Here is a 72,089-nt window from a genome sequence, read left to right on the forward strand (position 1 = left end):
TTCTGTTTTAATAAAGAAGATCCTGTTATTTGTCACAACATGGAAGAAACTGGAGGACATTATGGAAAATGAAAAAGCCAGACACAGAAAGAAAAGCTCACTTATATGTGGGACCTAAAAAAGTAAAAGCAGAGAGTAGACAGGTAGTTACCAGGGGCATGGAGGTGGGGGAAACGGGAAGATATTGCTCAAAGGGTACAAAGTTGTAATTATACAGGATGAATAAGTTTGGAGACCTCATGTACAGTGTGATGACTATGGTCATTATTATTCTACCATATACTGGAAATTTGCTAAGACAGTAGAATTCAGGCACTCTCATCACACACACACAAAAGGCAATTCTGTGAAGGAATGGATCTGTTAATTAAGCATGTTTCTTGTATAAAACACATTGTTGCACTGGATTTTTAAAACCCACTGGATCTGAGTATAGAATGCCACCTCCACAGGATGTTCCTCTCACCTCATCCCATCCTTCTCTCTCCTTAGTCCTGTCACCATTGAATTTCATTTCCTATATTATTAGTTGGTCAACAGAGTAAAGGAAGAACTTATTTTTTCTGGATGACCTATTAGTTACTGCTCAACAATTTACTCCCAGCTCAGCATAGTTCTTGGAAAAGAGGGGGAAATTTTTATTTTACTTAAATTTGTTATTCACAAAAGGTTTAAGAATCTCTGGATTCTTCATTCTAATGTTAGAATTCTATAATTTTATGGCTTTAATGTCATTTCCTCATTAGGGGTTTGTTCTTTGTACCTAAGCAGATTTCTATTTTTTCTCAATTATCTTAAAATATCCTCTCTATCATACCATATTTTCACATAATTTATGCTGGAATTCACTAAAGAGAAATCTGAGCAGATCAGCAATGATGACAAGTTTATATTCAACACAACGTCCTCTTAGCTCTTTGGAGCTTACTTTATCAAGAAATGTTCCCCTACGTGTCTTCTCATTTTCTTTCTTTTTTTATTCTCTACAAAGATATTACATGAGTAGGTACATACAAAATTATTATTTTCATTTTTTTGACTAAAGTCCTTATATGACATATCCATCATTTTTTCTTCATCGGAACACACACACACACACACATTCTCTTTTCTAACCAGAGCCTTGTACTTATCTTCAGGACTTGCTTTTGGTTTAGACACTTTTGAGGGTTAGTCCAGAGATTTAAAGTTTAGCTAGAAAGAAAAACAGTCAGACAAAGTGGAGTGGAACACTGACATTGTGTTGGTAGCTTTATTATCCATGTGAAAGTCCCCTGACTGGGTGAGGCCTTAGAGTTTAGGGCTGAGAATAAAGCCATGGTAAACTCTTACCTTACTGATAAACTCAATAAAGCCAAATAAACTCTTCCATGTCTGTGGGCAGCAGAATAATGGCCCCCCAACGATGCTCAGGCCTTAATGCCTGCAGCCTGTGAATATCGTACATTACTTGGCAAAGCTGAATTAAGTGTGCAGGTAGAAGTAAGTCTGCTAATCAGCTGATGTTACTATAGGAAGATTATCCTGGATTACCCAAAGGGACCCAATGTAATCACAAGAGTCCTGAAAAGATCAAGAGGAAGCTGTGACTAAGGAGAAACGAAGAGGTGACAGGACTTAGCCTACAGTCTCTGGCTTTGAAAATGGGGGATCGGGACCACAAGCCAAGAAATATGGGCACCCTCCAGAAACTGGACAAGGCATTAAGCATAGTGGATAATTGGATCATCTACTAGAACCTTCCAGAATGAATGCAGCCCTCCTGACACACTGATTTTTGCCCAGTGAGATCCATTTTGACTTCTGACCTCTAGAACCAGAAGGTAACAGATTCCTATTGTTGGAAGCCACTATTTGTATCAATTTGTTACAGCAACAAATTAAGTGGAAATAGTAGAAATCTACAATTAATAGTAGACAGAGTAAAAAGTGGAAGTGAATACACTGTCCTTTGGAACAGGGGCTCAGTTCTCAGCTCTGCTGCTTACGGACTTAGTGGTAAGGTGCATGATTCCTAAAATCTGTGTCCTGGTTTGTTCAATCACAAAATAGGTAACATAATACCGACCTTTCAGAAATTTCATGTTAAATAAGATTATGTATGAAATCCACCTGTCAAATGATATAGAAAACTCTTTTTAAAAGTTAGCTATGCCAAAAAAAAAAGTTAGCTATGGTTTTTCTTTGTTTTTATTGTAATTAGTAAGCATTATTGGTCTGTCGGCACTTGGGGATCCGATCTGTGGAGTGCAGATTTTCCTTCTGTGTTGCAGACCCCTTGCCTAGCTAGGTTTTAATAACCTCCCAAATCTTCAAGACTTGCCTGACTGATCAACTGTCTGGACCTACTGTGTGGCCTGATTATGTATGTCTTCATTTTTCTGGGAATTCCTCTTGGGCCACTCTTTATCAGATATTCCTAATATCTGCCTTCTTCTATATGCTCTTCTGACTGTGTGTGTGTGTGTGTGTGTGTGTGTGTGTGTGTGTGTGTCACGCAGGCCTCTCACTGTTGTGGCCTCTCCCATTGCGGAGCACAGGCTCCGGACGCGCAGGCTCAGCGGCCATGGCTCACGGGCCCAGCCGCTCTGCAGCATGTGGGATCCTCCCGGACCGGGGCACGAACCTGTGTCCCCTGCATCGGCAGGCGGATTCTCAACCACTGCGCCACCAGGGAAGCCCTCTGACTCTGTTTTTCATCCTAGCTCTTGTTCTGTCATTTACTACAGTCAGTGCTGTGGACTAGCTGATACCCACTCCTAATTCATTTTCTGCCTAATATTCCTTATTCCACTCTCCTAGTTCTAGGCCTTTCACCTGTCTCTATGATTTGCTACTTCTTACCTTTATAGACACTCTACCTTTCTGTATGTGTGAAGAAAAAAATAAAAAGAAACGAAAGTAACACAATTAGTCATCTTTCAGAAAGTAATGGCGTTAAATAAGTTCAATGATAATATCCTAACTCAAAAATACATTGCCAAAAAAAAAAAATATATATATATATATATATTGCCATGCCTGAAAATTGCATTGATTCTGAAGATGAAATTTACAGTTAGGATAAAGTTACCTTAGATTTCAAAATTTTAAAAGCATACATAGAGGAAAGGGGGACTTTAATAGATCACTTCTAGAATATATAGTTTAGCACGTGCAGAATTTTGGAGAGGCAAAAGTATGCATATGTATGTGAAGAGATTTTTTTTTCTCCCTGGCTTACATATTCTATGTACGTTAAGTATCTTACATATCTTTGGGGGAAAATAAGGTTAGAGAAATAGTATTTATGAAGGTGCTTACTGAAAATTTTTACTGACTGAATGGTATGAATAACCTTATTATATCTACATTTAAGTCTGAGGTTTTAAATCTTCTTAAACCTAGAAAACCTATTTAGGTACAAATGAGACACTAATAATATGGCATCTTGCTTGTAAATATCCTATTTCTCTATAGTGCAAACCTATCACCCTTTGTGAAAATTCATCAATGTGATATCTACATTCTTTTATTTCCTTTACACTCTGTTTAACAGTGTATGAGTTTACTGTCACTTTCCCACTTCTTATTCACTAAATAAAATAATTTTAGTTTTGTTTTTTTTTAGTTTTCCTATAAAAATTTTCCAAAAATATTCCTCAACTATGAAGGGTCAACATTAACTAGATTAAGAAATAATAATGAACATCAGTAGTTAACATTTGTTGGAATGATCTATTTAACCTGAAAAACATTCATATACACATCAAAGTCTAATGCAGAATTTGCAATGTGTTGGTCCACAGGTCAGTTCTGGCACAGATCTGTAAGATATACTTTAGCCATTTTAAAACCAACTTTATTATTAGGATTTTTGTTGTTGTTGTTTTACATGGAGAGATTTCTCACAGTAGGTGAGGGGGTTTGTTTGTTTTTGTTGTTGTTTTGCTTTTCAGAACCTGGAATCTCACACTTCATCATACATTGACAATTGACCAGGAGGGAGCATGCTCCTTCTCCATGGCCAGCTACGCTTGGATGGCCACTCTCCCTGCCACTCCCCTGTATGACATTAGACATCTTATTTTCCTTTGTATTACTTGTTTGGTCAAACAGTTAACTGATTAAGTTAATTTAAAAGAAATGGTTCTGGAAATATTCCAGGTGAGATATTATCTAATATGAATGAGAAAAAGCCAGATAATGACCTACAGAGTTTCCTACATAGGTTTACCCATTCAAATGATAAAGATGAACTAGTCCTAGTTCTTCAAATAAGTTCTTTCAGTGTCATTAATAATTTTTGTTTTTGATTGACATATGCCATGGTGACACAATAAAAGACATTCAATAGTTATTTAAAACTGCAAAATTACAATAAGATGCTTACTCTTACGGTTGATACTTATTAGACTAATTTTCAGATGATCCAACTTATAGGCGAATCATTGGCCAAAAAAATAACAATGATATAAAAGTAAAGGTAAAAGCCAGATTTTACTAAAATAAACTTTGCTTGAGAGCCTGGTACCACAAACTATTAAAGAAGAATACAAACATTTGGTATAAGTGATGATTCTGGCATCAAGCTATATAAAATCCTCATTCAGTGAAATCAGGTGTTAGCTGTCTGTACAGATGGTGTTAATTTTAAATGGTCTACACAAAACAATCTTCCAGATGAGTTGTATGTACACAAAAAACCAATTCAAATATAAACTCCTTTTTATACAATTTAACCAAAAAAGGGGTCTCTAGGTAGGTAAAATGATGTGGGAAAGTTTAGTGATTATTCATTTTTATAAAGAACCAAGTAATTAATGTTTCATCAAGATTTTTTTTCTATGAGAAAATTGCTCCCTTAAATTTCACTTCAATTTATAATACATTTTTAATGCTGAGGAAATGTACTACTACTGAACTATCATTTTAACATCATTTCTGGAAATAAGGCCTGATTCACAGAAGCAGAAACTCCTTGCTGTCCCTCAATTTCCATTTTCTCCTTTGCCCTTTGGTAATAGGACACCAAAGTTTTAGGCAAATACCTCACTGCCAGAAAATTGACCACATCTTCCAATCTTTCTTCCAGCTAAGTATAGCCTGATACTATATTGGCCCCAAGGAATGGGAGCAAAGATTATGCATTCACCTTCCAAATCACACCCTTAAAGTGATGAGTGAGTCGCTCCACTTTTACCCTTCTCAATCTTTTATATACAGAACAGTGCACATATCAAAGTATTCAGCTTGTTGGAATCTCACAAAATGCAGTAGGCAGCAACCAGATCAAGTAACAGAACATATGAGCATTCCAGAAACCTCTCTCAAGTTCCCTTCCATTTTCTGTGTACTACCCCCTCCATCATCCAGGATCATCTCTATTCTGCTTTCTAGAAACATAGGTCAGTTATAGTTAACTTTATATAATGAAATCATATAATAGTATATATTTTTTATGACTATCTTCTTTTGCTCATTACTGCATTTCTCAGATTGATTTATATTTTTTGTGCATAATTGAAGTTAATTTATTTTTATTGCTGTACAGTATTCCATTGTGTGAATATAAAATTTCCAAAACACGTTACAGTAGATGTGGAATAATCAAATTATAAATATATTGTGGCTGATATTCAGAAAAAAGGTATTAATTCCAACTTTAATTGAACATGTTAAAATAGACTTAGTAATGAAATGTGCTTTTATTTTTCCTATTTTTAAATAATCATAATAGAAATGCCATTTTCAGAGTGCTGTTTTTATAAGGGTGCTTCCCATATACTATTAGTGGAAATATCTTTGTGCCAAGGGGACAGCAATAAATTTTGCTAAGTAAATAATGAGGGGGAAGTATGAGAACAATCTAGTAATTTTTAAACTATCCTTTGCCAATGTTCACAGTACATATTTCCATGTTAAAACCTATGGAATTAATAAGTTTATATTAACACATCTTTGAAGAAGGTATAATATGAAAATGTTTTATCAAGGGAGATCTACAGATAAATTATAATATTTTAATAGCATTGATACACATACCAAATACAACAGAAAATAGAAAGTAACAATGGAAAATAAAAGAGAACATTAGGTAGAGTTAGGGCAATAGTGTAATAATGTGTTTCTATATTTTTAACAATCATATATATATACAACGAAATATTACTCAGCCATAAAAAAGAAATAATGCCATTTGCAGCAAAATGGATGGATCATACTAAGTGAAGTAAGTCAGATAGAGAAAGATAAATATCATATGATATCACTCACAAGAGGAATCTAATTTTTTAAAAAAGAAATGAACTGATTTACAAAACAGAAGCACACTTACAGATATCAAAAACAAACTTATGTTTACCAAAGGGGAAACGTGGAGTGGGAGGAATAAATCAGGAGCTTGGGATTAACATACACACACTACTATATACAAGACAGATAACCAACAAGGACCTACTACTGTATAGCATGGTAAACTCTGCTCAGTATTCTGGGATAACCTATAGGAGAAAAGAATCTAAAAAAAATTAATATATGTATATGTATGACAGAGTCAGTTTGCTGTATACCTGAAACTAACACAACATTGTAAATCAACTATACTCCAATAAAATTGAAACTTAAAAAAATTTCTAATAGCCTTTTCTCATATTGCTGTTAGAGTTCTTCACCATGCTACATACACAACTTCCAAAGAACAGCATTTTAATCTTTATCCCTAGAATGCATGTCTCTTTTCTTTCTTTACCAAATTCGGCTATACAGAATCGTGGACATTCTTTTATACTTTCTTTTCTTTTGTGCTAATATTCTCTCAGATACTAAGCTCAGATCCACATCCAATTCATTTCTTCAGCAAATATTTGTAGTTTCAAGACCCTCTGCTAGGTGCTGGGACAATATGGAGATTAGAAGAGTGTTTTCTTCTCCTTTTTTATATAATTGACTTCCTAGTATCTCCTACAGAGAACAGTGTTCTCGCCAAGGTGAATTCTGATGCCAGGAGAGAGGACAGAGATTGCAGTGGCCCATCAGTGGTGGATGGAAGGTGTAGCCAAGACCACATGGGCTGAAGGCAGAGAGAGATGGAGGAAATGAGAGCGGCTAATTCTTCCCAATAGAGCACTGTGAGCTGGTGGATTGCAGGGCCAATTTATCTTTGGAGATAAGCTGCATGTGTAATGACAAAGTATCATGCCAGCTAAGTCACTCCCAGAAGCCACCATGAGTCTAGGAGTTTCTTTTCTCTTAGTGCCACAACAAAATATAATTCACACAGTTCTCCCTTCATAAACCATGAAATCCTTTTACAGAGAGAAGCAGAGGGAGATTAGCTGAGAAAAAAAAAATGATATCCATTACAGGAAAAGATCTGTAAAAAATACAAACACATGGAGGCTAAACAATACACTACTTAATAATGAAGTGATCACTGAAGAAATCAAAGAGGAAATAAAAAAAAAAACCTAGAAACAAATGACAATGGAGACATGATGACCCAAAACCTATGGGATGCAGCAAAACCAGTTCTAAGAGGGAAGTTTATAGCAACACAATCCTACCTTAAGAAACAGGAAACATCTCGAATAAACAACCTAACCTTGCACCTAAAGCAATTAGGGAAAGAAGAACAAAAAAACCACAAAGTTAGCAGAAGGAAAGAAATCATAAAGATCAGATCAGAAAGAAATGAAAAAGAAATGAAGGAAACAATAGCAAAGATCAATAAAACTAAAAGCAGGTTCTTTGAGAAGATAAACAAAATTGATAAACCATTAGCTAGACTCATCAAGAAAAAAAGGGAGAAGACTCAAATCAATAGAATTAGAAGCGAAAAAGGAGAAGTAACAACTGACACTGCAGAAATACAAAAGATCATGAGCGATTACTACAAGCAACTCTATGCCAATAAAATGGAGAACCTGGAAGAAATGGACAAATTCTTAGAAATGCACAACCTGCCAAAACTGAATCAGGAAGAAATAGAAAATATGAACAGACCAATGACAAACACTGAAATTGAAACTGTGATTAAAAATCTTCCAACAAACAAAAGCCCAGGACCAGATGGCTTCACAAGCGAGTTCTATAAAACATTTACAGAAGAGCTAACACATATCCTTCTCAAACTCTTCCAAAATATAGCAGAGGAACACTCCCAAACTCATTCTATGAGGCCACCATCACCTTGATACCAAAACCAGACAAGGATGTCACAAAGAAGGAAAACTACAGGCCAATATCACTGATGAACACAGATGCAAAAATCCTCAACAAAATACTAGCAAACAGAATCCAACAACACATTAAAAGGATCATACACCATGATCAAGTGGGGTTTATTCCAGGAATGCAAGGATTCTTCAATGTACACAAATCAATCAACGTGATACACCATATTAAAAAATTGAAGGAGAAAAACCATATGATCATCTCAATAGATGCAGAGAAAGCTTACAACAAAATTCAACACCCATTTATGATAAAAACCCTGCAGAAAGTAGGCATAGAGGGAAATTTCCTAAACATAATAAAGGCCATATATGACAAACCCACAGCCAACATCGTCCTCAATGGTGAAAAATTGAAAGCATTTCCACTAAGATCAGGAACAAGACAAGGTTGCCCACTCTCACCACTCTTATTCAACATAGTTTTGGAAGTTTTAGCCACAGCAATCAAAGAAGAAAAGGAAATAAAAGGAATCCAAATCAGAAAAGAAGAAGTAAAGCTGTCAGTGTTTGCAGATGACATGATACTATACACAGAGAATCCTAAAGATGCTACCAGAAAACTACTAGAGCTAATCAATGAATTTGGTAAAGTAGCAGGATACAAAATTAATGCACAGAAGTCTCTGGCATTCCTATACACTAATGATGAAAAATCTGAAAGTGAAATCAAGAAAACACTCCCACTTACCAGTGCAACAAAAAGAATAAAGTACCTAGGAATAAACCTACCTAAGGAGACAAAAGACCTGTATTCAGAAAATTATAAGACACTGATGAAAGTAATTAAAGATGATACAAATAGATGGAGAGATATGCCATGTTCTTGGATTGGAAGAATCCACATTGTGAAAATGACTCTACTACCCAAAGCAATCTACAGATTCAATGCAATCCCTATCAAACTACCACTGGCATTTTTCACAGAACTAGAACAAAACATTTCACAATTTGTATGGAAACACAAAAGACCCCGAATAGCCAAAGAAATCTTGAGAATGAAAAACAGAGCTGGAGGAATCAGGCTCCCTGACTTCAGAGTACACTACAAAGCTACAGTAATCAAGACAGTATGGTACTGGCACAAAAACAGAAAGATAGATCAATGGAACAGGATAGAAAGCCCAGAGATAAACCCACGCACATATGGTCACCTTATCTTTGATAAAGGAGGCAGGAATGTACAGTAGAGAAAGGAGAGCCTCTTCATTAAGTGGTGCTGGGAAAACTGGACAGGTACATGTAAAAGTATGAGATTAGATCACTCCCTAACACCGTACACAAAAATAAGCTCAAAATGGATTAAGAGGGCTTCCCTGGTGGCGCAGTGGTTGAGAGTCCGCCTGCCAATGCAGGGGACATGGGTTTGTGCCCCAGTCCGGGATGATCTCACATGCCGTGGAGCGGCTGGGCCTGTGAGCCATGGCCACTGAGCTTGCGCATCCAGAGCTTGTGCTCCACAATGGGAGAGGCCACAACGGTGAGAGGCCCACATACCGCAATAAATAAATAATAAATAAATAAATAAATAAATAAATAAATAAATGGATTAAAGACCTAAATGTAAGGCCAGAAACTATCAAACTCTTAGAGGAAAACATAGGCAGAACACTCTATGACATAAATCACAGCAGGATCCTTTTTGACCCACCTCCTAGAGAAGTGGAAATAAAAACAAAAATAAACAAATGGGACCTAATGAAACTTCAAAGCTTTTTCAAAGCAAAGGAAACCATAAACAAAATGAAAAGACAACCCTCAGAATGGGAGAAAATATTTGCAAATGAAGCAACTGACACAGGATTAATCTCCAAAATTTATAAGCAGCTCATGCAGCTCAATAACAAAAAATCAAACAACCCAATCCAAAAATGGGCAGAAGACCTATATAGACATTTCTCCAAAGAAGATATACAGACTGCCAACAAACACATGAAAGAATGCTCAACATCATTAATCATTAGAGAAATGGAAATCAAAACTACAATGAGGTATCATCTCACACCAGTCAGAATGGCCATCATCAAAAAATCTAGAAACAATTAATGCTGGAGAGGGTGTGGAGAAAAGGGAACACTCTTGCACTGCTGGCGGGAACGTGAATTGGTACAGCCACTATGGAGAACAGTAAGGAGGTTCCTTAAAAAACTACAAATAGAACTACCATATGACCCAGCAATCCCACTATTGGGCATATACCCTGAGAAAACCATAATTCAAAAAGAGTCATTTACCAAAATGTTCACTGCAGCTCTATTTACAATAGCCTGGAGATGGAAACAACCTAAGTGTCCATCATCGGATGAAAGCATAAAGAAGATGTGGCACATATATACAATGGAATATTACTCAGCCATAAAAAGAAATGAAATTGAGCTATTTGTAATGAGGTGGATGGACCTACAGTCTGTCATACAGAGTGAAGTAAGTCAGAAAGAGAAAGACAAATACCATATGCTAACACATATATATGGAATTTAAGAAAAAAAATGTCATGAAGAACCTAGGGGTAAGACAGGAATAAAGACACAGACCTACTAGGGAATGGACTTGAGGATATGGAGAGGGGGAAGGATAAGGTGTGACAAAGCGAGAGAGTGACATGGACATATATACACTACCAAACGAAAAATAAATAGCTAGTGGGAAGCAGCCGCATAGCACAGGGAGATCAGCTCGGTGCTTTGTGACCACCTAGAGGGGTGGGATAGGGAGGGTGGGAGGGAGGGAGACTCAAGAGGGAATAGATATGGGAATATGTGTTTATGTATAACTGATTCAGCTTGTTATAAAGCAGAAACTTAACACACAATTGTAAAGCAATTATACTCCAATAAAGATTTAAAAAAAAAGACTTTCAAAAAGAAATATTGAACAACATATGCATTTATAATAATGAATATAACATTATAGAAATTCATAATTATTTAAAAATCAATTTGAAACTCTATTACAATATAGTCTTAGCATTTCCTTGAGTTTCTTGATTACTTACCTGTATTTTATTTAAATATATTTCTTTATACTGTAATTTAAAGGAGTTGGGATAAACTGTTCTTTCCATTGTAATATAAATAACTTACTTTGTAAAGAGTAAGAAGTATTGGAGATTTAAAATATTGGTTCAAGTCTAATAACTTTCTCTGAAAATAACTAGGTGAAACTTTATGAGTGAATAATTTAACTTCTTTAGTACTTTGCTATAAAATAAAGGACAAAAACTGCCTCTCAGAATTAGAAATATGAAATTGCATGTGTTTATGTTTTAGGCATAACATATACAAAAAACTAATTTATTTTTCCTCATTTATCTTTGCTTTCATACAATATATTTTGTAAGGATTAAACAAAATGTAGAGCTGAAACATCACATCTCTAATTAAGGCACTGTTTTCTAGAAAGCAAACACAGGACTGAGATACATAATTCCTATAATGTGACTAAGAATGGATTTGCAATTCTGTTGATTTATTAAATATTCAACATTGATTGAATGCCTACCAATGCTAGGAAATGTGCTAGGCACTGATCTGAACTCGGTCCATATTTTTAATCACTTCTTTTTTTACGCAACCTACCAAATTTATGGTAAGATACAAAGATGTTAGTATATGTGTTAATGAAATCAAATGTTCAGCACAGTAATGAGCCAGTAATGGGGGCAAACCAACTCTATATTACACAGAAAGTGTATGACACATTTATTCAGCTTGATGAAAATGTTTACTGTGAATTTACACATTTTTCTTAACATCTGCAAATTCAACAGTTACTACATAACATCTTCTAATTTACGAAAAGCCTAGTCATGACAATGAGATAAAATGAAAATTGTTCATTTTAAAGTAATAGAGCATATTTTTAACACTAACTTGTCATTTGAAGTCATGTAACTACTGCATCCAGGGAAACATGATCTTTTACTGAGACTGTTTTCTATTCTCTAAGTAAAAACAATTTTCAGAGAAAAATGTTTTGCTTGCATTAAAGCCTTCTTCTCTTATTGGCATAAACCAGTTTCTTTAGAAAATAATGTATTTTGTGAAATATATTGTGCACCATTCATAAGGCAAAACAGTTCTATTTTTACAAAGCAATTGGATGAGCAGGATTCTAGAAGTTCCTTAAAAATATATAAATAAGTAAAATTACAAAGTTGGTTTCAAAAAGTTTTCTCCCTTTAAAATTTAGCTTCAAGTATTGACTAAGGTTGAAAGGAAAATGACAGATCTTTAAAAAGTTTAACTGTTTTAGCAATAAGAACAGTTAAAATTTTTTATAGACTCTGTTAAATCCCTTCTGTATATTAATGGCCTAAGATATACTGACATTTTCTTATCAAGCTCTTTTTACTCAAGGTTGTATTGAATTTATACTTATATATTATACTATTTATACATATATAATACCCTTATAAAGATGATATCTGCCAATGCTCCCTAAATAGAATCACTGAGACTATATGAATTTCATGATTTTTTTTTTTTTACTATCTCAAAATAGTTATTTTTGGTTTCATAACATCATGTCTCTCTCCAAAATCTGGCCCCATGACCTCCTTCTCTTTTCTCTGTGCATGTTCTCCTTCAGTCTGATGATTTCCTTTCTTCAGTTGAGTCTTCTATTTTTTTAAATTACAAATTATATAAATACTATTTTCTTCTAGGGCTTTTATTAAAATTAAATTTGTCAAATCATAAATACCATTTTTGTTCTACACTGCAAAAATTGGTTGTTTATTAGTTTTTATAAATAAAAGAAATATTTCCATATTCTTTTATAAATAATGCAATTTTTAACACCAGAACTTTAATATTCCTGGCAAAAGTTAAAAAATCATGTATTTAGGTGAAAAATAGAACTGAGACGAGGAAAGCTCTACATAGTGGATGCTTATTCACCCTTGGGTCTGGAGTGAAAATAATGAAAACAGAGAGAGGAATCCATAGTTGACCCCAAATAGACACATGACATAACTGAGGAATAAACCTCTGTTATTTTAAACTCTGGGATTTTCCTTTTTTTTTTTTTTCCCAACATTGCAGCATATCTGGTACAGACACTATTAAAAACAGTATGGGGCTTCCCTTGTGGCGCAGTGGTTGAGAGTCCGCCTGCCGATGCAGGGGACACGGGTTCGTGCCCCGGTCCGGGAAGATCCCACATGCCGCGGAGTGGCTGGGCCCGTGAGCCATGGCCGCTGAGCGTGCGCGTCCGGAGCCTGTGCTCCGCAACGGGAGAGGCCAAAACAGTGAGAGGCCCCAGTACCGCAAATAAATAAATAAATAAATACACAAATAAATAAATAAAAACAGTATGGAAGTTCCTCAGAAAATGAGAAGTAGAACTACCATATGATCCAGCAATTCAACTTCTGGGTTTTTTCCCAAAGAAAACAAAATGCTAATTTGATAAATATATGCACCCCTATGTTCCCTGCAGCATTAAGAAACATGACCTTCCTTAGTGTGTATTTATGCTAAAATATACACTAAATCATGAACATAGATTTAAAAATTATGTGTGTAGAAAACTATACTTCAAAACAAACAAATACACATTATTTTGAAGTGCATATGGAACATTCATCAAGATAGACTGTACTGTGACCAAAAATACAAGTTTCACTGAATTTTAAATAATTGAAATTATATAGACAATGTTATCTGACCACTAAAATACTAAATTCAAATCCAAGAACAAAAACATGTCTGGAATATATCCAAATATTTAAAAATTGTACAACATACTGCTAAATAATCCATAATCCAAAGAAGAAACTTGAGGCAAGTTAGAAAATATTTTGAATTAAATGAAAGCAAAAGCAGAACATATCAAAACTCATTGAATGCAACTAAAGATGTGATCAGAATATATATATGACATCTTATGATAGCTCATGCTAGAAAAGTTAAAAGGTTTCAGATTTATGATCTAAGCTTCCACTTATATACCTATGGGATAAAAGGGCAAATAAAGCAAAAGCAGAAGAAGGAAATAATAATTATAACAGAAAAACAAGGAGAAAGAAAAAATAATGAGAAAATTTTAAAAACCAACAAATTGGTTCAACGAAATGGTCAATAACAATAAATGTCTAGTCAGACTGATGAGAGAGGGAGAGATACAGAGGAGAGAGCCCCACTATTTGCCTATAGAAGAAGAAGATAACATTAGCAGCTAAGTATTTGTTAAAGAAAGTAATTTTTGTAGTTAAAAGCTCTCACAGAAAAAAAAATTCAAGGTCCCGAATGCCTCACTGGTGAATTCTTCAAAGTATTTAAAAGAAGATACATCAATCCACACAAAATCTTCTAAAATATAAAACAGGAGGGAACATTTCCCAACTCTCATCCCATGAACATCATAAGGATAATAAAGGAATACTATGCTCAACTCCCACAAATTTTAAAGCACAGACAACATGAACCAATACCTTGAAAGACACATCTAACCAATCTCATATAAGGATAAATAGGGAACCTGAATAAACCCTATATTAATCAATCAGTAATTAATAATATTATAAAAAATAGAGCAAACCCCAGGTAGTTTTCTGATGAATTTTACCATTTTAGAAGGAAATGATACTAATTCTCTACAATTGTGTGCAGAATTTAGAAGCAGGGGGAACACTTCCTAACTAATTCTATAAGGCCAGCATTACCTTAATACCAAAACCAGATAAAGACATGGCAGGAAAGAAAAACTACAGACCAACGTTTCTCATGATAATAGATGCAAAAATTATCAAGAAGATATTAGCAGGCCAAATCCGACACTGTATAAAATGCATTATATACCATGACCAAGTGAGATTTATACCAGATATTCAAGGATAATTCAACATTTAAAAAGCAATTTTACACTAGGTTTAGAAGAAAACTCATATAATCATAGCCATTGATACACAAAAATAATTTATCAACATTCATTCATGATGAAAACTCTCAGCAATTTAGTAGTAAAACAGATCTTAAGTTGACAGAGTACCTACAAAACTTTAAGCCAATGTCATATTTAATGGTGGGTAACTAGATGCTGTCTTCCTAAGATCAGAAAAACGTCAAGGCTGTCCTCTTTTTCTCTTAGCATTCACATTCAACATTGACTGAAAATCTCGCAATATTCAAGGGAAAGAAAAGGTACACAGATTGGAAAAAAAGAAATAAAACTATCTCTGCTGACTACATTATTTAATATGTAGAAAATCCTAAAGAATAAACAACAACAAAATTCTTGATGTATTAAATGACTGTAGTAAGGTCACGGGATACAACGTTAACATACACAAGTCAATTTCAGGGAGTGACATTATCAGCATGGAAGAAGAAGAGTTTTATACCATCTTCCCCCAAAGAACATTTATTTATATTTTAACAATCACTGTGATGAAAAAGTCTTGGTGGAAGTCCAGGAATTCAGCACACTGTTGGAACAAAAGAAACCTGAGAATGGACACACTGAAGAGGGTAAGAGGAACAGTTTTGCTTTACTCACATCACCCCTCCTGCAAGGTGGCAATGCTCGTTGCCAAAGCAAACCTTCTTGTGCGTGATTTTTTCCATGAGAAAGGTGAAATTATGTGGGTGAGCATTTGGCTTCCCTAGATGTGTGGGATGCTACCAAGGAGGCCTATTTTTATCTCACTCCATCAAGAATACTGAGGAACTGCACTGTTGGAGAGCAGTGAGTGCCTGGGAAAATGGTGGCCAGGGCTCCGAATGGAACATATCAAAGAGGTGGACCCTATTAACTACATCTTGTGCTCTATCATAAAGCCAGCCCATGGGGCTTCCCTGGTGGTGCAGTGGTTGAGAGTCCGCCTGCCGATGCAGGGGACACGGGTTCGTGCCCCGGTCTGGGAGGATCCCACATGCCGCAGAGTGGCTGGGCCCATGGGCCATGGCCGCTGAGCCTAGGCGTCCAGAGCCTGTGCTCTGCAATGGGAGAGGCCACAGCAGTGAGAGGCCTGCATACCAAACACACAAAAAAAGCCAGCCCATGAACTGCTGGGGATGCCTAACGTACAGATCCCTCCAGTTGACCCATGGGCACCCTCAGTGCTCAGTGGGCCTCACGCACACACACCCCCATCCCGTGGACACCTCCCTGTGTGTGCTTCCAGTAGCAGTAAGAATGAGCTTTTGCAAATAGCTAGTGAGTACACACAGAGAGCCAGCCCAACTCTACAAGACTGGGAGAAACAATAATCTTGAGCATACATCACTGCCTAAGGGATAGCAAAAGGGGGCTGTCAGCACTGGGCCTGGCTTGGAAGGATCAAAAGAAAGCACAGATGCTTAAGAATACTGCCACAAGAAGAAACAAGATGTGTGGAGCAGGTGTACGCATAGGAAAGGTCAGAATCACTAGCAAGACTGACAGGCGGTATTTCTCCACCAAAACCTGTGAGTAAAGACTGGAGGAGGGGGCTTCCCTGGTGGCACAGTGGTTGAGAGTCTGCCTGCCGATGCAGGGGACACGGGTTCGAGCCCTGGTCCGGGAAGATCCCACATGCCGCAGAGCGGCTAGGCCCGTGAGCCATGGCCGCTGGGCCTGCGCGTCTGGAGCCTGTGCTCCGCAACGGGAGAGGCCACAACAGTGAGAGGCCCGCAAAAAAAAAAAAAAAAAAAAAAAAAAAAAGACTGGAGGAGATGACTTTTCTTAAGGTGAAGACAGCAACAAAAAACTTCAAGGTACATAAAAAGCAAGAAAAAAATGACAACACCAAAGGAACACAACTTTCCACCAAATGATCCCAAAGAAATGGAGATCTGTAGTTTACCCAGTACAAAATCCAAAATACTTAATTTAAGGAAGCTCAGTGAGCTGTAAGAAAACACAGAAAGACAATTCAATAAAATCAGGAAAACAATATATGAACAAAATGAGAAGTTTAACAGAGAGATTAGAAATCATAAGGGAGAACCAAAAAGAAATTTTGAAGCTGAAGAATATGATGAATCAAATGAAAAATGCAACAGAGAGCATCAACAGCAGACTTTACCAAGCCAAAGAAAGAATCTGTGAAGTAAAAGATGGGACCTTCGGAATTATCTATTCAGAGAACAAAAGAAAAAGAATGAAAAGAGTCAATAAATCTTATACGAGCCATGGGATACTATTAAGAGAAACAATCATGCTTTATTTGAGTCCCAGAAGGAGAAGAGAGGAAGAAGGGGGCAGAATAGTTATTTAAAGTAATAATGGCTGAGAACTTCTCAAATATTCAAGGTCAAGAAATTAATCAGTCAAACCAAAATGTCAACCCAAAACAATCTTTTTCAATATACTTTATAATAAACTCATCTAAAATCAAAGACAAAGAGAATTTTCAAATCAGCAAATGGGAAAACAAAAAACCTTCTCATACAAGGAAACCCTCATATGCTACCAGTGGGTTTCTCAGCAGAAACCTTGCAGGTCAGGAGAGAGTAGAATGACACATTCAAAGTCCTGAAATTAAAAAAAAAAAAAATTGCCAGCCAAGAATACATTATCCAGCAAAGTTGTCCTATAGAAATGAAGGTGAGATACAGACTTTGCCAAACAAACAAAAGCTGAGGGAGTTCATCACCATAAAATGCTGAAATGAGTTCATCAATTGAAATAGAAAGATGCTAATTACTATACAGTAAGTGCCCTACATACGAAACTTCAAGTTGCGAACTTTGAAAGATGCAAATGTGCATTCACATGTCCAATCGCGTTAGTTCACGTGTCTGACGTATGTCGTCACATGTGTGCATCCTCTACAAGTGTTCGTGCTTCTGTGTACTTTACTGTATGGTACTGTACAGAGTACAGTAGTATAGTATCTTTATTTCAAGCCCAGGATATCTGGAAGTAGGTGTAAAAACAGTGGTGATGTAACTGGTACAGTACTACCCAGACATCACTGGATTGTTTTTTCAAGAGGGTAGATAGAATTGAATCCAGCAAGGAACCAGAACCTGTGCCATCAACGTCAGGCATGAGTGAAATTGCAGCTTGCCCTCCATCTCCTATTGCTGACGATCCTTCAGCTCTATCATCTCCCACCTCCTCTCCTTCCTCCAGTCAGTAACTCTTCTTGCCTGTTCACTCAGTGCCAGCCCCTATATGCCATCTGTTGTACGGTACTACTGTACTTTTCAAGGTACTATATTGTAAGATTAAAAACATTTTCTTTATTTTTTGTGTTTGTTTTTTATGTATTTGTGTGAAAAGTACTATAAACCTATTACAGTACAGTACTATATAGCCAATTGTATTTTAAATTCCATGCCCTAAATAACTTCAGGACTGAGTAAATTCTGAAAACTAAAGACAAAACATAAATCACTGTACTCTAGTTGTTGAGGTTATTTCCCATAATGATATGGGTTAACAGTTCTTATACTGTTATACATCTGTACTGGAATGGAACACTTAATAAATCTAACAATGTAACAGAACTCTCATTTATTGCTGGTGGGAATTCAAAATGGTATAGACACTTCGGAAAACAACTTGGCAGTTTTTCAAAACTAAAGATAGATGTATTTCATCTAGCAATTGTTTTCCAACTGATTTGAAATCTTATGTGTACACAGAGACTGCATCCTGATGTTTATAATAGCTTTACCCATAATTTCCAAAATCTGAAAGCAACCAAGACTCCTTCAATAAGTGAATAGTTAAACACAGTTTGGTATGCCCGTACAATGCAACACTGTTCAGATAAAAATAAATAAATTATCAAGCAATAAAAAAATGGAAAAGTCTTAAATGTATACTGTTATGTTAAAGAAAGAAGCTGGTGTGAAAAAGCTACATATCATCTAATTTAAATTATATGATATTCAGAAAAAGTGAAACTAGAGATATAATACAAAATCAGTATTGTCAGGGGTTTTGGATGAGTGGGATTGAATTGGTGAGGTACAGGATTTTTTCTTGTGTGGTAAAACTATTTTGTATGTTATCATAATGGTGGATACATGGCACTATGCATCTGACAAAACCCATTGAACAGCACAAGCACAAAGAATGAATCTTACTGTGTGCAAATTAAACAAAACAAAACATTTAGGAGGTTGTGTGTTCCCAAGATGGAATGCAGAATGTGACAAAACAGCCTAAGTGAATTGCAGATGTCTGAAACAACCTCACAAAATGAAACTGGGGGAAAATTCCATGACCTAAATAACTTCAGGATTGAGTAAATTCTGAAAACCAAAGACAAAGAAACTACATAAATCACTGTACTCTAGTTGTTGAGGTTATTTCCCATAATGATATGGGTTAACAGTTCTGATACTGTTATACATCATCTGTACTGGAATGGAACACTTAATAAATGGATGGCAGAATGTTACAGTGAGGATTCTCACTGTTGGAGTGGGAAGTTACAGATAAACAAGCAAAGGAGGCTAGAATGATCACTGTGCTTATGGATTAGATTTGGAGATATAAGTTTGAACTCATGTTTTGCTTATTACAGATACATATGCTTACCTACAGAAATATTTATAGGAATGTGTATATACAGGTTAGTATTCAAACAAATATATTCTTGACAGATGAGTCTAGTGGCAACAACACCTCTGTAGCAATGGCAATAATGCCCATATATAGTTTTCATTACTCTTCTCCAATTAAAGGAACCAGTACTCCTTGGAGAAATAGAGTGTGGCCAGAAAAATGTAAGATATGTAGGATGTGCCTGAGTACTTGTGGTACTGGAAACTGAGGACATACTAAAAAAATAAACACACACACAATTATGGAATACACTGAAGTGACACAGGAACCAAACAAAAGAGCTCCCAGTGGCCAAAGGCAGCAGAATTTGAAAAACATATTAAATAAATTAATAGTAGACTATAATCCAAAATGTAAAATAAATATTATTTTGTATAAAGACTGACATAAATTATCAAATAAATAAATGAGAATGAATAGACAAATCGCCTGGGGAAACAAATCTGGATAATTTGTGTAGGTACTCCAATTTCAAGAAGGTGAAGAATAACTCCTTAAGTGTGGTCCACACATGGTGACTTCCTTCCAAAAGTACAGTATATAGAGTAGGGAATATAAATAACTTGACAGTGAAGAAACCTGACAAATACTACTTCACCCAGGTGATCAAGGTTAACACCTGAATCGATAAGTCATATTGATGGTATGCACAGTTGATCCTTGAGCAACACAGGCTTGCATTGTTTGGGTACACTTATACCCAGATCTATTTTTCAACAAATACTACAATACTACATGATCTGGGGTGGGTTGAATCCAGAGATGCAAAACAGTGGATATGGAGGGCTGACTCTGGGCCTTGAGAACCCACTGATTTTGGTATATGTAGTAGGTCCTGGAACCAATCTTCCTCAGGTACTGAAGAAAGACTGTACGATTGGTATAATGAAAATGACACTTTACCTCTGCTGTCTTCTCTTCAAATCCAAAACCTAGTCTAATCATGAGAAAAATTTCCATAAAGGGACACTTTACAAAATATCTAACCAGTATTTCTCAAAACTGTCAAGGTCATCAAAAACAACAAAAATGGAGAAACTGTCAAAACCTAGAGGAACCTAAGGAGACATGGTGGTCAAACAAAATGTGGTACTCAGAATAGGATCCTGGAATGGAAAAAGATATTAAGGAAATCTAAATCAAGTAAGGACTTTAGCAAATAATAATGCATCAGTAGTGGTCCATTAATTGTAACAAGTGTGCCTTACTAATATGTTAACAGGGGAAACTGGGTGTGTGTTATATGGGAACACTTTGTAGTATCTTTGAAATTTTTCTGTAAATCAAAAACGGTTCTAAAATTAAAAGTTTAGGAAAATTTTCTAGTCTGTTAATGATCAACTCAGCCCAAAGATAGTCACAGGAAATATTTTCCAAATGCCTACTGTGTGTCATACTCTATGTATAGCTCTAACTTACAAAGGAAAATCAAATACTTGTAATTAGGAGGATTCTTAGTTTAATTATGAGAGATGTTTTGATGAGTAAATTGCAGTTAGCACTAAGTGTGTAATCAGGAAATCTCTGCATTTATTGCTGATAATTGGTATATTTAATGGTTCTACAAAATATACTGGTACTGATCAGTGAAGAGGCTCTTTTCACTTCTAATTTTATGAGGCAAAGATCATTCACCATAAAGGATTTAAAATACTCTTCTTTTCTATATCTGGTAGAGACAGCACATGTCCTCAGTTTTCCTGTATTCAGATTACAAACTGAAGTAGAGAGAGGGATAAAAGCACCCTTACACATATATTTCTCCTAAAAAATAACCCTAACAGCTGATGTTTTGCAAAGAAAATTGAAAAACAGCAGCGTTTTTAATAACATAAATAAGTGTTCAACAATTGCATGCTATATCTGAAGAAATACATTGACAAACAATGAAATAACTGTGGTTGATAACGATAAATAACATGTGCTTAGCTCTTCCTGTGTACTTTACATAAACAAGTTCAGAAAGGACTGGAACATTTACTAGACCTTAGCCAAAGTTGCTTTGGAGTTACACACTTTCCCTAATAATGAGGAGCTAGAAGTTGATGATAAAATCAAACTTCAGAGTATAATAATTTTTCTCTCACAAATTCAATATTTTTTCCTTATTTCTTCACTCCAATAGGTCTCATTAGTTATACCCTTTACTTAATTTTAATTTTTACTTTTCAAATCTACTAAGAATTATTCAAAGCCGTATACTTTTACATCCTTATAGCATATTATATAACTCTAATAACATCAGTTAGGAATATATTATTTGAAAGTGACAGAAACCCAAATGCTATAAGCGTAGGCAAAAGAAGAATATGTGGTTTCTATAAATAAACCATGTCAAGGGCACATGCATCACAGATTTAAGTATGATTGCAATAAGCAGCTCTATTCTCACATTGACTTTCTCTTAGATCATCTTTGCTTTTTCCTCATGTCAGTCTCATTATTTTAGACCATCCGTTACCATACTATCGGAAAGAGCTGCCAACTGTCAGTAGCTTAACATCTCACCCTGTTGCCGTCACGAGACATAAGAGCCTTCTTTACCTAGCAAGAAGAGTAAAACCCTTGGAAAGTGCTTTGAACAAGTCAAGAGACCTCTCCAAAAGTAAAATGTGATCACTAAGTATATCATTTTTACATTTATTTAATCATTCAAAAATATTGAGTTCCTATCACATCCATGGCTCTGTTCTACTCATTTGGCATAAGATAGCTAATGAAACTCACACAATTCCTGCTCTAATTTATAGTCTAGTTGGGCACAAAGACAATAAACAAGTAAAATTAATATACCAGGTTATGATATTGCAACAAACAAAGCCATAAAAGGCATAAGGAACAAAGGAGCGATGTTATATTCAGTATCAGATGGTCAGGGAAGACTTCCCTGTTAAGGCGACATTTAAGAAAAGAATTGAAGGAAGTTACAACCATACGGCCCTACATATGGCTGGAGTGGGAAGAAATAAGAACAGTCTTCCAAGGAATGAGTCCCATCCCAATTTGTGCTGGCCAGATTCTAAAATAATAGGCTAACTATGCCAATTTATATTGCTTCTAACTCTTCCTTCCTTTATAATTGCCATTTTTGAAATATTCTGATTATTTTTAATGTTTAATATTATGTTTTGTGTATGCACCCTAGGGATCATTTGTTCTCTGAAAGTGTGAAGAAAATACTTAGCTGACAAATAATTTTGACATGGTACTTAAAAACATGCAGAAAATAATGCCCATTTTATTTTTCACTATAACAAGAGAAGTATATGCTGGTCATAGACATTTAGGAAGATAGAGAAAAGGACCACAAAGACATAATGCTATTACAGGTTTCAGTATACCTATATCTTAACAATATTCCATTTAATAAAGAAGGCATCTGTTGATCTAGAATCTGCTTTTTCACATAACTATATGCCTGGTGTGAGATACAAAGTTCTTTCCCACCCAAGGTCACATAGCAATTTATGTTCTTTTTCTCCCGTTTCTTTATGTTTTTGTTTTGTTTTGTTATTTACATTAAAATACTTAATGCATTTGGAATAAGATGAGTAAGGACAGGAAATCTGGACAGTCCTGGAGGCTCAGTCTCTCTTCCTTTAGGTAATTTAAGGAGAGCTGGCTCAGCTTCTGTGAGTTAAATTAATCCTGTGACTGGTCTCCCATCTCCTCTTTTTAATAAAGCCACTTCTCTGCTCAGATGGTTACAGGCTTGCAGGTGTTCCCTTGTCATGCTAAATACATGTAGAGCTTTACAAGGGGAGGATTCTTCTCTACTAGACATTGGACAATATGCATGCAAACTACCTGAGCTACCCTAAATCATAGAAAAAAAGGGAATTTGAGGGACCCTCTACACTTTATTACAGTTTACTTCAATAAACACTACTTCAAATCTGCACATAAGACACTAGTGGTGTTTATGACTAGACTGAATAATCTTGAGTTGTAACTTACTTGTTTCCTAGTACACATTAATTATTAACATATTCTTTTCCTAAATCATCCTATAAAAATTCTCAGACACATTCTACTTGGATACACTCATGCCAACCGCAAGTGGTCAGCTGCCTTACAGCTTCACCCACGGGTGACTCTGAAGAAGAAAGGTGAACAAATTGTGCAGGGTAGATCTTAGAGCTGTAATGTGATTTCTCATATTTTTCTTGGCAGAGAAATGCCCTCTATGGTATCCCTCTGCCAAAGACCCATTCCTTACTAATTTCACCATTTTTGCTGGTTCCCCAGCCTTAGGAGTACTGGCTGTTTTCTGTAGTTGCTACCTCTGTGATATGCTTATATTCTCTCTTTCTAATGCAATTGTTTGGTTAACTTCATAATTCTATATACCTAGTTAACAATTATTATTTTTAATAGATCTTTATTGGATCTTTATAATTGCTTCACAATACTGTGTTAGTTTCTGTTGCAAAAAAGTGAATCAGCCATATGCATACACATGTCCCTATATCCTCTCCCTCTTGAGCCTCCCTCCCACCCTCCCTATCCCACCACCCCTCTAGGTGGTCACAAAGCACCGAGCTGATCTCCCTGTGCTATGCTTCTTCTTCCCACCAGCCAACTATTTTACATTCCGTAGTGGATATATGTCGATGCTACTCTCACTTCGCCCCAGCTTCGCCCTCCAACCACATGTCCTCAAGTCCATTTTCTATGTCTACCTTTTTATTCCTGCCCTGCAACTACGTTCATCAGCACCATTTTTTTTTTTTTTTTAGATTCCATATATATACGTTAGCATAGGGTATTTGTTTTTTTCTTTCTGACTTACTTCACTCTGTGTGACAGACTCTAGGTCCATCCACCTCACTACAAATAAATTTTGTTTCTTTTTATGGCTGAGTAATATTCGATTGTATATATGTGCCACATCTTCTTTATCCATTCATCTGTTGATGGACATTTAGGTTGGTTCCATGTCCTGGCTATTGTAAATAGTGCTGCAATGAACATTGTGGTGCATGTCTCTTTTTGAATTATGGTTTTCTCAGGGTATACGCCCAGTAGTGTACAGGATAGAATGCCCAGAGATAAACCCATGCACATATGGGCACCTAATTTACGACAAAGGAGGCAAGAACATACAATGGAGAAAAGACAGCCTCTTCAATAAGTGGTGCTGGGAAAACTGGACAGCTACATGTAAAAGAATGAAATTAGAACACTACCTTACACCATATACAAAAATAAACTCCAAATGGATTAAAGACTTAAATGTAAGGCCAGACACTATAAAACTCTTAGAGGAGAACATAGGAAAAACACTCTGACATAAACCACAGCAAGATCTGTTTTGACCCACCTCCTACAGTAATGGAAATAAAAACAAAAATAAACAAATGGGACTTAATTAAACTTAAAAGCTTCTGCATGGCAAAGGAAACCACAAACAAGACAAAAAGACAACCCTCAAAATGGGAGAAAATATTTGCAAATGAAACAACAGACAAAGGATTAATATCCAAAATATACAAACAGCTCACAGAGCTCAATATCAAAAAAACAAATAATCCAGTTAAAAAATGGGTGGAAGAGCTAAATAGACATTTCACCAAGGAAGACATACAGATGGCCGAGAGGCACATGAAAAGATGCTCAACATCACTAATTATTAGAGAAATGCATAACAAAACTAGTTAACAATTATTGATACTAAATTCTTCTCTGTTAAAATAGTTGGTATGGTTTCTGTCTCCTCTCTGGACTCTAATTGAAACAAATAGGTAAGTATGTTTTGAAACGATTAGGTAAGTAAGAATTTAGGTAGGTAATTTAGATATAGAGACAAACATAGAGATTGAGATAGAGCCAGATACGTAATCTATTTAAGGTTGCTTGAAAGGACACACATCAGGTTATGAGCATGAGTTGCCTGGGGAGAAGGTGAGGAAGAGATACCAACAAGGAATGAGGGGAGTGAGAAATAAAAGAAAAAGGAACGTATTAAAACATTTATACAGTAACATTTAAAATAATTTTATAAAACAATGTGGCTACCTCATGTTTTCTTCACATTTCACCATATGTAATATGTTTTAAAGCAGATATTATTTCTTTAATATTAAAAATAATTTTATTTCCAATTTTATAGGTATTTTACTTGGAGTGTGTAGATTCTCTGAAATTTATTTTTTGTTTATCATATTATTGTTTTCATACTTTGACATAAAATGTTGAATACAATATTGAGTTCCTATATTAAAATTGATTTTAGTTGGCTATCTCAGGCTTTTATATGATATCATTAATGTTATTGAGTTCACTGAATTTAATTTAATTCACCAATTAATTTACTGAATTTAAGTTACTACCAATTTAGGGTGGGGTGCTATAAAGGAACACCTGTGTGCTTGTATTTTCTATGTTCTGTATTTAGTTGTAACCTGGCTTGTGCTGATTCTATAAGCTTATAGAGAAAGTAACTAATTTTTTGATTTGTTAGAATAATATGTAAAATAGGTAACATATTGCTTTTTAGACATTCACTGTAAAACTTTTGACATCCTGAGAGTTTTTTTTATTGTTTTTAAAAGGCTGTTAAGAAATCACTTTTGAGTGTTTTGTTTAGACAAGTATTTGAATAGGATGCTTCTTGAATACTTGCCTGTGAAAGAGCATTTTATCTATTTTGGCCTCAGTGTGTGCAAGCACACATGCACGTAAATGATTTTAGTATTTAGTATAAACTCTGGAAGACAGTATTTTTTAGGCTAAAGGTTTACAACTGTTTGTTATACTTATCTTCTGATTATGCAGATCCTGTGTATGAGAACTTTTTAAAGAAACAATCTGATTTTATTTTCTAGATATCTGTCAGATCTTCCTATTATACATTAAAGATGATATTTTCATTCCTATACATTTATGTGTGCTTTTCCTGGGTTAAATATTCCTAGACAATGTAAATGCTCAAATTTCAGATTCAGGTCTTTTTCTGCTCAATCTACTTTCTCAGAAAATGTATTTCTGAGGTTCTGAATTGCTGTTATTATTTCCCACAATTATCTTTTATGTATTGTCCCACTTTAAACGTATTTTTTCCTTTTTTTTCTGGGACGCTATCAATTTTTATTGCTACCTCATTGTTATAATTTCCTATAAAGACTAAAGGCCATGAATTATAGTTACCATGGCATTATGCTTATCACACTTATGTATTATACATTTTAAAACTGTGCAGTCCTCACATATATCAACTTGTCATGTCTTATTCTAGACTACAGCTTTTCTTCAGTGTAAACAAATTTTGAATACTGATGAAAACCAGTAGCAGTTAATTTCTAAAACTTACTGCTTTATTTATTTTTTATTAAATGGGCTTTGAGAAATTCAGCACAGAAATGATTCCATCTTTATCTTATTTTTAAGAATGTCTATAAATTTCTTCAATTATTCTTACAATAGTCAACATTTTACCTTTAACCTTTGCTTTCCCAGTAATGGTATAATCCACCAAATGAGTGGCATTATGCTCTGCATCTGTGTCAGCATGATGAATTTTTTTTTTTTTGGCAGCCCAGGCAATATATATATATATATATATGTTTTTTTACATCTTTATTGGAGTATAATTGCTTTACAATGGTGTGTTAGTTTCTGCTTTATAACAAAGTGAATCAGTTATACATATACATATGTTCCCATATCTCTTCCCTCTTGAGTCTCCCTCCCTCCCACCCTCCCTATCCCACCCCTCCAGGCGGTCACAAAGCACCGAGCTGATCTCCCTGTGCTATGCGGCTGCTTCCCACTAGCTATCTGCCTTAAGTTTGGTAGTGTATATATGTCCATGCCTCTCTCTCGCTTTGTCCCAGCTTACCCTACCCCCTCCCCATATCCTCAAGTCCATTCTCTAGTAGGTCTGTGTCTTTATTCCTGTCTTACCCCTAGGTTCTTCATGACATTTATTTTTCTTAAATTCCATATATATATGTGTTAGCATAGGGTAAAGCAAGAATTCATGGTGGGTTCATGAGGCACTAAAAATGCCACTGTGTTAATCATATTATTCATAAGGAAGAACACACAAAGGATAAGACTTTCTGCTTGTTTGATTTTATATTTTAGTCAATCAATTACATTCGCCTCTGGAGAGCCAGCATGTAACAGCAGAGATCATTCAGGGACATTTTCCATTTTACTTTGCTTATTGCTATAAGTTTCTTTATTGAAGAGTTTTAGTTACTTAGCAATAGCCAACTAATACAATGTGACTTTAATTTGTACTCTCCTATACATTTGAATTGTAAATATTAATACATTATCAGATGTATATGTGTCCAATGACACCTCCAAGACTGAAACTGGCATTTTCAAATCCCTCAGGACATCTTTTTATAACTTTAGTATAAATGTAATAAAATGTATCAGTCATTTTCTTGTTGTTTTCACTTCTTGTGCTGTTGGGAAAAAATCTTTCCTTTCAGGGGACTTATAAAAATATTTGGATATATATATATTTAAATATTATAAATTATAAATATTATAAATGTAAATTCTTTTATATTTAAGCATTTAATTCTAGATTGATTTTTAATATGTTGTATAAATTGCTAGGAATACATTCAGTTGTCCCAAACTATTTACTGAATAGTCATCATGATCTGAAATGCAAACTTTGTTATTTTTCAAGTTTCCATAGACCTATTAGGCTATCCTGAGGCTGCCTAATTCTTTATAATTATGCCTATAAAACAATATTAGGATAGATTTAATCCTTATCCTTGTTATTTATGCTGCTATCATAAATATTTAATATAATCCTATTTTCATAATTATTTGTTGCTAGTATATAAAAATGAAGTGTATTTTTATATGATCTTATAGTCAGTAACATTGCTAATCCAAAATTTTTATGTCAATATCTCATTTTAAATGAAAAAAGACAGATAATCTGAATATAATTATTGTCCTGCTTCATTCTTATTAATCTTATGTCCTTTTGGTTTTTACTGTATTTGGAGGACTTGTAGGACAATGTAAGACAATACTGAATAAAAGTGATAATATAAGCATTATAAATTATTTGTTTTTAAAAGAGAATGTTTTTAATATTTATCATTTTGTATGAAGTTCCTACAGACTTTTAATCAATATTTCTTTTTAAAATTAGGAATTTCCTTGCTTGATCAAATATTTTAAATTACATATGACTTTTAAATTTTATTGAAGTCCTTTTCTACATCTATTGAGATGAATCATTTGCCATTTTTCCTGCTTATTATGGTAATGTGGTAAATTACACTGATAGGTTTTTAAGTGCCAAAGCAGTCTTTATTACTTGAAACAACCAAATTTGATCAATATATACTAGTTTTTTTATACTTTGATGGATTTGGGTTAGGTTTTTTTTTCCATTTTGCATATTGACATATCTGCTAATAAGTAAAAATGGCTGTAATTTATAACCTCCTAGGTAGTTTTGCAATCAAGTTTATATAATCATAATAAAATTAATATCTATCATCTTAGGGTTTGTACAGGTTCAGAATAATATGCCCTTAGAATGTTTGATAAAACGTATGAAATTCCTATCTGATTTTTATTGTGGTATATTTTGTGTGCTAATTTTATATTTGTGGATAGTTTTATTACTGAATCCACTTTTCTAGTGATTGCATGTTTATTCGGGTTTTCTATTCCTTTTGAATGATTTCTAGTTAATTACCAGCTTTTGATAAAATTATTAAATTTGCCAAATTTATTTAACTATCAATATGCCAAATCCATTGGTTAACAATAGTTCACATGCTATTTTTTAAAATTTTAAAGTGTTTTTTCTTCTCTCTCACTCGTCATTTGCTTTTGTTTTTTCTTGCCAAACCTGAGAGAGAATTTTGCATTTGTCTTTTCAAAGAGTTAATTTTTAGCTATGTTGAGTCGCTCAATTCATTTTCAATTTATTAATTTTTCTTTGAACTTTATATTTCCTGTTCCTACTTTCTTTTGATTTGTTCTGTTTATCTTTTTCTTACTTTGTATATCTGTTTAATTTATTATTTTTAGTCTTTCTGTTTAAACAAATGCATTTTGAAACATTTCACTCTAATTTGTTTTTACTCTACCTAATACATTTTGTATGTAATTTTATATTTTATTTTTTAATAATTTCTACATGTATTAGTATTTTGTAATAGTATTATGTAATGTTTAAAATACGAGTCTTTTGTTACAAAGATGGACAGCAGGAATTTCTGTTTCAACCTACAGCCTTGTTTCCAGTTCTTTGTTGTTTCTAGCCTCTAGGGATTTCTTATGTTCCTGCAAACTCATTTATGTATTTTAAATGATGCTTGTTATATTGTGCACAATATTACTTGGTGTTTTTAGAGTGGGAGATTTTTAAGGCTTTCTAGTTCACAAAATTGCTGCAAATTTCAATATTCTATTCATTTTTATCCCACTCCTCTTTGTTCTCTACCCTACAATTCTAATGGAAAAGTCCCAAGACCAACTCCATGCTCAGTTGATACATTTGGATACATAGCCAGGTCTGGAGACCTTCCTCCTGGGTGTGGACCCTGAAGCACCACTGGGACTAAGCTCCAGTTCCTCTCAGCCATGGTCTGGGGCCAGTCCTGCCCACCAGGGACCTACCCAGTGACCAAGCAGGAGGCCTTCCAGTGCGAGCCACACCCACTTGCCCACCCAGTAACAGGTCTACCATCTACCCCAACTGTGAGTCCTGAGGTGAACTCTTTTCCCAGTACCTGTCATACTGAATATGGTCTGCAGGCAGTTTCATCCAGGCAGAGACCAGACAAATCAATGCTGGCCTGAGTCCTCATAAACAAACAAAAAATAACTGCCAACAAAAAATAGTATACTTGGAAAAAATGTGCTTCAGAAATGAAGACAAAATAAAGGCATTCTTGGACAAAGAAAAGCTGGGGGAGTTCATCATTACTTAAAACGTCTTACAAGAAAATAAATGCTAAAAAGGGAGTCTTCGAGTTGAAACAAAAGGAAGTTAAGTAACAACATGAAAACTTATGAAAGTATAAAAGTCACTGGTAAAGGTAAGTATATAGTCAAAGTCAGATTACTCTAATGTTGTAATTAGGGTATACTTTTAACTCTAGAATATAAGTTTAAAAGCAATAGTATCAAAATAAGTATAGCTACAGCAATTTTTAATGGATGCATAAAACATGTGAAATATCACTAGCATAAAATATGTAGGGAAGAGAAGTAAAAGTAAAGAGACTTTATATGAAATTGAAAGTAAGTTTTTGCTGGCTTAAAATAGACTGTTACAGCTATAAGATTTTTATGTAAGCCTCAAGGTAACCACAAAGGAAAGAAACCTATAGTGGATACACAAAAGTTAATGAGAAAGGAAAATTAAAACATACCTATACAAAAAAAATGAGTAACAAGAGAAGAAAGAAAGGATAAAAGAAACTACAAAATGCCAGAAATCAACCAATAAAATGACAATAGTAAGTTCTTACCTATCAGTAATTACTTTAAATATACATGGATTAAATTCTCCAATAAAAAGACACAAAGTAACTGAATGGATAACAAATAAGACCCAACAATGTGCTGCCTACCAGATTCGTGTTAGCTTTAAGGGCACACGAAGTCTGAAAATGAAGGCATGGAAAAGAAATTTTATGCAAATCTTAACTGAAAGAGAGTCGGAGTGTCTATACTTAAATCAGATAAAATACCCATTCAGTCAAAATTAGAAGAGAGAAAGAAGGTCACTAGATATAGTGATAAAGGGTCAGTTTATCAAGAAAATATAACAGTTGTGTGTATATATATGAGCCCAATACTGAATCATCTAAATATTTAAAGTATACACAGAACTGAAGGGGGAAATAGTCATAAATATAATAATAATAGCGTAGTGTACCATACCCACTTTTAACAATGGATGGATCATCCATACAGAAAATCAATAAGGAAGAAGCAACTTGAATAATATTATAAACCAAATGGACCTCACAGATATATCCAGAACATTCCAAGCAACAGCACCAGAATAAACATACTTTTGAAGCGCACATAGAAATTTCCCCATGATAGATCATATACTGGGTCACAAAGCAAGTTCTAATAAGTATAAGAAGATTAAAATCATATCAAGCATCTTTTACTACCACAATAGTATGAAAGTAGAAATGAAAATTGGAAAATTAACCAACACATTTCAATATGCTACTCAAAAGCCAATGAGTTAATTGAAATCGTATCAAGTATATTTTCCGACCACAATGCTATGAGACTAGATATCATTTATAGGAAAAATATCTGTAAAAAATAAAACACATGGAGGCTAAACAATACACTACTTAATAACCAAGAGATAACTGAAAAATCAAAAAGGAAATCAAAAAATACCTAGAAACAAATGACAGTGAAAACAAAACGACCCAAAATCTATGGGATGCAGCAAAGGCAGTTCTAAGAGGGAAGTTTATAGCAATACAATCCTACCTTAAGAAACAAGAAACATCTCAAATAAACAACCTAACCTTACACCTAAAGCAATTAGGAAAAGAAGAACAAAAAAAACCCAAAGATAGTGAAAGGAAAGAAATCATAAAGACCAGATGAGAAATAAATGAAAAACAAATGAAGGAAATGACAGCAAAGATCAATAAAACTTAAAGCTGGTTCTTTGAGAAGATAAACAAAATTGATAAACCATTAGCCAGACTCATCAAGAAAAAAAGGAAGACTCAAATCAGTAGAATTAGAAATGAAAAAGAAGTAACAACTGACACTGCAGAAATACAAAGGATCATGAGAGATTACAACAAGCAATGCCAATAAAATGGACAACCTGGAAGAAATGGACAAATTCTTAGAAATGCACAACCTTCTGAGACTGAGCCAGGAAGAAATAGAAAATATAAACAGACCAATGACAAGCACTGAAATTGAAACTGTGATTAAAAATCTTCCAACAAACAAAAGCCCAGGACCAGATGGCTTCACAGGTGAATTCTATCAAACATTTACAGAAGAGCTAACACCTATCCTTCTCAAACTCTTCCAAAATATAGCAGAGTGAGGAACAGTCCCAAACTCATTCTACGAGGCCACCATCACTTTACCAAAACCAGACAAAGATGTCACAAACACAGAAAACTACAGGCCAATATCACTGATGAACACAGATGTAAAAATCCTCAACAAAATACTAGCAAAAAGAATCTAACAAAGGATCACACATCATGATCAAGTGGCGTTTATCTCTGGAATGCAAGGATTCTTCAATACATGCAAATCAATCAATGTGATACACCATATTAACAAATTGAAGGAGAAAAACCATATGATCATGTCAATAGATGCAGAGAAAGCTTTTGACAAAATTCAACACCGATTTATGACAAAAAACCCTCCAGAAAGTAGGCATAGAGGGAACTTGTCTCAACATAATAAAGGCAATATATGACAAACCCACAGTCAACATCGTCCTTAATGGTAAAAAAGGGAAACCATGTCCACTAAGATCAGGAAAAGGACAAGGTTGCCCACTCTCACCAGTATTATTCAACATAGTTTTGGAAGTTTTAGCCACAGCAGTCAGAGAAGAAAAAGAAACAAAAGGAATCCAAATTGGAAAAGAAGTAAAGCTGTCACTGTTTTCAGATGACATGATACTATACATAGAGAATCCTAAAGATGCTACCAGAAAACTACTAGAGCTAATCAATGAATTTGGTAAAGTAGCAGAATACAAAATTAATGCATAGAAATCTCTAGCATTTCTATATACTAATGATGAAACATCTGAAAGTGAAATTAAGAAAACACTCCCATTTACCACTGTAACAAAAAGAATAAAATATCTAGGAATAAACCTACCTAGGGCTTCCCTGGTGGCACGGTGGTTGAGAGTCCGTCTGCCAATGCAGGGGACACGGGTTCGTGCCCCAGTCCGGGAAGATCCCACATGCCGCAGAGCGGCTGGGCCCGTCAGCTGTGGCCGCTGAGCCTGTGTGTCCAGAGCCTGTGCTCCGCACTGGGAGAGGCCACAACAGTGAGAGGCCCACGTACCTCAAAAAAATAAAATAAAATAAAAAACCTACCTAAGGAGACGAAAGACCTCTATGCAGAAAATTATAAGAAGTTAATGATGATACAAATAGATGGAGAGATATACCATGTTCTTGGATTGGAAGAATCAACATTGTGAAAATGTCTCTAATACCCAAAGCAATCTACAGATTCAATGCAATCCCTACCAAACTACAACTGGCATTTTTCACAGAACTAGAACAAAACATTTCACAATTTGTATGGAAACACAAAAGACCCCAAATAGCCAAAGCAATGTTCAGAAAGAAAAACGGAGCTGGAGATATCAGGCTCCATGACTTCAGACTGTATTACAAAGGTACAGTAATCAAGACAGTATGGTACTGGCACAAAAACAGAAATATAGATCAATGGAGCAGGATAGAAAGCCCAGATATAAACCCATGCACATATGGTCACCTTATCTTTGACAAAGGAGGCAAGAATATACAGTGGAGAAAAGACAGCCTCTTCAATAAGTGGTGCTGGACAAACTGGACAGGTACATGTAAAAGAATGAAATTAGAACACTCCCTAACACCATACACAAAAATAACCTCAAAATGGATTAAAAACCTAAATGTAAGGCCAGACACTGTCAAACTCTTAGAGGAAAACACAGGCAGAACAGTCTATGACATAAATCACAGCAAGATCCTTTTTGACCCACCTCCTAGAGAAATGGAAATAAAAGCAAAAGATACAAAAAATGGGACCTAATGAAACTTAAAAACTGTTGCACGGCAAAGGAAACCATAAACAAGACCAAAAAACAACCCTCAGAATGGGAGAAAATATTTGCAAATGAAGCAACTGACAAGGGATTAATCTCTAAACTACATAAACAGCACATTCCACTCAGTATCAGAAAAACAAACAACCCAATCGAAAAATGGGCAAAAGACCTAAATAGACATTTCTCCAAAGAAGATATACAGATTGCCAACAAACACATGAATGAACGCTCAACATCATTAATCATTTGAGAAATGGAAATCAAAACTACAATGAGATGTCATCTCACACTGGTCAGAATGGCCATCATCAAAAAATCTACAAACAATAAATGCTGGAGAGGGTGTGGAGAAAAGGGAACCCTCTTGCACTGTTGGTGGGAATGTAAATTGATACAGCCACTGTGAACAGTATGGAGGTTCCTTAAAAAACTAAAAGTAGAACTACCATACGACCCAGCAATCCCACTACTGGGCATATACCCTGAGAAAACCATAAGTCAAAAAGAGTCATGTACCAAAATATTCATGGCAGCTCTATTTACAATAGCCAGGACATGGAAGCAACCTAAGTGTCCATCAACAGATGAATGGATAAAGAGGATGTGGCACCTATATACAGTGGAATATTACTCAGCCATAAAAAGAAACGAAACTGAGTTATTTGTAGTGAGGTGGATGGACCTAGAGTCTGTCATACAAAGTAAGTCAGAAAGAGAAAAACAGATACCGTATGCTAACACATATATATGGAATCTGAAAAAAAAAAAAAAAGGTCATGAAGAACCAAGGGGCAAGATGGGAATAAAGACACAGACCTACTAGAGAATGGACTTGAGGATATGGGCAGGGGGAAGGGTTAGCTGTGACAAAGTGAGAAAGTGGCATGGACATATATACACTACCAAACGTAAAATAGATAGGTAGTGAGAAGCAGCCACATAGCACAGGGAGATCCGCTCCGTGCTTTGTGACCACCTAGAGGGGTGGGATAGGGAGGGTGGGAGGGAGGGAGACACAAGAGGGAAGAGATATGGGAACATATGTATATGTATAACTGATTCACTTTGTTATAAAGCAGAAACTAACACACCATTGTAAAGCAATTATACTCCAATAATGATGTTAAAAATAAATAAATAAATACAAATAGACACGAAAAAGAAGAAAAAGTAGAAATCAAAAGAGAAAGCAAAAATTATCTTGAGACAGATGAAAATGAAAACACAACATATAAAAATTTATGGGATGCAGCCAAAACATTCTAAGCAGGAAGTTTATAGTGAGAAATGGCTACATTAAAAAAGAAGGGGCTTCCCTGGTGGCGCAGTGGTTGAGAGTCCCCCTGCCAATGCAGGGGACACGGGTTCACGCCCCGGTCTGGGAAGATCCTACATGCCGTGGAGCGGCTGGGCCTGTGAGCCATGGCCGCTGAGCCTGCGCGTCCGGAGCCTGTGCTCCACAATGGGAGAGGCCACAACAGTGAGAGGCCCGTGTACAGAAAAAAAACAAACAAACAAACAAATAAAAAACTAAGCAGAAATAAATGATGTAGAGACCAGAAAGTCAGTAGAAAAAAATGAACTTAGTTAAGAATTTTATTTAATATGCAAAAATAAACTGTTAGCTAGACTAACCAAGAAAAAGTGAGGGGATTCAAATAAATAAAATTATAAATGAAAGAGAAGATATTACAATTAATACCACAGAGGTGCAAAAGATCATAATAGACTACTGAACAATTGCATGCCATTAAACTGGTTAACCTAGTAGACGTGAATAAATTTCTACAAACATACACATACCAAGACAGAATCATGAAGAAATAGAAAATCTGAACAGACCAATAACAAGTAGGGAGACTGAATCATTAACCTCAATCTCCCAACACTGAAAAGCTCAGAACCAGATGGTAAATTCTACCAAACATTTAAAGAAGAAAAAATGTCAATCCTTCTCAAACTCTTCCAAAAATCTGAAGAGGGAGAACACTCCCAAATTTATTTTAAAAGATGGGCATTACCCTGATACCAAAGTCAGACAAAGACACTATAAGAAAAGAAAATTACAGGCCAATATCTCTTAAAAAAAATAGATGTGAAAATCTCCAAATAAAACACTGTAATTCAAATTCAATAGCACATTAAAATGTCATAATCATGATCAAGTGGGATTTACCCATGGGGTGCAAGAATTGTTCAGCATACTCAAATCAATAAACATGACACAAAACACTAACAAAATAAAGGATGAAAATTATACGATCATCTCAGTAGAGGCAGAAAAAGCATTTGACAAAATTCAGTACCTTTTCATGATAAAAAATTTTCATAAATTAGGTATATAAGGAATGTACTTCAATATATAAAGTTTACATATGGCAAGCTTACAGATAACATCATACTTAATGAAATCCCTATCAAAACTCCAATGTTTTTTTCCCACAGAAAAAGGAAAAAAAAAATTTATCCTAAGATTTATATGGAACCAAAAGACCCTGAAGAACCAAAGCATTTTGAGAAAGAAGAACAAAGCTGGAGGTATCACAGAGCCTGATTTTAAGCTATGCACAAAGCTACAGTAATCAAAACAGTATGGTATTGGCATTAAAAATAGACACATAGATGAACGGAATAGAATATCGAGCCCAGAAATAAATCCATGCATGCATATATAGTCAATATTCTATTACAGGAGTGCCTAGAATGCACATGGGGAATGGGTAGCCTCTTCAACAAATAGTTTTGGGAAAACTACATGCAAAAGAATGAAACTGGACCCTTATCTTACACCACATATAAAAATCAACTCAAAATGGGTTAAAGAGTTTAATGTAAGACATTAAACCATAAAACTCCTAGAAGAAAACATAGGAAAAAGTTCCTTGACATTGGCCTTGGCAATGATTTTTTTATATAAGACACGAAAAGCACAAGCAACAAAAGCAAAATCAACACGTGGAATTACATCAAACCAAAAAGCTCCACCCAGGAAATAATCAACAAATGGAAGGTTAACCTACAGAATGGGAGAAAATATTTGTAAATCTTATATCTCATAAGGGGTTAATATGCAAAATATATGAGGACCTCATAAAACTCAAGAGTAAAAATATCAAACAACCTTATTAAAAAAATAGCAAAGCACCTGTGGACATTTTTCCAAGAAGACATACAATTGGCCAACAGGCATATGAAAAGTTGTTCAACATCACTAATTATCAGGATATCCAAATCAAAACCACAATGAAGTATCCCCTCACACCTGTTAGCAGGGCTATTTCCTTAGAAACAAGAGATGACAGGTATTGGTAAAGGTTTGGAAAAAAAAATAAATCCTTGTATACTGTTGATGGAAATGTAAATTGGGACAGCCATTATGAAAAAACAGTCTGGAAGTTCCTCAAAATATTAAAAATACAACTATCATATGACCCAGCAAGTAATTTCTTGGTATTTATCCAAAGGAAATGAAATCAGTGTCTCAAAGTGATATCTGCATTCCCATATTAATTGCAGCATTATTGAAATTAGTCAAGATATGGGGATATATATATATATATGTGATATATAAATTGTGTATATATGGGATTATTCAACCATAAAAAATAAGAAAGTCTTGCGTCAACATGGTTGAACATGCAAGACCTTATGCTAAGTGAAGTAAGACAGACAAAGAAAGCATATACTGTATTAACTCTTATACATGCAATATAAAAAAGTTGAACCAGAGCATAGAACATTGGTTACTGGGGTCTTGGGGACAGCAAAAATGGAGAGATACTGGTCAAACAGTACAAATGTTCAATTATAAGATGAACAAGTTCTGGGAACCTAATGTACATCATTAGATTAATGTACTATAGTTAATAATGACTATAGTTAATAATAGTGTACTGTATACTTGAATTTTGCTAAGGGAATAACTCTTATGTTCTCATACACTGAGAAAAAACACCCAATGTCTACATGAGGAAATAGATGTATTAATTAACTTGGTTGTGATAATTATTTTAAAATGTATATGTATGTTAAACCATCAAGTTGTACACCTTAAATATATACAAATTTTGTCAATTATACCTCAATATTGATGGAAATAAATAAATAAAAAAGAAAAAGGAAAAAATAAAAGGAAGGAAAATTCATCTGTGAAACTTGTTCATTAATATAGATGTAAAATACTAAAGAAATATTAACAAACTGAATCCTGCAAATTTTAAAAATGATAAGATGATCAAAATTGATTTATTCCAGGGAATTAAGTCAGTTTAACATGTAAAGATCAATCAATTTTGCTTATCTTAACAGAATATATAGAAAAATGAAAAATTAATTCACTAGATGCAGAAGGCATCACTTGTTAAAGTCAATAACCATTCTATAGGAACTCTCAACAAACTAGTATTAAAGGGGAATTTCATAATTTGATAAAGTTTATCTACATAAATCTGCCTAATACTTAAGAGTAATTTTCAGGATTAAATGTATTATAAACTTACATATATTTTGAGCAAGTAATCTGATTTTTACCTTTCAATGTGTAAATAGCAAATATATAACAAAACCAAATTATTGTTTTTGTCCCCCTCTTCTTTGCCACATTTATTTGAGTACAAACTCTAGCATAATGCAAAAATTGCAAGGATTCTGCATTAGTCTACACTCTGCCATTAACCAAATATGTCCTTGGGAAAGCAATTTACCAAGTTTCAGATTCAACACCTTTAAAATGCAAATAATATTTAGCCTTGAATAAGTTTCTAGGTTGTTATAAGATTACATATGTGTATGTATTCCTAGATATTTAAAGTGATATAAAATCATAATGCAATATTTTAATCTAGTAAAAACTTTAAGGTCTGAGAAATGTAGAGACTTCTACACCTAAGTATGTTTGTCTCAGTGATTTTACTTTATTCATGTACTTAATGAATATTTTTGATTATGTATATACTGCCCTAGCCTAGGATACTGATTTAAGGGATACATACAATCTCTCCTCTTATGGAGCTTTCATTACACTAAGGGGGATAGCCATTCATCAAATAATTATACAAATAAGTATTCAACTTATAATTGTGGTTGTCAAAGTGTAAAAATGTACTGAAACCCCTTGATTTATGGATATACCACAAATTAATAAACCTTCTTTGAGGATATTGTGGGATCAGCCTATATAAGCCTTCAAGATTCTTTATCTTGTGTGTGTACATATATACTATATTTTGATCCTTTGTAAGACACCAAAATTCCTCCGAGATTCTTAATTATCAAAACATCTCTATTTCTTGGGCTTCCCTGGTGGTGCAGTGGTTGAGAGTCTGCCTGCCAATGCAGGGGACACGGGTTCGTGCCCCGGTCCGCGAAGATCCTACATGCCGCGGAGTGGCTAGGCCCGTGAGCCATGGCCACTGAGCCTGCGCGTCTGGAGCCTGTGCTCCGCAATGGGAGAGGCCACAACAGTGAGAGGCCCGCGTACCGCAAGAAAACAAACAAACAAACAAAAACCATTTCTATTTCTTAATGTATTTTAGTTTTCATGACAAAAAATAGCTATGTACAAAAAATAGCTATGTCCAGTCAATACTCATTAGTGAAAGTTTAGTTAACTAGCTACAGCTATATTCTACATTAATATTTCTTTAATCATTAAACATTTGTATAAGAAAAAATGTACCCTAAAAGGATAATAATTTTAGACAATTTTGCTGATTTAGCCAATATTTTAGTAAGAATTTCACTTTGAAATGTAAAGTACATAACCCTGATAAGCCTCATTAACTATGTATTTGCTTTTCTTCTTACATCACTGTTAGAACCAGAAACTTGACTGATGAAAGAGTGAAGTAATAAACAATTAGATTAGGGTATTTTATATAATATATCTCATGGAACTCTTTACCTTAAGATATTATGAAATCAACAAAAAGTTTTGTTGAAAATATCTGAACACATATTGATCACAAACTCTGAAAACAATTAGAGCTATGACTGTGATCTTAATTACTAATACTAAATACTAAAAAGTATGGTACAGATATCCTTTAGTCTTTGCAACTATAGAATAATTCTGACCTATCTAGATTTATTTTCCCTTTAGTTATTTTATTTTATTTTTTAATCATTACTTTAAAAAAATTCTTCTAGTTTTATTGAGCTATAATTGACATACAGTACTATATAAGTTTAAGGTGAACAGCATAATGATTTGACTTACACACATCATGAAATGATTATGACAATAAGTTTAGTGAACATTTGTCATTTCATATAGATACAAAATAAAAGAAATATTTTTCCTTGTGATAAGAACTCTTAGGAATTACTCTCTTAACAACTTTCATATATAACACAGAGCAGTGTTAATTAATCATGTTGCCCAGTACATTCCTAGTACTTACAACTGGAAGTTTAGACCTTTGACCACCTTCATCACTGTATAAATATATTACATTATTATTGACTACATTCCCTGCAGTGTACATTTCATCCCTATAACTCATTTAACTTGTAACTGGAAGTCTGTACCTCTTAATCTCTCTCACCTATTTCACTCATCCCTCCCTCCAACCCCATAGGTTCTTAAAATCTTCTTTTGGAGTCCTTAATCTCAGTGTCAGGTTGTGAATTATGGTTTTTGTGTTGAGTCTTCTGTTCAATAGAAGTTTTGTTTTCTTTAATAAGTTTGTGATACATGTATGTAGCATAGTGCCTAAGACATAGTGTTTAATAACTATTATTTAAGTGAGCTAGTTTCTGACTTTACTTGAATACAAAAGTCTAAGCCTTTAGACTTCTTAAACATATATTGGTTCTGCAAGTTTGTCATAATGTAAGGAACATTTTCACCAGAATAAGCACCATGAGCCTGAACTTTGCAAAAGAAGAGATATTTTAAGTTCCTCTCTGTGGGAAGTTATCATTCCTTTGATCCATAACATGAAAATTAATTCCTTATAACAGTATATCATAATCTCTACTATTTAATGTATTAACCAGGCCTCCATTCAAATAGCAGTATGAGGAATGAACAAAGCATGGTGTGATACATGACTAACTGCAACATTTTCCCTGGGGTTATCTGAAAATGGAGCAAGTTTAATAGGTTCCTATAAAATTATAACTGCATATAAAATAACCAGCATAATTATAAATTTTAAAATTTATTTTGATATCCTAAAATATTTAAATCCAATAATCCTCCTTTATTGAAAATTATTGAGGTAGAAATAAAAGAAAAAGGGATAGCTACTCTATATTTGTAACCATAATGAAATGGTTACAAATGGTTTGCACTATACTACAAACCATAATGTAGTATAGTGTTTCCCAAATTGATTTCTACCGATTTAAACTGTATTCCAAAGACAGAGAGACTGTGAAGGAGATGTAGGGATGGGGGGAGAGGACAGAGAGAGAGAAAGAGCCGTAGAATGCAATTTTATTTTTAAAGACTCTACAAACAAATTTGGAAAACACCAAATACTCTATTTCTCTTGGTAATTCAGAAATGTTTCCTACATATTAAAGACTGATAAGTTCAGCCACACAGAAAAGCATTTCACTTTGTTTTACACACTATTTCCCAAATACATTTGAGAGGGGGTCTCAGGGAATCAGGCAGCAGGAAAAGAGCCCTTCTCAGTCTGTCGTGATGCTGGTTCCCCCCACCAGTCTGTTCTCTCCTTCTGCCTCATAAAAGGGATCCCAGCTGGGAGAGCAGGTCCCTGATAAGAATGGAGTCACTTCTACAGCTTTGGAAGGCCTGACTGGGTTTCTACATGAGAGAAAGGTACTCTGTTGGTTTGTGTTTTGATTTAGGGACTTTTCTGTTCCCGAGAGCTGAAACTCACTCTGATCCAGCAGGCTTTCTGAACTGAAAGTAAATATAAGCCTACTGATCTAGGGATTTTTGCTGCAGGATTGGAATTTATTGCAGTTATTCTAAATGTGGGCTGCATATCACACCTGGAGAGTTTTTAAAAATATTCTGATATCTAGGCGCCAACCAAGACCAAAGGGCTCTGGAAAGTGGGCCTGGCGTCGGCAGTTCTTAAAAGCTCTCTAGGTGATTCTATAATCACAGTCAGGGCTGAGAACCACCCCTCCAGTGCTTCATTTTTAACCTCAGCTGAAGAACTCCCTGTAAACCTGTTTTTCTCTCCATTTACCATTCCTATTCTCATTACAAGCTTAAGGGTTTCAATGTATTCTCTGTTGAAATTCCTAAGACAAGAAAACCTGATTCACATAGACAATGAACCCTATCCATATTTACAGACAATTTTAGTCCTTGTTTTTGAAAAACGGTTGTGTGTTTTCACACTAGGTCAACTTCTAAGTTGCTGGCCAGCAAATGGGTTCTTGTTTTTGCCTCAGGGACCTATGTGTAGACCAACCATTTGTGTCCTTTGGAGTCAGAATCACAGGAGACAAAAAAATTAAAATAAAATAAAGTCAACCAAAACAAAAAAACTACATACTCCTGCGCAAACGATAGAGACAATGTTTTACAAATAATCAATTCAATAAACCATAGTGTGGCAGTTGTTCTTAATATTGTACATTATACACTCTCTTGACTGGAAATATATACACAAATTCTTCATCCAAAACTTTCAACTATTTCCCACTAATATGACTTAAGCAATGATAAAACCAACAAGCCCACTCATTTTCTCCCAATCCAGAGAGTAAAACAGTGCCATTTCAATATCATTCAAATCAAGGTGTAGCATAGGGCCAAATTTATTTTATTTTTGATTAGTCTCAGGATTCACAACATCCAGTCTTCCATTTCCCTTCTGATTTTTATTCCCAACCCAATCTAGATATTATTTCCTAGCATTTGTCAGTTTAGGGAATAAATGTTACATTTAATCACTACCAACATAGCCTATGTAAAATCAACGGGTACAAAGAGAAAATTGGCAGTACTATTTCTGTTGGAAAAGGTTAAATTATCAGAACTACTACCAAGGCAGCACTGCAGCCACTTAATGTAGTGATCCCAGCTGGTATTTTAAAACCAAACACTTTTGCATGATGGGGTATGTGTCAGGACTATTGAATCTTATGAACATCTGCATCACTTGATTGATTGATACATTACTGTTTTGTTGCATACGAGTCTCCAGGTCAACAATACGGTTGCCAAAAGTTTAACCCCATAGGGGCTAAAATCTACTACATTCCATTTCTAGCTGGTAAGAACTTCTAGGAAGAGCACACTGCTGCTGTAAGTCATTCACCTTCCTGCCCAATGTTGGGTATAGAAATTTTTAAATTTTCCACCTTAAAGTAATACCATATCTATGTTCAAATTCTCTCTTTTGGGACACATGGTATTTCCCAAGCAACCATACTAAAGGCACAGAGTTTATTTTAAATATGTGCTATTACTAAACATATATGATTCCACAGCTACTTCAAGAGTGGGGCAAGGTTTAATAAAAGAAAGGATGCATGCGTCAAATAAGTGAACAAATCACCCAGGGCTTAGTGGAGACTAGAACTAAATTCAGGGCAATTCAAGGAATCATTAGGCAAGGCTCCTGTTATTGGTGTCGAACTAAAGTGACTAATCATAGAGCCCTGCCTCATGGTTCCTTGAACCACTCTTAAGAATTCACTGCATACTCTCAGTTTTCTCAAAGATTGTTTTGTCCAGCTTACTTCCAATGCTACATAGATATTTTTGTTTTCATCAAAATACTCTTGATTTTTATGCCATTTAAATAGCTCAGTCTTTGTTTTACCTTTAGAACTAACTCTTGCTGAGGGTAATTAAACACATAGGAAAAAGAAAAAGTTTAAAATGTGTGTACTCTGTATGTTACATTAAGTAAAGTGTTTCATAAAACCAATAGCTGTGTGAATCTCAGCGTGTCGTTTTACTGAAATGGAGTTTTGTTTGCTTTGTTTTTAAGTTAGTATAAAAATATGGGGAGGGAGGAGGGTGAGCTGTGACAAAGCGAGAGAGAGGCATGGACATATATACACTACCAAACGTAAGGTAGATAGCTAGTGGGAAGCAGCCGCATAGCATAGGGGGATCAGCTCGGTGCTTTGTGACCACCTATAGGGATGGGATAGGGAGGGTGGGAGGGAGACGCAAGAGGGAAGAGATATGGGAACATATGTATATGTATAACTGATTCACTTTGTTATAAAGCAGAAACTAATACACCACTGTAAAGCAATTATACCCCAATAAAGATGTTAAAAAAAAAATAGAAACTCCTCTTTCTTGTTTTCATGGTAAATATTTTAAATAAGTCATTATGCTTTTTTTCACACTGAACAAAGTTGGAACCTCAAAATTCTTCTAACTCAACAATTCAGGGAACTGGAAAACACCAGGGAAACACCAATCTATTAGACGCATAATGTGAATTTACCTCTATTATTCATTCCTGATCTTAAAGATTACTTAATTCAACAGATAAAGACAAATGGCCAAATCATTTGATGCATGTAGATAAAAACATATATATAGATTTATTTTTTAAGTGAAAATAATAATGAAAGTTTATTTTGATATTATGGAAAATTTAACACATAGTTTAAATATAAAGACTACTGAAAATACCAATATTAATTTAAATTTTGCAATTCTTATTATTTGAATAGAAACCTTCAAATGCCTTTTGTAATGTTTCAAGGGCAGTATTCAGGAATTAATGTGTGTTAAGAAACAATTCTTCATGGGTCTCCCAGTTTCTGTGTATCTTATCTTTTGTTCTGGGTGATCATGTCAAGGATGTTTGTACAGCAAACAACCTTGGAAGATAGAGATACTGCCTCACCCTAAAGTAGAAGACATTTATTTACTGACCAAAATCAGACAGACTTTGGCACAAAGAATGGACAGTTTGCTAGAAGCCCCTATAAAAGATTGAGGATTGCTAAACTCAGGTTTCCTCTGCTGTGATGTAGACCCAGCAGGGGCACATCATCCACCTTGGTGCCCCTCCTCACTGCACTCAAGGGGTGTGGGGGGCATGAGATAAATGAATACAAACATGAAACTCTGACAGCTTACTATGCTGTGAGTTATCAAGTCCTTGTCTCTAGCACAGGAGACTCCAGTCAGCATACATGAAACTAACTTGTAATCTTGCAAGTTTGGCAAGATCTCAAACCCCTCACAGAGCCTGACCAAGTGCTTTTAATGTTTAGTATAGGGGGGATAGGGATACTCAATGGGTGTGAGGCTTTCATTACACAAGATGAATAAATCCTAGAGGTCTACTGTGGAGTGCCTATAGCTAACAATACTGTATTGTATAATTTGAAAATTTGCTAAGAAGGGTTGATACTATATTAATGTTCTTATCACAAAAAAATAATAAAAAAGAAGGCAGGAAGAGAGTTTTGGAGAAGATGGATAGCCTTAAGGCATAGATTTCGGTGATGGTTTCACAGGTATATACTTATGTCCAAGTTCATCAAGTTGTACACATCAACTGTATACAGTTTTTTGTATGTCAAACAAAAACCAACCAAACAAAAACAAATAAATAACTTCATTAATAAAATAAAATTTAAAGATATAATTTACTATATATGATATTTCCTTTTCCTCTGTGATTCAGTGTTTTCTGTACAAATAAAATGTAAAACCATAAGCAATAATTGAGACAAGCGTAAAGTAGTTTACAATAGAAAGCTAGAAGAATGAAAACCAGTCAAGGTACTGTTCCTATACATTTTTTAAAATTTAGTGTGAAATACATTGTATACTCAGAAATATATAAAATATATGTATACACCTTAAGGAAAATGATAAAGTGAGTACACATGCAATCACAAATCAGTTAAGAAAATTAACAATTTACTTTAGAAATCTCTTTATCTCACTGCAAAAGCATCCCTTGTCTCTTTAAATAATTACTCTAACTATTGTAATAAGTTGATTGCTTTTATGTATAGGTTTAACTTCCATGCATGTATCTTTCTCAATTTGTTATACATATCAACTATTTTGAAAACTCCTATGCATAGAATTATTGAGCTTCTTCTTTCATGAATTGCTTTTCTTCATTTGCCATTACATGTGTAAAATGTATCCATGCAGATTATCTAATCCTCCTTAGAGTTTAGCTTTGTATATTTTTATATTTATTTATGGTCTATTTATACTATAATATATGTGCCCAATCTACTACTGAGAACCTTTTATATATTTTTTTTTAAGTTTTGCCCTTAAGAAAAATTCTGCAATAGATAATCTGGAACATATTTCATGGTGCCCAGATGAAGAGTTTTCTATATTAATTGTCTAAGAGGAAATATCGGGCAGAAATTTGAAGGGTACATCTGATAGAGCAAGGCTTCCCACCATGTTCTGCTTCAAGAGTATCTTGGCCATTCTTGGCCCTTTCCATGATGTATATAACATCTGCTTGTCAATTTACACACACTTCCGTGTACACACACATCCTCTCATATGCACAAAATTGACATCAGGGATGTAATAAATCTATCTAGTGAAAATAGGTCTCTTTACAACACTATATTCAGTGAGTGGAGAGGTTGTATCATGTGATTTACTTTAGACTTCTTTAATTTCTCTCAACATGTGATATATGAGAATTTTCTCCTTAAAAGCCATAAACATAGTCTGTTAAACTTATTCCTAAATACTTTAAATTTTTTGGTGCCTATCTAAAATGTAGTTTTAAAATAAGTTTTCATTTTCTAACATGTTCCTGTCATAATACTGATTTTTGTATGTTGATTTTGTATGTGCAAAATCTTCCTAAAGTTCTTATTAACTGCAATGATGTTTCTGTGGATATTTCCTTATTCATTTCTTTCCTATTTTTGTAACATTTACTTGCTTAACTATATTGTTAGATAATCCAATATAATTTTGAACTGGATTGATGATAATGGGCATATTTGTCTTATTCCTTATTCAAGGGAATGCATACTTTTGAATATTCACCTTTAAGTCCAATGTTTGCAGCATTTTTTACATACCCTTTACCAGATTAGAAAAGTTCAACGTTATTACTACTTTGCTAAGATTTTTCATAAGTAGATTTTAATTTATCAATTTTTTGCATCTTGTGGAAATAATCAAACCTTTATTTATTTTTTCTTTAATGTCTAAATGTGGTCAATTGAATTGATTTTCTAATTTTAAACCAGCCTTGAATTCACAAGATAACTCCTTACGTTGGACATGATGCATTATTTTGTTTTACGTGTAGTAAATTTATTTTCTAAAATATGGTTAGGCCCTGCTAGGGAATTAATTTGGGATTCGATAATGTTAGTGGCACCCAATATCCTCCATGTCTTGATTTCTTAACAATGGTATTGTTTGGAGGTGGTGATGTGCTTAGACCAAAAGATGTTACCTCCCATTCACTCCTGCAGCCAGGAGTGGCCCCGTGAGAGTGCTTTCTGGTCAATGAGACATCAGCAAACGGCTTGTATGGAAGTTCAAAGCAAGATGGGGAAAGGAAAGGAGAATGGGGGGTGGTAGGGGACTGTCATCCTTTTTTATTTCTGCTTTCTATGAGAGATATGATACGGAAGGATTCCAGAAGCTGCTATGGATCATGATGTACCCTTAAAATTTGAAGCCATACATATCCAAGCAGAAATATACAGGATATATGGGTCCCTTCATGAGTGGGAGGTATCTCTCCATATTTCTGTGCCTACCCATATTTATAACATCAACCCTAGGACATTTAGGAACTAGAATCAATTCAATACGGTGAACATTTTAATTCAATGCTTTGTGGAAATAAGCCTTAAAAATCAAACAAGTCCCGTCCTCTATGTCTGCATATAAGCATAAAGTGAGGGATAATGTTCCCTTGCAAGATCTAAAATTGTTGCAAATGCAGAGAAAATGAAGAACATTTAAGCTCATAGGCAGAAACCTGTTCACTTTCCAAAATTTTTTCAGTATTTCGGATTATAACAACAAGGAAAAGTAACATGACACTAACAATTGCCAATCTTCAAAAAGAGAATCAGAGCATTTTACAGCTAAGAGTAAGAACATTATGTTTATGGCTAACTTCCATTTATTACAAATTTCCCATTCATTACTGTGCAACTGTTTTAAATTAATCAAAAGGGAGTTATCTTACGGGGACAACAGTAGGTGTGTAACAGTAGAAACAGTAAGTATCCAGGGCACAAAACATTGAAGTTTGAGAAACTTAATCTCTAGAAAAGTTACACAGGCTTTTCATGAACAGTGCACAGACTAGCACAGGAATTCTAAGATTTTAGTTTAATTGTAATAAGTTATAATAAATAGAATAATATTTTAACAAAGAGAATAATTTTGTTGGGAGGCAGCATGGGAAGATATTGGAGAGACGTTTTCTAACCTGGGAGACTAGCTGGATGGTATAGAAATTTACATCATAGGAATATGGGAGGAGGAGGTTTAGGTGAGATGAGATAATTTGGTTTTGAGATGCTTTTAAGATTCATTTTGTGAAAACCTTCTCCAAAAAAAGATTTTCCTCTCACCTATCAGTTTCAAGATTTAAAACATGAAGGAAGAGCAAGGACAAATTGCACTCCCGTCCTACAGCCCCAGAAGGGTAGCACACCCTTCTCTGCACTGATTTTACCTGATCAGCCCTGGTTGGGATGAGATGCGAGCTTCCTGGCTGATGTCAGCAGCACCATCTAGATTTCATGCCCAAATGAAGCAATCAAAGGAACCCAGTCAGCACAAAGGAGGAAAGCGTGCCAGATATGAGGCTAATGGGAGAATGGCAGGGAACAGGTTGTGAAGCTGGAACAAGCTTGTTAAGCAGGGCTAAAAACCACACAGAGCAGCCTTCTAGAAGTTCTAATTCAAAAGCTATCTTTGTGTGTCTTCACTCAGGAGAAAGTATGTGATCAAAGCGCTCAAATATCATGTCTATAGAGGAATTCATTTCAGTAGGTTGAGTTATTAATAATAAAACATAACAGAATTTTGAAATGTTTTAACAATCTGTTTGAATTTTACCTTGGATTTTTAGCTGTAGAACATATGCACCTTTATTTGATCTTCTGAAGGGTTTTTTTCTTTTCTCATTAGTATCTTAAACCTACTGGAAAATTAGAAACTCTAATGGGAATGGCTGAAATAGACAGTAATATTATTATATTTTATTAAATTTCAATTAAAAATGCAAAAGTATATTGCTTTAACTTCCCTCAGTTTTCATATCAGTTCGTTTATGAAATACATCCTTTTACATTTAGATTATGTTCTGAAATGTATATTTCATTAGTGATAGCTGGCTTTTGTGGCATTCTCTACAAGGTATGCTACATAGAAGTCTTAATTTATCAAATACTTTTAAATTGTGTGTTCTATTTTTTATTTAGAAAATAAATAAATCAATAGGCAATTATTTTATTTGTCCATCTTATTTGTCAGGCTCCAAGTATTTGTAAGTGTGAGTAAGGATCAGCCTAAACTGATACTAACAGCTTGGGAGAACTCATAATTGGGACATCCACCCTTCTCAAAATGAAAATTAGGTAAGCTGTTTATTACTTTGTTTTTTCTTAAAATGTACTTAATTGAGTTCACTTAATTCAATATTTCTTGTCAGGATCATTGCTAGTGAATATATGGTTGTGAATAAAATAAACATGTTGCTCACTTTCCTGGTGCATATGAAATAGTAATTATGAAGTTGTTAAAAAAAAGTATGAGTATTCATATTATCCAGTCTACAAAGAAATGGAAAGGGTTTGTGGTAAATATTATAAATTGTAATAAAAATGACAGGAAAATTCTCATAATCAAAAATATTTTGTCATAAATATTTTATTTAAAATATTTTTCCATATATTTTGAAATAACTTTATGTCTTTCCTCTACCTCAGCCCTCACAACTTTTATACATATTTTTTGAGTTTCCTTTTGTGTCCCCTCCTGAGACATCTTTTCTTGACTACTCTAGGTAATATAGTGAGGGGAGTTGGCACGATATATGTTCTGTATGTACATTTATGCTTTATTTTTTCAGCTTCTGCAACTGCAGATTTATCTATATCTAAGGTAAAGCAACGTAGGGTTTGGGTTTAGAGCAGGTTTATGGAGCCAAACTGTGCTTAAATAACAATTCCACCACTAATGAGCTATTTGCCTCTGAGCAGGTAATATGATTTCTCTGCATCTCAGTGTTCTTATCTTTAAAATAGAGATTAGAAAAGCACCTACTCCACGAAGTTCTTATAAACATTGAATGGGAAAAATAGATATATGTATGATGTATGTGTATATGTTTATATGTTTGTGTTTGTGTGAGCTAAATGCTTAGAAAGGTACCTAGCAAAAGTAATCATTTATGTAATCATTAACTACTCCAATAATGTATCTTTCTAGATACCCAAATGTATTATATCCATCTGCATTATATAAATTATTCATTCTAATTTCCTTTCAGTGGACTGCTGGCAGGTGGGGAAGGTGATATAGACCTTGATATATCTTCACTCCTCCAAACATCAATAGAATTTGCATCAGACCACTGACAATCATTCGAGGAAGTGGCATTGAACAGTCATTTTTCGGCTGCTTCATACACAAGGGTCCACTAGCAATGTGCATCACACACCAAAAGTATATTGAGGTAAATATGTACACAAAATACGCTTTCATGGATATGACCAAATTTTTCCTTCTGAAATAACTATGACGTCCTACTCTGACTTCCCCAAAATATATAGCAATTTTCTGAGAGCATTTTTCCATGCTTTTAGACTAGAAAATTTTCTCATTTAATACAAATGATTAATGCCCTTGTTAGATAAAATCTACCTATGAAAAAAGAGAAGATGCACTGAAAGGAAGAATATTAGATTGTAAGGACTAATATATTCCTCATTAACAAGTATTTAATGCTTGCCCGCTCAGAATACACGCGTATTAATCAGAAATAAAAGAAAAGGGCTTCCCTGGTGGCACAGTGGCCGATGCAGGGGACATGGGTTCGTGCCCCGGTCCGGGAAGATCCCACATGCCACAGAGCAGCTGGGCCCGTGAGCCATGTCCTCTGGGCCTGCGCGTCCAGAGCCTGTGCTCCGCAACGGAAGAGGCCACAGCAGTGAGAGGCCCGTGTACCACAAACAAACAAAAAAAGAATACATAACAAGAAGGCGCCTAATTCTCTGGCAGGATTTTATTTTGGCCACTGTGCCTCCAAGGTCATGCATCCTGAGTTCAGTACATTCTGATTTCACTCTGGCTTTCACTTAGATGAGTGTCTGCTATGTGCCTTCCTTAACCCCAACCCCTTACTCAACTTGGTACTTCCTGGCATGAGGTCAAGGCATGTTTGAGGCATCAAATACATGTTTGTTGATTGAGAAAATAAATAAATGATCTGGTGATGAGATAGACGGGCTATGTATTGGAGTCACGTAAGATAGAATGAGTTTTATAGAAGTTCAATGATGATGCCATGTACTAACATGAAGAAAAATCTAAAAGAATATCATTGGCTAAGGCAGAGAGTCTCTCTCCTTTGTAGTGAACATTTTTGTAAACTTTGAGACATTACTTGAGAATACATATTTTTTATTTACAAATATAACTACAATAAGATTAGTTAGAATATATATCAGAGTATCTGTAAAATATACACTAATCTGATACTGTTATTCCTGACATCTCTTCTTATCTCCTCATTTATTTATTAATCGACACAAGTTTTACATGCATAGCCGTATAAATGTAAAATACTGAAAAGAATTGGGAATCAAAATGTGAGTAATACCCCCATTTTCTAAAGAAGATATTCTAAGTAATTAGTAAACTACCCCCATGAACCACCCAAAACTTTTATTTTGGCAAATACATAAAATTAATGTTCAGTGGATGACTTTTGCATTCAAGGTTTAATATATATTAAATATAGTTTTGCAACTTGAACTTAGATTATAAAAGCACAAAGTGAATGAATAATAGCCTATACTTTTCTATAGAATATATCTGTGAAATCACTGTGATATGATAAATCATATTGGTTACTGATTAACTTCTCCTATTTGGATATATAAAAATCACAAAGCTGAAATCAATCTCTCTAGTCATGCTTTACATCATTTAATTTGTGCAAGTTAATCTTACTAAACCTTATGCAAATACCTTGAAGTATGTTTTAAATGATCATGGAGGTATGAAATATAATTATGCCTGTCTTTAGAATATGTATTTTATATATTAAATGGGAAAATTTAATGGAAACATCCAAAATTAGAGTGGAAATAAATTAACATTGGAAGGATAATGGTGTGTATTTTAACTGTGAACAATGACACTTCATACCAGAAAAATAAATTTATATTTATTTCAAGTTATCTTCCTTTTTGTGAAGTCACTGCTCCATGCCATTCTTCTCTCCTTTTTATCCACCACGCCATATTGAAGCTGACATTTTGAAACTGGCATACACACAGACCATTTTTTAAGACTGCTATTTTTAATCTTGACATAATCAGAAAAAGAATTTCTCTGGCGCTTTCCTTTCTGTTCTATAACACATTAGTCAGTTTGGTGAAATGTACCTCTGAGTGTCAACTTGAAACTGAAGGGGAACAAGTGTTCAAAAGAATCCAGACTATTTTTTCCCTCTGTTCTTGATTTTATTTCCACCAATACAGCTTTCTCTCTTTCTTGGTATGCTACCAAGATAAGCAATACCATGCTTTTCTTTCTTTGGTGTAACTAATTTTAATAAACTAAAACATGAATTTGTCACACACATTTTTAAGTTCACCAATATGTAAAATGCCTTATTAATTATTGGGAAGATAATTATTGTTGACTCTAATATTGTTTATTTGTAACTCTGGGCTTCCTCTATAGAATTTATATTTTGTTATACATAATAAAATAATTTTTAAGAAATAAATGTAAGAATATATTCCTGTATACAGTAAATGACTCTGCTTTTACTTGTCTCTCTTACTGTTCTAATAAATAAATTGTAGTTTAACCCCAGTATACTTCTTAGGAAAATGCTGAGTTATAAATACATTTCTAGATATTTAATATATGTGGATTTCAAAATACATCCACACATATAAATTCAATTGCATTGGGATATTAACAAAGTTTGGTTTTATATTTCATTTACAAATGTAAATGTGTATTACAACTATTTACGTAGCATTATCCATGTTGTTTATAGATAGAATAATAGAGTTTGACAAAAGCATCTAACATACAAATGCAGATGGCTTTAGCCAAGAAAACTCCCTTCACATTCTTATATAATGTGCAAACACACTACCCACATATGCATAGATATAAACCCATCAAGTTTCTTCCTCTTAACTCACTATTAACATTGTTACTTGTATCACCTCACGTAGAAATAATCATCTTCTATAATCGATGATTGTTACAGAGTATGAGTATAATGACCACCAGAATCCTGAGTAGTTTGAGGACCAAATCAATAAAGTTTGTAAAGGACAGATATTCCAAGTGTAGAAAATTATTAACTTTGCCTAAAATATAGATTTTATGTATATTCCCCAACTATTGTAAAACTATTCAATGTTGACTAGTTTCATGCAATAAATTTTACATTTCTTGAAAATATGTTCTGAAATTTCATCTGCTATCCATGCCTAAAATAACTCCTCTCTCTATGCTCTTTTGAAGTAGGAAAGATGTATTGTGCTGGACTGAACCTGGGGAAGAATAGAATAATTTTTAGGTTGAGTGCACAGTAAAACATTTTTCAAAAATATGCAAAATCAGTGACACTATGTAATACTAAGTAACCTTCCTAGCTTCAGCCATCAGGGATTTGGATGTTTGATGTTTTTATGTTTACTTAGATGTGATCTACCTTTGAATGATATGCTTGGATTAAGAATCCTACTTATTCAGGTAGCAGTTGATGTAAGGAAAGAGGAATACACCTGAAATCAATCATCAGAGCCCTTCATGATAGTGAAGATAAGTGCAAGGTTTTCATTTATTTAAGATATTTTTTCTTTTGTCATTTTCAAAATAATGGGACATTTCTATTTCTGGCAATATTGAACATGAGGTATCTTGAAAAACAATGAAACGTGTACTACATAGCACACAGAAATATTAGGTAAAATAAAGCAAGCCCGTAAGAATAGATATAGAAACCAAAACTTGCAAAACTGTACTAAGACTTACAAAAAAACTACCCTGATATGCAAGACAAATACTTAAGCTCAAGCCCATTTAAGCAACACAGTCAGACCCATATTTCTGGAATAGTACAGGCAAACTGATCTAACTGCAACAGCCCCATGGATTCTACTTACTGTTCAAGCAACTCTCTTGGTTTGCAAACCGACCCACCCTGCCAAGACCAGTCAATGACTGACTAGTTCCCAAAATTTTTAAAGTACTTTGCCTTAATTTACTTCTTTCTGAGACACTCCCCAGTTGCTTTCTTATATGTTCTCTCTTGCTTCACTAAGCAAGACAAACTGTTTAAGTAGAGGGGTGTTTCTGTTGGCAAGGGGCTAGCGAGCTTCTAAAGGATGAAAGGTTATACTGGATTTGGCCAAGATCCTCATAGCTATGGACTTAGGTAGTGGAAGCCCTGACAGTTGACTTTTCTTTTTGTAATTCAAGTGCCCAACTTAAGCTTTGCCTGCCAATGTATACACTTCCAAGAGGCATACACTGCAACAAAGTGGATCTCCAATAAACACAAAACACACTGCCAACCACAGGACTAGATAAGGAGCCAGGACAACTGGGCATACATGACCTCCCTCCACCTCCCACCAGGGAATCTCCTTTGATTTAAAGATCCTGGTTGATTTAGATAACTGGCCACTTGTTCCCTTTCCTTCTTCCCTTCTTCTTCTCTCTCCCTATGCTTTTAATAACGGCTCTGATATTTTAAATTTGCTAATAAAGACTGAGCCTGGGAAACCCTAGACCCTCCCCCTCAACCCCAATAAAAGCAGATCCCCTGACCCAAGCTCACTCTTCCTCTCTCTACCTGTGACCTCACTGGGTGCCCCCTGGAGTACCTTGTATGCTCCAGTGCCTTGTATGCATACCTTGTATGCTCCAGTAAGTACTACAGTTTATTTTCCTTCAAAGTTTCCTTATGGCTATTACCGAGGGGCATCTTAAAATCATAAGAACCACAAGGGTCAGTCCAGTGGTAACATTGGCTTGGAAAAGGGAGATGTCTATGGGAAGTTCACCTGGGGCCCAGGTGAGAGACCTCAGGCATTTCTAGTCAATAACATTATAATCGATAGGCTGAGACTAGCACAAAGCAACTCAGTAATAGGGTTTATATCTAAGGGTCTCAAGCCACAGAAAGCTAACTTATCCATCACAGGTTCTATGCTGAATCAAAGCATTAAACAACAACAACAACAAAAAACAAGGTTTAAACCATTAGCCACTGTAGTTGCTCATCAATAATGCACCCTGGGAGGAAGTTAGGATGAAAAGCAGGATAAGGCACTCTGTGTTTGGAAAAACAGGCCCTTTAGATACTTAGAGATATCTCAGAAAAAATTGTGAACTCAGATTCTTGCATCTGCCCATTCACAGAAAAGCACTAAAATTTACAGAGATATCTGTGCTTTGTGACTGGCAAGTAATCTTTTACCAGGATGTATGCTTAACTGCACACATGCGCTAGCCAAAAATTCACATACAAACTGACTTCTCCCCTACCCCTCAGAGCAGTTCCCTTTGAGCTACTGAAAGACTGCATCCCTGGCTATAATCCTTAGTAGCGTCCCTGAATAAAATTTAAACTCACAACTCTTATATTGTACATTTTTCTTTAAGTCAACAAAAACTTTGGATATTTCATTGATATGTTCAGGGTTGAGTTTATTTATTTTATCCCAGGAATAAATTCCCCCATGGCTCTCTGGTTGTATAAACAGAATTGTACTTATTCTCTTTGCTGAATGTCTGTAGGAACATGGCTTTGCTACTAACTATTCTATCTGCGTGTCTACTGGCTAAATGGTGTATGTCTATTAAACTAAGTTCACAAGGTAGGAGACAGAGAGAAAACATATTGGTCTCCTGAATTCATCTCAAGCAATACCAAGTTAAGTTCCCCTCAGATTGGTATTATTAACATAAACTACCTGAGGGATCTTTTCAAAAGCTTCTAAAGATGTTTCTGCATCTTTACTGTATATGACTAACTGGCATTGAAAGAGAACTACTCTGCACATACTCTGCTTTCTGGAAGGATGCTGATTTCTGCACCAAGACATTCTCAAGTGATGCTTCACTTTTGACTGTCAGTCATTTCTTTATGAATTCATTGCTGACAAACTTGTACTTCCTCCTGAGTAGACATTGTAGTATTCTCATTCTTGTGTTTATCTTTCTAAATGGCATAACTTCAAGCACAATTATAAATTTCAGTTACCATTTGGGGAAAATTTTAACATGAGATTTTCTATAAGAAATTTTCTCAGAAAATACTAATATTTTAGTTCTGAGGCAAACTTTTCTGTAGAAGATCAACTCTGAAAAGAATGTCTTAACTGTGATTTAAGCTAATGGTCTTGATTATAAGATTTGGAGTAGGAAAGGGATTGGAACTCTTGGAGCATTTAAACAAGATTTTAAAAGTCTGTAAATACTTGATTTATAAATAGAGATATTTATAAGTTGAGTGAAAAAGTCCATGTAACATCTCCAAAAAGTATGACTTTGTACAAATTACATGGGCAAATAATATTTGTTTGCAAACAGCTTTCTTTCTACCTAATTCTACTATAGTTTAATAATACTCTCTTTATATATGCCTAGAATTTATTTCCTCATGTTTAAACTTTCTAGATCTCACTTTTTATAAATTAAGTGTCCACATATATTGTTTAAAATTAGAAATATATATATACCTATGTTTAACCAAATATAATAATTATCACAATGGATTTTTTCCCAAATGTCTGGTTTTGTAAATCTCTTAAAATGTTATAAAGAATTAGTATGTCACTGTAAACTGTAATCTCAACATCTTTAAAGTCCACAAATTACCACCACATTGAGTTAATTGATAATCTTCAATCCAAGCCTAAAATCATTGTAATACTTCTCCTTGTATTTAATACAGTATAAAGTAGCCATAAATTAACAGGTAAAAAGATGGGTAAGTGACTGCTTTTGCACTACGTGAATGTTCATGCTAGTTCTGAAGGAACTTAAAAGGGCGGCAGCATATATAGGTAAGGGTCACCAATGTGATTTTGTTTATAAAGAAAAAAGAGTATAATTTTGTCCTAAAATAAAAAGTGTTTACCTGTTCCAGAATAAAGGAGATTAAGACAGAAATTTGGAAATACAGCATAAGTATAGACTACTTGGTGGGAAATAAACTTTATTTTTGTAAGATTATACAATAATACCTACAAAAATGAGATGGAGAGAATCAAATTGGTTGAAATTTTGGACAAATTTGGCAAAATATAATGATAACATATAAAGTTATAAAATTCACCATGTATTATACAACAAATAAAAACTCAATCCTTTCTAATGTAGAAATACAAAGGTGGCAATTTCTGCTAGGCAGGGGAAAATCTAAATAGTATTAATAAAATTAGAAAAACAGAAGAACCCTGCTTCCTAGTTTGATGGGAACATTCCTAACTCATGGATAAAAGAGGAAAATCAAAATGGCAAGAAAATATATTTATTTGTGACATATTTTAGTTTATGTAAAAGCAATTTTTATTGCAACTCTCAAAAATATTCTCTTAGTTCATTTGTGAAAAGTTTTCATTGGGTTTTATATATATATATAAAATCAGATTATCTGAAGCAAACATTTTTTTTTCTCTTTGATCATTTATCTCACTGTTGGTTTTTTTTTGTGATACGCGGGTCTCTCTATTGTGGCCTCTCCCGTTGCGGAGCACAGGCTCCGGACGCGCAGGCTCAGTGGCCATGGCTCACGGGCCCAGCGGCTCCGCGGCATGTGGGACCTTCCCGGACCGGGGCACGAACCCGTGTCCCCTGCATCGGCAGGCGGACTCTCAACCACTGCGCCACCAGGGAAGCCCTATCTTACTGTTTTTAGTATTATTTTTACTTCTCTTGTTTTACTTGCTTATCTTCTTCATTAACTCCCTCAGAATGGTGCATAAAAAGAATATTTAGAGAATCTGTATGTCATAAATTATTTTTGTTACAGACTCTTGTATACTTTCTAGCTTACCTCAACAGTGTTTCTTAAACTCAGCACTATTGGTGTTTTGAGATGGATAATTTGTTTGGGGACCTGCCCTGTAGGATGGCTAATGCACCCCTATGTTCATAGCAGCACTATTCACAATAGGCAAGACATGGAAATAGCCTAAATGTCCATCCACAGATGAATGGATAAAGAAGATGTGGTACATATATACAATGGAATACTACTCAGCCATAAAAGAGAATGAAATAATGCCATTTGCAGCAACATGGATGGACTTAGAGATTATCATACTAAGTGAAGTAAGTCAGACAGAGAAAGACAAATACCATATGACATCACTTATATGTGGAATCTAAAATACAACACAAATGAACCTATCTAAAAAACAGAAAGAGACTCACAGACATAGAGAACAGATTTGTGGTTGCCAAGGGAGAGGAAGTGGGAGGTTGGGATTAGCAGATGCCAACCATTATATATAGAATGGATAAACAACGAGGTCCTACTGTATAGCATAGGAAACTATACTCAATATCCTGTGATAAACCATAATGGAAAAGAATTTTAAAAAGAAAAAAGCAAAACATCTCAGGCCTCTACTCATTAGGTACCAGAAGCTCTAACAAACTCAGTTGTGTGCAGATGTTGTGCAATGTTTCTTGGGGAAGCGTGAGCAGTATTTTTCCTGGTTATATAGAATTTCCTGCTCTGTGTAAGTAGCCAGTCTCCTAAAGGGCCTCCAAAGATTCCTGCCTCCTCCTGTTCACATCTTTGTTAGGTCACTTGCCCCATGTACTGGTGTTAGTCTTTGCAGCCAGTAGTATTCGGCAGAAATGATGGTATGCCACAACCAACATTAGGTTATAAAGAGACCACAGCTTCCACCTTGGGTTCTCTTTCTTGGATCACTTTCTCTGAGGGAAGCAAGCAGCCCTAAGGAGTGAGCTCACATGGTGGGGATCTGAAGCCTCTGAAAAATTCAGTGAGGAACTGAGGCCACCAACAACCAAGGGAGAAAAGTAAGAAGCAGATTCTTTAGCCCCAGTAGAGCCTTGATAAGCCTATAGACCCAGCAGCTAAACTCAACTCATGAAAGACCCTGAGGCAGAACCACCCAACCTAACTGTTACCGAATTTCTGATCCACAGAACCTGTAATATGTTCAACATTTGGTGTTTGAAGATGCTAAATAGTGGGGTAATTCATTACACATTAATTCATAATTTATAAAATCACTAATTCCTGAGAGGCATAGCTTTTTCAGCTGTGTCTTTACTCTGTCTATTGCTTTAATGCCTTATATTTTATTTCTGTCTACAGTTGCTCCAACTATTTTTATGACAAAGGTATAATGGCACCTTTTCTTTGAAGACTACACTGCAAGGAGAGCCTGTTTACATTTCTATTACATAACTTATTACAGTTATACTGTTTATGTACATTTGGTTGTTATTTTCATTAATACCTGCTTGTACATTGAGCCAAGTGGTGAGTACATAAGAATGAACAAATTGTCACAATGTGGAAAATTAAGTAAAGAAAAACATAGAGTAAACCCAAATCTAGGAAAGGAAAAATAAAACAAAAGACAACATACTGACTGGGAGAAAATATTTGCAAATGATGTGACTGACAAGGGCTTAATATCCAAAATATACAAACAGCTCATCCAACTCAAGAACAACAACAACAAAAACCATATAATCCAATCAAAAAATGGGCAGAAGACCTAAATAGACATTTCTTCAAAGAAGACATATAGATTGCCAACAGGCACATGAAAAGATGCTCACTCTCACCAATTATTAGAGAAATGCAAATCAAAACTACAATGAGGTACCACCTCACAACAGTCAGAATGGCCATCACTAAAATGTCTACAGATAACAAATGCTGGAGGGGGTGTGGAGAAAAGGGAAACTTCTTACACTGTTGGTGGGTATATAAATTGGTGCAGCCACTATGGAGAACAGTATGGAGGTTCCTCACAAAATTAAAAATAGAGTTGTCATATTATCCAACAAGCCCACTCCTGGGCATATATCCAGACAAAACTATAATTCAAAGAGATACATGAAACCTATGTTCATAGCAGTGCTATTTACAATAGCCAAGAAATGGAAACAACCTAAACGTCTACTGACAGATAAACTGATAAGAATATGTGGTATATATATATATATATACACATACATACATACATACATACACACAATGGAATATCACTCAGCCATAAAACAGAATGAAATAATGCCATTTGCAGTAACACAGATGGACCTAGAGATTATCCTACTAAGAGAAGTAAGTCAGACAGAGAAAGACAAATACCATATGACATCACTTATATGTGGAATCTAAAATATGCCACAAATAAACTTATCTATGAAACAGAAACAGACACGCAGACATCGAGAACAGATTTGTGGTTGCCAAGGAAGTGGGAAAGGGATGGATTAGGAGTCTGGGATTAGCAGATGCAAACTATTATGTACAGGATGGATAAACAACAAGGTCCTACTGTAGAGCACAGGGAACTATATTTAATATTCTGTGATAAACCATAATGGAAAAGAATATGAAAAAATGTATATGTATATATGTAGAACTGAATCACTTTGCTGTACAGCAGAAATTAACACAACATTGTAAATCACCTATACTTAAATAAATTAAAAAAAAAACTGAAAACAAAGCAATGGTTCTGTCAGATGATATAAATCTCTTCATAATCACAGCCATTCCATTTTAAAAATACATACAAGTTATAGCCAGTGGAAAGACCAGAGTATCAGTTCACAGATTCACAAGCCAGTAATGAACCTGCATTTTAATTTCAGCAAGCAGCTGTCTGTTAGGTGTGTGGGCTTGGAAAATGCATTTAGATTTTAGTGATAATAATAAATAACCCCAAGGTAACCTAAGATATAGTAGATACTCAATAAGTTCAGTTTGCTTTTCCTTCCTTTTTTCTATTGAATCATGTTATATACCATTTTTCGTAAAATATCCTCACATGGAACTTTTTTCCATGCTCCCTGGTTCTGCCTATTCATATCTAACGATTCACAGTGTTTCTAAGTATTAGCTTTTACAGTGATTTCACCCTGAATATAATCATTTATCCTCTGAAAGTCTAAGATCCTCATGGGTCCTTTAACATAACGTAATGCATGTTTTGTCTTGCTTTGTTCTCTTTCTCACATGCACTTTAATTTCTTCTCAAAACATGTTTTTCAATTCTTTGTTCTTATTCTCACCAAATAAAATATTGTTCAGCACAAAATATATAATCAATACATATATAAAAATTGAATGAGTTCTATTTTGTTTCAGTGGCTGTATCTCTACAAGGTAAGCAAGAAATGACAATGATAATATACTTTCCTTGGATCTAATATTTGATAACTCAAAATATGATGAGAATTTTTAACAAAAAAGTCATTGCACTGAAAGAGTAGCAATTGTGGTTCCTTTTAATTAACATGGCTTTTACTAGGTGTTCTACTGATGGCAATATATAAGCAAGGAACTAAATGTATAATTTTCTAACCATGGGAAATGGAACTTTATTTTCACTCTATGCTTCAAGATTAGAATGACATTTTGAGACATTCAAAAGTCAGATTCATTTGGTCACTGAGGTTATTTTCAACCATCTATAAGGGTGCCTCCTTTAAAATGTGTTCCCTTTGACCCTAATCACAATATGCAATATTTTTCCTTAAAGCAACTTCATTTGATATCACCAGGCATAGAGCCATTCACATTGCGAAGCACATTGTGGAGAGATTCAACAGAACCGAATGAGCTCAAACAGCTGTCAGAGCTTTTGTCAGAAAGCTATATTATTAATCTATTATACCATTTGATTACTATGCGTTTCAAAGAATGCAATTCACTTTCCTCACAAATAACACATTACATTACAAAGCCGTCCATATTCTCAAGCCCAGTCAGAAGCTACTTCTTCCACCTAATCTTCCCTGATTTCCCAGTTCAATAAGGAGCCATTTTGCCCCTGCCTGCCCCGCACAGTTATGCTAAAGATCTACACTTACCTTGAATAGAAGTTCGTCCCATCCATGTGTTACCATGTATTCTTTGGACTATCACTTATATAACTTTGTATATTTATATGTGTGTGTTTATATGTGAAAGGATGTTTTAATTATTTTAGAGGGGACAGTTTTGAAGAATGACTCTGCTTTATTACTGACAGTGGAAGAGTCATTAATACACTTAAAATCCTGTTCATTATATTATGAATGTTAAACCTAGAAGACACTTAAATGTGAAATAATTTAAACATGAAAATCTCTAGATAATATTCACACTGATAGAAAGTTTATTTATGTGTGTGCTTATATGTAAAAGGACATACACACTTGAAAAGGTCTAAATCATATTCACATTCATAAAAAGTGTACTTCCTTAAAAGTGGAAATTAACAAATAAAGACTTTGGATACAGATTCACTGGATTTAAAGGCAAATTTAAGCATATAATCTGTCCTCAGATGGTATAAAATAAAATTTTAAAATCTGGCAATTAAAAATTCCATGAGGTAGCATCCCAATATCTAATAACTCACTCTCATTGTTGAAAAATTACTATAATCCATAAGAACTTTCATTATTCCCTGGAGTTTATTTTATAATCCACGATAATCTAGAACTTTTTTCAATTGAAATGATATAAAATGATTACATCTCATTTTATTTTCTTACCTATCTAACTCTGTATTTTACTTATCCTTTCGCGTTTGTTTTTTTTTTTTTTTTTACCTCTCCTTTAAAAGTAAAAAGTTATTTGGGATTTTAATATTTATTTTCTTCTCTACTGCAAGTTCTATTTATTTATATTAAGGTGAGATATTTAGGAAGTCATGAGGCTAAAAGCGTTTTGATGAAACTCTAACAGAGAAATATGTTCTAAAAGAATATTGGAGAAACCACTCAAAAATGACATAATTATCTGGTGGGAGAGGAGGCAAAGGAAGAGGAAGAACTTGGATGGTAATTGTTAAAAGGAAGAGGAGTATTAAGCACCTACAGAGGGCTCCCACTGCAGCATTCTGGTTGTGGTCCTGCACCCATTCCTGTAGCCTTTGTGTTTTATTCAGAGGGTCTGCTAAGTCGACAGCAGCCCTTAAGTAGTGATAGATGAGGCAGAAAATTCAGAATGCAAGAGAGGAGACAAAAGAAGCACCGATGCTGGGAAGGTCTGCTACGTCAGTGGAGGCCGAGTCTAAAGGAAAATCCCCTCTGTTTCCAACATTCAAATTGTACCAACACGGACTTCAACAAGCACCGGGACACTTAATATGGAACTGAATACACAACACATCAGGCACTGACCATTTTAAGGAATAAAGCATGAGGCATTGCAGGTGCAAGGAATTCACTGCATAACTATGGTTCCTGAAGATTTCTATTTTTTAATGCAAACTTTCCACCTAAGATTTACATATGAGCAAAATAATAGTCCCGGTAATTAAATACGTTAATGTTATTCTGTGGCACAGATACCTGTTTGGCATTTTAGAGATCTGCACTAGCAGTGAGCTGGGGAACACTGTCGCTACTCCACAAATTACATTACCAAAGAAATTAATGATTAAAACGTGCATGTATTATGTGACAGTATGTTTGTTGTAATAACTGAATGAACAATATACTATGGTCAAAATTCTTGTTCTTATATTCCCTAATTTTACAATACATTCACAATTGTATATATTTTAAAAAATCTAGTCTCATCAAATATGGTTATAGAAATAGTAAGTGGCTAAGTAATAACTGAACCGGTAATTGAAGATGGCAATAATAATAACCAGAGCAGAGTGCCCAAGTTTGGTTTGTGGCTGCCAGCAGATTCTAAGGACATTTTGCTTTGTATTGTTTTGCTTTATTTATTTTAGGAAGCCAATTTTATATGCTGCTACTTGGCTGCAATTAAATTCTCTAGAAAGATTCCAAGGGGAGCAAAAGCATCAATGGTAAATTATCTTGGGAAAATAGACTATCTACTAATACTTCTGAGTTTTTATAATTTAAAAATAACAAACATATACAAAGAGTAAAAAAGAAAAAAATTAGTGAAAAGTAAATACATGAAATTTTAAGTTAGTATCAACTAGTAACATGACACATATGCTGTGTTTTAATATTTAAATATTCCTAAATATTTTAGGAAGAAAATGAGCCATTGAGGAAACCAGGAAATCATGTGCTAACTTAGAAAAAAATTAGCATTTCTGTAATGCTGTGTTTTTGGAGATTTTGTTGCTTTCACAATATTTACAATACAAATATCTCCCTTGGGATCCTATAGGTTTAAAATGGAAGTGAAGTACTCTCAACTGATATTTAAATCTTTTTCTTTCTCCACCTCTCACACCCATACTCTTTCCCATAATTTTGTCCATAAAATTTCATAATCAAATACATAAAAGTGAACTGAATCTAAAAATGTTACAATCCAATAAAGTAAAGCCGAGAATCTTTGAAAATAATTGCTATTTAGTATATTTAGAGTGTTATGCTCACAAAAACTTTGGATTATGTGCCTGCTGTATTAAAAGCATATTGCTGATATAAAGAGAATTAATTAATATAGTAATGTGAAAATTATTATTCCTCATTAGTACATTTCTCACCGATTCTAAAATATATTACTTTTCTTCTGCTCCACTTCTTAACCACTCATATATTCTTTTATTTAAACAATAATTACACACATATATTGTGAATACATTTTAATACTCTCTACTAGAGAAGCTGTAAATAAATTACAGTTTCCAAACAATGTTAGACATAAGTAAAAATGGTGATAGTTGAAGGTATTTGCCCTAATGAAGCAGTTCCTGCAACGTTGCTCAGGAGAGGTAATTTTTACTATTCCTTTTGTTTGTTTTTAATACAAGACGCTCTATGTGCAAAAGAAAGAAAATGACTTCCTCTGACAGAGTCAGCTATCTGAGATTGGAAGTAGTCTTCATTCTCTCACTTTAAAGAAAACAAATGACTTAACCCAAGGACTTGACAACGGCAAGGTAATTGGGGGAACTTTGGCAAATTAAGTGTCTACGTAATGTAGATACCTATTCTGGATTATGCATAGAAGACTATGTTAAGCTATGCATTAATGATAACAGAAACATCTTTTTCATACAAATAAAAGTAAAGATAAAATACTAAGAAATCAGTAATTACCTTGATCTCTATGGTCATATAAAAATTTTAAAAGCTATGTAGAGATAAAACATTAAACTGTAATAGTATCATATAATTTTTCTGTATACTTCTTTGCATTTTCCTAATTTTTTTCACTTTGTTATGGATTACTTTTTTCAAAAGAAAATCTAACACATTATTCTTAAAAGTTTAAGTTGCCTAAGTGTCTTTTAAAATGAAAGTTACTAAAATAGCTTGAATATAAGAATACATTAAATGATGCAATATTTCAGTTATTTTATAAAGTGAAGGAAAGTCTCTAGTGAGAGTTGGCATTTTAAGACTAATGTGATCTTCTAGCTCTAAGTTTGTGTTTATTAACAAACAGGGTGAAAATGAAATGACTCACCTGAATTCTGAAGCAAAGCATCCTGAATCAGCATAGAAATTTAACTGCAGCAAAGACAGAATCTGAAATTAAAAATTTCACAATTTACCTTGTTTGTTCAACCACGATTCACCATTTTCTGCAATGAATTAAGATGGTTCAATATTTCAATATCATTATCTAGAAATTTATCTGTTTCTATTATATACAAAACTATTAATGATCTTAGTTATGAAAGGGTAAGATGTATAATGTTAAAGAATTTTTAAAAATTCTATCCTAACACCTTATAAAAGGAGTACATTCCTAGGTGTTTATTTACATGGGAATTCTTTATGGCTGTAGAATACCAGGGATGCTATGATATTTTAATTGAGATTCTAATGAGCTACCATGACTACTTATCATTGCCTGTTGTTAGAGAAATATTCTGAAAGAAATATATGCAAGAATTACTATTATTATTTTTAAGAATGAAGTATGATTTGCTAATGTATTTGGGCAATTAAAATGCTTCTCATAAAAATTCTGCCAGTTGTGTGTTTAAGCTTGGTGCATAATTATGACATATATGGAGTACAGTACAGTTTGTTTGGGTTTTTAAAACTATTTTTTCTGTAATGAATCTATATACCCAATCCATAGTGTTTATTATACCCTCCTTTACACAATTTGTTTAATCCAATATCAATGTATACATTGCATTTCCCTCATCCCCAAACTGTTTCAAATTTCTTTTAACCTGGCAGCAGATTATCTATATGTATCATTTAATTTCATTTGTACCATCTCTCTATCAATCACAAGAGCTGGCACAGAAGTCACCTGTTCCTGCTAGTGTGTTGGTCAACCTGGAAAATGACCTTCAATTAACTCTTCAATTAGTTCTTTCAAGAAAGCACTCAACAATGTCCTGAGGATGTCACCAATTACTTGTGCCTTGTGTGCAGGTGACTGGTGACTCCAGAGCAATGTGAGTGACCCCGAGAGCACAAAAATCCCTCTGAGGCCACAGATATCACAAGTAAATACTTATATTAAAAACAAAGGTAATAAATACTCGAAAATCATCACTTTCACATTATTTCACTGCATTTTACTATTATCTATGCGTGTCCTGATATAAGTGATACAGTTGAAATTTAATCTGTCCTCCAGTTTTACAACCATTACAATAAGCTCCTGGGCTGGTCTGAATTCTTGTGTTAATGCAAAAACGGAACCAGACAAACTTAGATAAGGAAGACTTAATTTAAGACTATTGCAGAAAGGGACAGTTGCCAGAACTGAGTCTGAACTCAACTCCCACGGAAATAAAAAGCAGAACATCATATAGGATGAACAAACAACAAGGTCCTACTGTATAGCACAGGGAACTATATTCAGTACCCTATCATAAACTGTAATGGAAAATAATATAAAAAAAAAGAATGCTTATATATTTATAACTGAGTCACTTTGCTGTACAGCAGAGACTGTCACAACATTGTAAATCAACTATACTTCAATAAAAAAAATAACATTTTTTTTAAAAAAGAAAACATGATAGGGTTTTAAGAGCTGGGAAGAGGAGGACACCTCACTCTGTGTTTGCTAATTGGCTTTACCCTGAAAAAAAAAAAAATCAATGTTCTCTTAACTTCATGATTAGAGGTAATTTTGCAGCTTGGAGCAAGGCACCCCTGACTAGAGAAGTTAGGCTTCTATCCTCCCACAGGAACTGGGGATAGAGGTGCCATCTTTTTTGATGACTACATTTCAAAGGGATGAATCCCAAGTCCTTGAGAAAGACATTACTGGGTTGTAAAACAGGCAAGAGACTTTTAAAAAGATTTACATCTAAAAGATGCAGAGAAAGGATTTACAGTGATAAGTTTTCTAAAGGAAACACTTTAAGAAAAGGGAGGTCCAGGGTCTAGAGTCAGGAAGAAGAAGCTTTTCTAAAATTAAGTCAAGCTGCAGAGAATGTTAAGGTCCTTTTGGTCAGGTACTTGTTCTAATTTTTTTTTTTTTATGTTCAACCAATCTATACAGGCAAAAGTTTACATATGTTTTCCTGTTCCTTCATGGTTGATTTTTTTATAATTTAACTCTTTAATACATCAGGAATTAACTTAGATTTAATAAGTGGAAGTGTCATTTTCTCATTCAAGTACTACTTGTATCACATACTACATTTTATATGTAATTGAGACTGCAGTTTTTATCTTTTCTTAATATGTCTGCCCATTTCTGCACCTATAAGAAATATTCTGTGATATTTTAAGACAAATTATTCTGTAGTATATTATCGATCAAAAAATTACACACAACCTAAAAGTTGAGAATTATGTTTTAATCGGGGCATGACTAAGGACTACAGCCCGGGATACAGCCTCTCAGATAGCTCTGAGGAACTGCTCTAAAGAGGTTAGGGAGGGGCTTCCCTGGTGGCGCAGTAGTTGAGAGTCCGCCTGCCGTTGCAGGGGACACGGGTTCGTGCCCCAGTCCGGGAAGATCCCACATGCCGCGGAGCAGCTGGGCCCGTGAGCCATGGCCACTGAGCCTGAGCATCCGGAGCCTGTGCTCCGCAACGGGAGAGGCCACAACAGTGAAAGGCCCGCGTACAGCAAAAAAAAAAAAAAAAAAAAAAAAAAGAGGTAAGGGAGGAGCCAGGATATATAGAGCTTTTGCTGAAAATAAAACATGTAACTGAACATCAAAATATTACTGCTAATCACCAATAACAGACAACTCAAGTTAATGATTTTAATGCTTTGCTATGTCTGGGAAGATGCAAGAGTCTGGGCTCACTAAAATTATTTCTTTGATGTGCATTTAACTATTTAGGGCCAGTATCCTGGTTTTCTCCATCCTAAGTTTCCCTCAGGGCACACCACTGGGGGCAGCTGCAGTGGCTGATGGCTTGATGGCTGCAACATTCTTTGTTTACTGAAATGGCAGGTGATATATTTTTGTCCACAATATTCTTTCTATATTCCAGATATTTCTAGACTCTTACTGCATTTTCCCCATACACATGAAAATTGGAATAACCCTAAAAACTTTTTATCATCTTCTCATGTAAATCATACTTGGTTTTTTATTCAAATTATTTTAATTGTATAAGTGTATTAAGGAAGAATTTAAGCCTTCCATTCAGGAATATGCTTGAGATACATATTTTCTTAAAATAGTTAAGATGTGTAGGTCCACTTTACATTCTTTGTAGAGTGTTACATAGTTATTCATATAGATTTTCACGTCATACATATTTCTATGTTGAAATACGTTTTTGTCTTTTGTATGCATTTACATCATACAACTTATACTATTTGGTTATTTGGTCATTGTATATATAATCCTAATTTAATAATATAATAGGTTATTCACCTAAGGTTAGTTTATCCTGCTTCTTTGAAAAGTAAACAAAAGAAGAATATGGGATGCTCAAACAAAACTGTCCATAAATTATAAACGCAATTTAGAATAAACACAAAAAACATCATTCAAGCTGTCAGCCAAACAGCTGCTGTACTAATTAGGAAAGGAGAATTTGATGTACAGTACATCTGTATTCCTTTTTCTGATCATAACTCATTAGAGATTTCATCTGTTGACACCAAAAGCTAGTTCTATAAACTATGATGGATGCAGTTAAAAAATAAAATACTAACATATAGTTGTCTAAAAGTAAAATGAAAGTGCTGTACAGGGTTTTATTTATACGTGGTAAGATGTGACATTTACTTTTTGATAGGCTTCGTAAAATGTGTTTAGTCCATTTGAAGTTACTTAATTATATAATAATAATTTTTATATTAGAAGTAATTATTCAGATGTTACATGTATTTGGTTAATTAGGTTTCCATTTGCTAATGCAGCATTATTATGCTTCTTTCATCAGAACTGGAAATATAGTTCATCTATTTTGTAATTACAGAAAATGACAAAAGTAATCACACTCTGATTTCAGAACGTTAAACAAGACATTAGTGTGGTTTGTTGGACAAGATTTCATGAAACAACGATCATGTTTCCAACAATCCCAGGTGTGTGTCTTTGAATAAAATGTTGTGCCCTGATATAGTTATCTCAAACTGAGTACTTTAAAGTCACCCAAGACTCTTCAGCTCAGTTATGCTTCTGTTCCGTTGAATACAGTTTACAAATAACAGTTAAGTGTGGTGAACAAGGAGATGTCCCAGAAACATCCTTCAAGATATTAAGTGCTCATGTGATAGGCTTTACTTTAATAAAATACCATATACTAGTGGCTTAAGCAACAGACATTTATTGCTCACAGTTCTGGAGGCTAAGAAGTCCGAGATCAGGGTACCAGCATAATTGGGTTCTGGTGAGAGCTCTCTTCCTGGCTTTCAGAGGGCTTCTTTCTTGCTATATCCTCACATGGTAGAGAGGGAAGCTCTGGTGCCTTTCTACTCTTATAGGGTCACTGACCTCATCACGGGAATTCTGCTTGTGTGACTTCATCTAGACCTAATTACTTCCCAAGGACACATTTCCTAATACCATCATTTTGGGGATTAGGGCTTCAGTATATGAATTGGGGGGTGGACACAAATATTCAGTCCATAACATAATCTATGTATTTTCTCTACATTTCTGCCATATTCTGCCCTCTCACTGATACCACATGGTCAGTATTTTATATCCCCTAACCTTTACCTAGATCAAAATAAGTAAAAGGTAATAAAATGTAATAAAGTCTCTATGTAATAAAAGTTAAATGAAATCAAGATTCAACATTCACCAAAATGAAATACAGAAAAATTTCCATAAGAACTGGAAGAATTTAATTTTATGGTTATTTTTGTTTTATTACTTTTTTCTTCTACTCAAAACCTACTTAGCTCAAAACTAAGTGTGACTAGAATTAGGCGAAGCTGAAGGAGAATTCCTGGAAAATAAAAAGTGGAGAGACAGGAGGCTTTGAAGAGAAATCAAGAAGACATTCAGTCTCCAAGATTCAAAAAACAAAATGGACATGACCTGGCACCTAAGTTGTCCTCCTGCGTGGCTACCTTATCATCCCATTCCCCATTAACTACCTACCATTCTCATTTGTAAGGAGTCAAGCTGTCCTCTCTTCTGTTTATTCAGTGGGGTTTGAAACAAACACTCTTATGGGTTGAATTATGTATCCCCAAAATTCATATGTTGAAATCATAATTCCAAGTATCTCAGAATGTGTCCTTCTAGGGTCATGCAGATGTAACTAGTTAAGATGAGGTCATCCTGGAATTGAATGCCGCCCTAATCCAAAATGACTAGTGTCCTTAGTAAAAGGAGACATCTGGACAAAGACACACATGGAGAGAATATCATGTAAAGATAAAGGCAGAAATCATGGTGATGGAGCAAAAGCCAAGGAATGCCAGTAAATGCCAGTAAACCCTAGAAGCTAGGAAAGAGGCAAGGAACAGACTCTTCCTCACAGCTTCCAGAAGGAACCAACGTGTTTAATATCTTGATCCCTAATGTCCAGCCTCCAAAACTTTGAGACAATAAATTTTTCTTATTTAAACTACCCAGTTTGTGGTACTTTCTTTGGGAACCCCAGCAAAGTAATACAAACACTATATTAAAGACTATTTAAGCAATTAGGAAATGAATTCACTTGTGGGATACTCAGACTTCCACAGGCCCATTTCAAAACGAAATCTATAGTATTTATATCATGTTATGAAAATATTTTAACAATGGACTGACACTGGGCTGATAACATCTTTACTTCTTTTACAACATTTATCAAGGAGTTTGGAAAACAGTCCCAATTCCAAGCTTGATCAGCAAGAATGAAAAAAAAAAATAATGATGAAT

The sequence above is a fragment of the Grampus griseus genome, assembly GCF_964374135.1.
Source record: "Grampus griseus genome assembly, chromosome: 1".
NCBI classification, from domain to species: domain Eukaryota; kingdom Metazoa; phylum Chordata; class Mammalia; order Artiodactyla; family Delphinidae; genus Grampus; species Grampus griseus.